This window comes from Liolophura sinensis, chromosome 1 (assembly GCF_032854445.1).
Source record: "Liolophura sinensis isolate JHLJ2023 chromosome 1, CUHK_Ljap_v2, whole genome shotgun sequence".
NCBI classification, from domain to species: Eukaryota; Metazoa; Mollusca; class Polyplacophora; order Chitonida; family Chitonidae; genus Liolophura; species Liolophura sinensis.
This window is the reverse complement of record NC_088295.1, coordinates 57,746,650-57,807,597: the sequence shown is the minus strand read 5'-3', so window position 1 is coordinate 57,807,597 and position 60,948 is coordinate 57,746,650. Positions and strand designations below refer to the sequence as shown.

The following is a 60,948-nucleotide window of genomic DNA, read 5'->3' as shown; positions in this document are numbered from 1 at the left end:
AGCATCTTGGTTGTATAGTTTGTTTATTAATCACTTTGCTTTTCCTCATTTGGTAGCCACTTACAACAGTTGATCGAGGACTAGAAGACATCTTTCGGTTATATACGAACAGTGCAAGAAATCGGATAATGGCGTTCATTGTTTGGATGTCGCTGAGACTGGCTGGCAAAGTCTGCTTTCTGGGGGTCGAGACTAGGTCTAAGTAAGTTGATGGTTAACGACCCGCGTTTTAACGCCTACGTGGTTATTAAGATTATTAAGACACGTGATTCAGATCACGGTCAGTCTCGAGACTTCAAACAGAAAGCTTCCCTACATGCTTCCTTTGTGCTCATCTACCCCACGGTGTGCTGGCAGGTCTTGGTTTGCTTCATGTGCATATATAAATATCAGTACTGCTCAACAACAGGAGCTCCCAACACGTAATGCCAACCAGCATGTCTTATTGCCATTTTAGTTTATACTGTCTTTCACTGCAAGGGTTCTCACACTGGTAATGTCATTTGCATTATTATACTTGCACGCGCCTGTCACTCTAAACTCAATTAATGTTGTCAATATTCTTCATCGATCGGAATTACATTGTGATTTTTTTTTAATGCCAAGACGCATACAAGGGTTTTCAAAATCTCTTTATTTCTTAAAGTGAATTTCAGAACCCTTAACAAATGCTTGCGTTATTATAATACATGGCGTATATAAGCGTAGAAACTTCTGCCAATTACTGCCCCTCTCAATTTATGGACAAATATCTAGCTTTGCTTCCAGATACTTTTTTTTCCTCGCCATATTGAGTTATCTTATATAAACGCTATGCCGTAAATCACTGATGGCGGCGTCCGCTGTAGTGCCTACAGAAACGAAATGATGGCAAGTCGTATGTTGGATCGACCACATATATTTGATGCTGAAATGAATAGATGCCTTCCCTGACACTTGTCTTGATAACACCAGTTTATGTATCCTTTCGTTATGGACGCGCCCAGCGTCGTCATTTAACAAACATATGGGACTATTCTATAAGGAGACACCACGAACACACACACCGATTATGACACTGCACCAAATGCGTTATGTACAGTTGCAATGACGATGTGTGAGAGCTAGAGCCAAGTAAACTGTTTGACATGATCCATGTTCGATACCAAAGTTCGTAAACCTGAAACAGACCGAAAATGTTTCCTCTGAGTTCTGTATCATAAGAGACCCAAAACAGGAAATGCAGGCGTTTGGAATCCACGGTTACAAAATTTACTCAAATCCGTTTCCCGGGTTTTCATACATTATTGAGCATACCTATATACCATGCCTGAAATTAAATAAAAAAGAGAACACCATTTTGTGATTAACACGAATTAATTGCATACCAATGCATAATATATAACATTTGTAGAGTTAGTTCACATAATTCGCCTGTTTTACTTATGGCACATTTTAAAAGTGTAGTTTATTCATCCATATTTCTCTATTATTACAGACATTTGAGATTAGTACGTGTCACATTATTTAAACAAAACATAAATCATAATGCCAAGCATTGCCTTGGTGACGAAACTGTATCATGCTAATTTGTAATATTCAGTGTGTTGTGGTTGTGCCTTATGTAAAAAAAGAAATTCGTGACAAGAGAGTCCAGCCAAACTTAATTTGGCTCATGAGTCGCGCAAAAACGTTTAAACGTAAGGAAACCATAAGGAGGAAGTGCTCATCAGTGGAAAGAACGACGAAAACAGTATCTAACTTAGCACAGAAAAAAAGTTTATTTTTTCAAAGAGTTTTTTCACTGACTTAAATGTAGCCAAATGATTTGTTTCTATGGTGAGCTTTATGGACAACAGTGACAACCGCTGTCGTCAGTGACGTCACGGTGACGTATTCCTAACCCTGAAACAGAGATTTAATATCACATTTGCTTTTTCATGCTCTGGTACACATTACATGATGACAATTCACAAGGATTTTATTAAGAAGTGAACGTGAAGGTACAAAAATGTTGTGTGACGTCATTGATGATAATCAGTGGTTTGCCCGAGCGATTGTAAAGACAGCATCCACTGACTTTACAAAGATGTATGGAATAGCAGTTACTTTAACATTGCACGCCCTTTCTCTGTAACTTTGCGTGTTTGATGCTTTGCACCATACTTTTGCAAACTTCAGACATTTCATGCACAAGCAACATGTGACTGTATCATATCAAAATTCCCAAATTCATACAAAAAACGAGCAATTATAATCACAAATCTTGACGTCACCTCGGGGAAAATACAAGTGCGTCTTGTAGGGAGACTGATACATTGTTTACTGGTGACACAAGTTGGCTGATGGTGGGGAAATCCGACAAAGACGGGTCGTCTATTTGGCGCACGGCTAACAACCTGACGTTGTTTGTCGATGACGACGGGTTGGGTGAAATCTTGGCGTTTCTCACCTGAGGACGAGAACGCCATTTGTCTCTCAGAGCTTCGCGGAAGTTTTCTCTCAAAAACGCGTACAAAAGCGGATGTAGAACGGTTGTGAGATATGCTAAGCACAAAAGGCCAGTTTGAATCATTTCGAAGTATAGATTAGACTCCATAAACAATCCGCTCACGGTTATTGTCATGTTAGGACCCCAACAAATAATGAAAGTACACACAATCACTAACGTCATGGTGGTGACTCTCTTGTCTTGCTGCTTTTTTAGATCCATCAAAGGTTTGGACCCTGGTAACGTCATGGTGGAACGCAGCAAAGCGATCCTTAGTGCCAGCCTCTGTTTGGCAAGACGGAATACTTTGTAGTAACAAATCATAGTCACGACAGATGATATTAAAAAGACGGCAATGTAATACATTTCGTGAACATAGAAAGCCTTTGAGCCATGAAGCCAAAAAGAACACGGTACGCTGCTGTTGAGGTTTTCGGCTTCGGATATTACAGACCCTACTGCCGCTTCAATATAGCCAAAAATCGGTAGAAGAACGGCAACAGTTGCCAGCACCCATACAGACGCCACGACATATTTCACATTTGTATCTTTAATCTTTCTCTTCATCGGAACCACTATTGACTCATACCTGTCAAAACTGATGAAGAGCAAGTTGACAGCGCTGGCCGTGCTGGCGAATGCCACGGAGGCCTCGAAAACATAGCAGAGCCCTTGACCATGGAAACGGGAAGTGGCTGTGTACGCAAGACTGACAGGGCAGCACACTAAGGAGATTAACATGTCAATAATGTTGAGATTCGTGATTAAAACATTGCTGACACTCTTAAGAGTTCTCTTGTTCAGATGGTAAACCACAAGAACGATTAAATTGAAAAGAAATCCCACGACGCCTTCGACAGCGAAAACAGTGCCACAAACGGCCACGTACCACACGGGGTAGTGCTGGGTTGGCGCCATCCCCGTCAGGTTTACTCGTCGATTTAAGGCATTTCTTCCGCTGCAACCGTTGTCAATGGAAACCTCAGTTTATCCGTGTCGCATTGATGACGTCATCATCAATTTCACTGAAGCAGACGACAAGAATAAATTTACTCAGCGGGTTAACCTGCCAACGTAGTAATTACAGATTTCTCCTGGCGCGCACAATTAATCTGCACGAGAAATGTTAAACGGTTTCGTACAGAGTTCAACAATACTTTTGCTGTCCTATTCTTCACGGCAAAACACACACTAAAAGACGGTCTTTCGTCTTCGACCGCGACTACCAGTTGGGCTGTCACGTTGTTGTCACTCCTCTTTGAAATTTCTGGTCTGGTTGTAGTCCGATTAACTCCTGCTGTCAAGTGTTGTTTTGTGGTTTATTGCATCCTCGTCAGTATCACATTCGTCGTGTTATTCCTGGTGGAGAGAAAAGTAAACGTTCTGTAGATTATGAGCAGGTGAATGATGTTCTGGTCGATTTAATAATCGTATCATCTTGTAGTCTGTAGAAATCGGTGACACAATTTAAAAATAAACATATACGTGGATAACAACTCAATACAATAAATTTCACTATAGTAATACTGTGGTATCTGTTATAATGAAAGACAAATTCCCAATTTTGACTCGCAGATTTTTTTTCAGTGATGAGGCCGAGTAACTAGCTACATAATGACTATGACAAGAAGCTTTTCTATAAAATGTACATTATGAAGTCAAGCGTTTTACACCAACGACGGTGAAAACCCGATTTTTAATTTGAACACTGTGCTGTGTTTGTCTTCAATTTGGATAATAATCGGCATTCTGAAACCGATTCTTTAAAAGTGGACTTAAATATCCATAACTTAGCTTCACATGGGATATAATGTCATGGGCATTTTTGGGTCTTTATTAATCGTTATATCTGCATTGCAGCTATAGTTTGGAGAACAATTCTCGTTGAAGGCTTTACTTGGGCCAAGGTTGACTTTGTAGAATTGGACCACTGCAATTGCATAGTGGCTCTCTCTTGCCTAATATCGCACTTCTTTGATAAAAAATAACATAAATGCAACATTTGTCAACTGTGTTCAGAAATAACGAACGCTTCGTTTTTTTTGTAGCAAGCCATAATACACATATACGTGTAAACGGAGTACGAAAGTTCAGTTTCACTAAAGTATTGAACCATGTCTTTATATTCTGAGCCTTATTTTGACCATCATTACATACTCACAGGTAGTTAAATGTAATACCTACCTTATGCGGTAATGCTATATGGATACATTTGCAGCAACTTTTGAAAGGTAGAACCACACATACGACAAACAATATACAGTTAGATACAGTGTGTTCCGTTCAGGTACAATGGAACAAAACAAGTCTCTGAGACCAAGAGCAGCTAAGCACCCAGCTGGTGTACTGACTGACAGCAACAAGACATTACCGGATATTTTGATTATTAAGAACCACTGGATAAGCGAGAAATGTCGAAAATCAATACGTATTGTCGTTCGTTAAATCGGCGGGAGGTTGACATGATTTAAGTAACTATCCTAAATAAACACCCCCGTGGGTTCCTAGAAGGCACAAGCCAGGTGAGCTCGTTATTTCCAGGAGGTGTTGGTGTGTGTGTGTGTGTGTGTGGGGGGGGGGGGGGGGGGGGTATTCCATGGTAAATATGAACTTATCGGCGTTACTCTTGTATTCGCAGGTTGATTAATGTTAATGGCTTAGATACCGCTCGTAGCTGACGGCAGTGATGATAAATACAGGCGGTGAACAAACAAAATAGCGGGTTGTGAGACGGCTGCTGTTGATTTTTGACATATAACATTGGACTCTAGTCCCTGTTTGCGTCCATTAAAGACTTAGACGCATGTTTGGAGTAGACATTCGTATCGAATTGATACCAACACGTTTCCGTTCCGTATTTAGACATTATTTTATGAGAGATAACCGAGGGAACCCCACTGGTGACTTGATGTAGACCGACTGACTCATTGACAAATTGGTTTGCTCACGAATTGATTTATTGGTTGACGGATTGATAAATGTATTGACTGGTTATCATATATGTTAAAAACCTACACAAGTGAAATCTTAATTGTAACAAAAATTAAAAATTTCCGTTACACTTAAACTTGGGGCCTATTTTCTGTTAGGTGAAAAAAGATTCTTACGCCTCCTATTCAACGGTCAAGCCAGTACTGAAATTGTAGCTGTGACGAAGGCTATTTAAACAATAAACTTGTATATTTGTCAGAGGAAATAAACGAAAGGTACGTCGTTTTTCTGACATTAAGGGAGATCCGCAAGTTCAATTAATTTTCCAACCGTAAAATGAAGTTTTCGTATAGTCTGTACCGCGGTTCGTGCATCACTGGTTAAAACACGAAGTTGGGTATATACATACAAATTTGCTGTGAATAGGTTTAATTTGATACTTTTGTCGGTTAACTAATTACAACAGAATGTGTTCATAAATTATACCTAAACAGGCCAGATAATTAGGCTTTGCACAGATATGCCACCTGACAACATGTAATGTGACAATAAAAAATCCATCATGCTGGCTTCCTCTCCCGCCGTATGTGTGAAGTTCTGGTAACAACCTTTGAATGGTCGTGGGTTCCCCCAAGGCTTTGCCCGGTTACCTATCACCATAACATTGGCCGATGTCGCATAAGTGAAATATTCCTGAGTATGGCGTAAAACACCAATCAAATAAATAAATAAATAAAAATTCGACGAAGAGCATACTGGGATTATGGAATTAATAGACGCAGTATGCAAAACTTCTTCATACAGCTGCAATGGCAACAGGTAAAACGGACGCACTCATTTACACATTTCGTTCAACAGGCGGTCAGTTTTTGACAAAATATGTTCTGCAGAAAAGATTGCCATATCCTGCCATCCTGACGTCATTTAACAATACAGTAGTAAAAATTTTTTAAAAAAAGCGGCAAGTTATTTATTAAATATTTACAAAGGTTTGAAATGCATGTAAAATTCAGCAAAGTGTTAGGCCTGCCCATTGGATTTCGCCTTGAAGACCATTTAACACTTATCACAGCTATACGACCTACAAATTTGAAATCAAAATGCACAAAGTGATGAAGTTTGATTCTACTCAGATCAATGAACCAATGACATGTTCAAGTCTAGGTCACACAGGCTTGGATGTGATATTAAGAGGCGTGACACATAAATGCATTGCCTTCGGTCTATAGATACACACGGCGGCCTTCGTAGAAGTCAAATAGTTTGTGACTTCAGCGGAAAAATAAATCACGAAGGATCGATTATCGAAGGAAACGTTATCGAGCCGAGAGGCTGATATGCTTTGTAATAGGTTTGACGACAAACCTTCAGTTTTATTAACGCAAAATATGTATACGCTTGATAACAAACTGAAATAGAAACAAGATGCCAGAAACAGGCAAAAGGCATTCAAAAGAATCCAAAACATCCCAAGTGCTACAATTTCGAGTTGGTTCATACCTTAAAGACTTCGACACTGGCAGCCTTGATACTTCCACACTTGTCTTTCAAAACAAGGTGATGTTTAAAGTAGTAGTCATCCTGGTGTCTATATATTGCGGTTAACGCGTGCATGAGGCATCGGGCATGTCAAGTGTCTTCGGTATGGCATTCCAGTGAGGCAGCACCATTGCAACAAGCCGATAAGCTGCAAAGAGACACGTTTATAATGTTACAGAATCATTGATGTTTAACTCTAAGAAAACAAAATAACAATCCAGCAGGAATTTACCTATTAAAGTTATTGACAGAACTTTCGAAACGTATCAAGTTTTATAATGTAAACAACGAAACTACAACAGAGTCGTGTTTCTTGATCTTCTTCTTCTTTTCTCGTTCTTGTTCTTGTTTTTGTCTTTCTTGCTAAGTTTTGAAAGTAGCTCGTGTGGAAAAATCCACGAGGTCAGCACTCGCCCAACTAGAATTAATGGCGGTGCTTGATCTCGATAACTAACCATAATGAGTAAAACCCCAAGAGTGAGTGCTTGGGGTTTAACGTCGTGCTCAACAATTTTTCAGTCATATGACGACGAAGGAATCATTAGGGTGCATGTACGTGTAATGTGCCTCCTTGTTGCAGGACGGATTTCCACCGCTCTTTTATTTAGTGCTGCTTCACTGAGACGACTTACCGAAGGCAAGTAAGCCGCCCCGCCCGAGCCATTGTACTGATACGGGTCAACCAGTCGTTGCACTATTCCCTTCATGCTGAACGCCAAGCGAGGAAGTTACAACTTCCTCTTTTAAAGTCTTAGGTGTGACTCGATCAAGGATTGATCCTGGATCTACCACTCCCGAAGCGGACGCTCTATCAAAAACGCCATGGTGAACAACGCGCTGTCGGATCTCTGTTACACCGGTATATAACGAGGATATTGGGGTTAATTAGAGAAGAACAATGCCTCACGAACTGTATCCCAACCCCGTTTGTTAATTCGTCCTATTGTTAGATAGGCCACTCATTACCTCCGGGGCTAATTCCCATCGATCCTAAAATCAGATCGATCCTAAAATCAGATCGATCCTAAAATCAGGATGCGGCCTTTAAGTTTATTATAAACGGAATGTTTCCGATGTTTACCCTGTACAGTTAATTAACTCTCCCCTTAGCTGAGAGATCAATGACAGGCACAGGTATCCAGAAACATTTGATTAATATGGAGTGACGGGATACATAAGACAAAAGAGGGATAACATTTTTTTCAGCCTTGAAAATATCGCAAAAGCTGCATCGTAGAAAGGACGTGTCAAATGTAGTTTGAAAGCAAACAGCTTCACAAATATATAATGAAATGATAGTGATTTTATCTATGGTAAAAATCCGTAATTTAGGTAAATAGATCAACTAATAAGTGAGCCAATAGCAAACTTAATATTTTTGAACAAAGCATCACACATATACATATACAAGACATACCCTCCATGGTATGTTAAACACAACCAAGGCGTGCGCCGCATGGAATTGCTCTAAAGCCGCGTTCACAAAATGCCAGTGCCGAATTCGACTATAGTCAACTGGAAATAGGACATGCGCTATTTCCTACGGTGGTAGCATTCGATAAATGGCGTCGCCTGCTCGCGGGTTTATCCTAAGGCATTTGCTACGAATCCTGCAACATGATGTCCATGAACTCAATGAATCACTGAAAATCCTCATCATTTCACAATACTTGCTTTAAAGTTCATGCAAGCGACATGAGGAACTGTTTTCAAATTCATGCCTCTTGCAGTTAAACCAAGAAACTATGAAAACTGTATGAGGACATCTCACCCCACGCCTAGCCACGCAAGGACGGTACAAATTGCGTGCGAAAGGTACTGTCCTCGTGCCGCGAGTTGCGCTCCACGAGGTTACCTCGTCTCGCGGGGCTCAATCTGCGACACAAGAACGGTACAGATTGCGCGAGCGGCGCGCAACCCGATGTTCCCCATCCGGCAACCATATATAAGAAACAGAAATGTACGGCAGTGCAAATAAAATATTACATTTTATTTATGCACCATATTAGATTGATGTTAAACGATATTTACTCAAGTAATTTCACTTATATCGCGGCGGTCAGGTGTTAAGGGTATAGGGATCAGATGTTAAGGGTGAAGGGGTGAGGTGTGAAGAGTGGATGGGTGAAGTGTTAAGGGTGGCAGGGTGAGGTGATAAGGGTGGAGGGGTGAGGTGTTAAGAGTTGAAGGGTCAGATGTAAGGGGTGGGAGGAGTCACGTGTGAACGGGTCATGAGTGCCCCGAGTAAACCTCTGCCCCAAAGGCCTGCGTGGCTCAGTTGGTTAGCGCGCTAGCGTAGCGTAGCGATTCAGTAGCCAATCTGGTCACTGTGAGTTCCAGTCTAGCTCATGCTGGTTTCTTCTCCAGCCGTAAGTGGGAAGATCTTCCAGCAGCCTGCGGATGGTCGGGGGTTTCTGCCGGGCTGTGCCCGATATCCTCTCACCACAATGCTGGCAAACGTCGTATAAGTGAAATATTCATCAGTCAAATAAATAAATAACTTAACCTCTGTCCTACGCACCAGACACCTGGCAAACCGCCTGAGTTAAATCCATGTTGCAGAAGTACATCTAGCGAGAGGAGGATCCCAGCATACAGCCGGAGATGGAGGCCTGTTTGGGTATGGAGAACGAGGCTTGAGACGTGGCATCGGGTAGTCGCCCAGTGTCCAGACCATTTTGAAATTATCGATATTATTACCATATTATCTCTAAGTTATACTTACCCTGTGTATATGTCCTGGAAATATTTGAGCTCAATCTCATAATTTTGTGAATGCGTGTATATAATTGTGGTTGTTCGCCCAAGTAAAGGCCGCTGCTCTCCTGTTGTACAGGAGGGTGTGGGGGTCTGTTCTGTGTGTGGGTACATATTTTCGGACGTGCACTTTTATACATAGAGCACTACATAGGCATATAAGACTGATAACGAAGCGGGAGAGTTGTTTCTTAAAACAAGTATTGATATAGATAGTCAACTATATCTCTGTATAGAGTAGGACTATAGTTCCCTGTACCTACGTGAAATAACTTAGATTGTGGTTCGCAGTTAGCGATAACTATTCAACGGGGACAAGTCATTATTTCTACAAATTATGTATTGGGATATATCTCCATTAACACTACACCTACAGACAGCATACTTAGTACATTAATGACACTTAATGCGGGTTAACACGTGATGCATACGATTCCCGATTTTGACACCAGGGGGCGCTTCTGTGAGTAGATTAACACGGACTCGCTGTCTTCTTCACAAATTCTCGTTAATTTTTGTGGAAAAAATCATTTACACCACGCTTGATCAACGTGGAGTATCTGTGTTTGACTGGGTGCCGACTCATATTGGTATACCTGGCAATGAGCTGGCTGACCAGTTGGCTATACAAGCTTTTCTGTTACGTGATATAACCCTCGCTGTCCCACTGTCGTTGAAAAAGGCAATTAGTTCAATAAAGCAGAAGTTTACAGATATCTGGCAGAACGAATGGGATAATTCCGACAAAGGGAGATTTTCCATGAATGTAACGCATCTGTTATTTTATGCCTAGGCCTGTCGCTTAATCGTCGTCAGGATGAAATACTATTATTTTAGCTTCTATCTGGTCATCTACTGACCAACCTTATACTTATCCAGATTTGGTCTCCACGATACAGGGCTTTGCGAGGAGTGTTTTATCGAGGACTCGAGGACTCGTTGCCAACGTCACACATACCCCCGACATCTGTTGTACGCGGAATTACGCCCCCCTTGGCATCCGTCGTTTTAATGAAGTAACAGTGTTGAGTCCTATGAAAAATCATAATTAGTTATTTCAAGCTAGTGCCAAATTCCTAACCCGATGCCATAGATTCTAGCTAATCTAAGGAAATGACATAAATGATTATGGCCACTTAATCTATTGAACTACATATATATATATATATATATATATATATATATATATATATATATATATATATATATTATATATATATATATATATATATATATATATATATATATTCTTTTTGCTTATGAAATAAATCTTTATTTGAATAGAAGGTGCATCGCCTCATTGGGGTGAAAAACGCCATTACAAATCCCCCCTCCTCCAGCATATAGGCTTACTTGCCACGGGCCTGATTGTCGGAGCAGTCTAGCTCTTTAACCATGTAAACCAACGAGGGTCCCATATATTGTATTGAAGGGCTGATATTTATTTTAAAACCTTAGTATAACAGTCAAAGAACTTGGGAGTCAAGCACTTCATCAGCAAGGTCTATAAAGTGCATCAGCATTTCCATTTATGGCTTTTGTATCCTCTACTCTAGGGTAATATTTATTAGTACTTAGATATATAGCGCAAAAATGAAACTCAATAGAAGATGGACTTTGTTATATCAGATTATAACGTTCGAAACAACAATAAAGTATGGAATACGAATGCAGGCCACTCGACTTGTCGGTCGACTAAACCAGGCAAATCGAGGTGACAACACGAGAAGTCGGATCATCCATTTCTATTCCAGAATAGCGGAAGTTAGATTAACCGGTATTCCTGGGACGCACAGAGAGGTCTTCCGCATAAATGTTGACTTCTCGTGCTGGTGTCCCAACTTTTCGCGCCTCGCCTTGTCGAATTATCGCCTCGACTTCTCGAGTTGCCGCCTCGACTTCTCGAGTTGTCGCCCTCTTTTGGGGGCTGCAATCGTTTTCCATAATGAAGTGCACTGCCGGTTGGAAGGACTTCGCGTGTCTGATTCCACCCGCAACAGGTGGCCTTTATACATCACAAACCTAACAGTCATCAGCGTTTAGTGCGCACAAAGACGACTTCATATGGTTTACCATCAACATGTGTTCCGTTGTCCTTAGCTTGCTTTACAAAAGTGGGACTGAAATAAAGGTATATCGATCCGGTGGCTATCTGCAAGTGATTGTTGTCTATCTGAAAGTGGATATGTACTCCAATGTCGCTGTGTGATATTCACTATTGGTTCTACACACTTACACATGCGAACCTACTCTCAGAGTCTGAACTCGTCTAATCTGACATCAGTTTTCTTTTGTGTAGAACAGAACGAAATAAGGACGAGGAGAATAAAAGCAGATAAAATCCCTTTAGAAGCTTAATAAACATGTAAGCCAGAAGGGAACAATATGAACACTTTAGATAAAATAGCAATGGTTTTGAGGCGGCGCGCAAGAATACATAATAAACCTAGATATCCATATAGTTCAGACCGTGGTTGGGCTTGTTGGCAGTAAAAGTATTAATTGATTTTAACTCGGGGAGACATATAAAAATACATCGATAAGCTTAGCATTGTAAACTTCACCACAAAATTAGCAGCTCTTGATTTTGTCTGCAATGATCTTATGAGAGGACAAAGTCATACTTTATCACAAGGGACTACACTATTTTACATAGACCCCTACTCTGCCTTACAAAACATCATCATCTATCTAAAAGAGGACATAAACCTTACAAAGCACCCTACCCTATCTTACAAGGGACCCTTTTCAAGTAACTTGTGCTCAGAATGGTGGGATTTGCATTTCATCCACTATAATACATATTGATGGAAAAAGGGAAGCGAATAAGAAAATGACCGATTTTAAATTGTCCAGTTTAAATTTCTATATGTAAATGACGAAATGCAGCTGATTTTAAACTGATTAAGTTTTATGTGAGGCAAAAATGATAATGAATGATAATGGCCTCATGTGACATCTGCAATATATATCCGCCATATATTGGCGAGTAGATGTATTCGAATAAATACGAAGCATTGCTAACAGAGGTTAACATCGCTTTAAACACATGCATATGGCTTAACATAGGTTTCGCAACACGACCAAAGATGTTCATTTTGGTCACACTTGTGGCCCTTACACAATACTATATCGTGGTCGAATACTCTTCTTGCAAATACACGAAATATGCATATATGATTGTGTCACTCACCTGTACAATGATCAGTTAGTTACTGAAGTTGATAGAAATCTCTCGTCGAGTCTTTCTGGAATCAAAACACTTTACCTGGCTTGTTCAGTATTATAAGTGCCAAGAAATGCTTTGGTAGCCTGAATCCTGTGCCATCAATCAGATTGCTAGGGAACAAAATGAATTTTCCCACTCACCTGAAATTAGATCACGCAGGTTGCCTAAAGACGCGGCAGCACAGTTAGGCGACTCCGCAGGTAGAGAAAAAGTCCACTGAGCTTTTAAACGTACAAAATTGATTACACGCCGTCTCTATTTCATCCGCGGGAAGCAATCACAGAATTTCCGCTGGGCTGAAAAGGCTTACGATTAAACCCGTAAATCAGGCGCCTTCCACGACACAGTTCGACCCGCACAACGTCACATATCGCCTGTCTGATCGTGCAAATGACGGGCAGATGCCATCATGGATTGGGTGTGGTGAAGACCTGTTGTCATGCACACCTTAATGCCACGTGGTCATGGCGTGCGGGAAGCAACCGACAGGATGTGACACAGTACTCGATATGTAGATGGACGGATATGCATTTTCATGTTTTCGATCATTTTCTTCAATGTGTCTCTCTATATATGTATATGTATCAAAGGTATATAAATGTATGTATATGTATGTGAGTCCTCAGTACACTGGTACATGCATCGAATTCCAATCGATATTTACCATATAATGTTTGGGTCATGAGAGCGAAACGAGTTTCTGTCAATTATTCCCCGTTTGTAACGTGTGCATTCCACCAGGGTGTTGCCGACGTCAGGTACCCGGTATTACTAAATTTATTCCCGGGGCCTCCATGGTCGAGGGATTAGTGACATACCAACAGATTCCCTCAGTGTATGTGAAATATTTTTGAGTACGCCGTAAGGCACCAATGAAATAAATTAAATAAATAAATAAATAAATAAAGAAATAAATAAATAAATAAATAAATAAATAAATAAATAAAGAAATAAAGAAATAAAGAAATAAATAAAGAAATAAATAAATAAAGAAATAAAAAAGAAATAAAGAAATAAATAAAGAAATAAAGAAATAAAGAAATAAACAAACAAACAAACAAACAAACAAATAAATAAATAAATAAATACATGTATTCTTGTCCTTTGCCTAACCTTCATTAACTGAAACACAAAAGGGATTCTAATGCAACAGCAATGATAAACTACAAGATTTCATAGGTGTAGTAAACACATAAAACACGGGAATGGTGGGTCAGTTAACTGATTGTTTCTGATTGACTAATTGATTGATTGATTGATTAATGTTTAACACCATATATCCAAGGATTTGTCACTTATATTGATGACAGTCAATGTTGTGGGTGGAGGAAACCGGAGTACCGGAAGTAGGAAACATGATAGATGGCACACAACATATACAGAGTCAGTTCAAATATTGATGTCTGTTTCCAATGACTATAAGATGAACAAAGATATTAAACACTAATAAGCCTTTTTCCATTGAAAGCAAGAATTATTCCTCTGTGATCACTGCCACTATTGTCCAGGGCTGCTGTTTAAACGTTGCCTTTATTAATGTTCGGTCGTTCAACCACTACTTACCAGTTGAAAGTGGCCGATGGCCAAATAGTCCTAGTTCACAAAAATGTGTAGGTTATGTAATTTAGAAACTGGGGATGAATATAACTATATTGGAAAGTGTGCTAAATTACATAAAGAAAGAATCATAAAGAAGACGTCTTCATAATTCTGCTACAATCAGCCTAACACGTTTAAATTATGAAATCTTTTTCAGCCAAAATATATTATACTTCAAACTAAGATATCAAGTGTTCTTACTGTAATTATACATAAAACAGCCATCTAAGTTTTATAAATTATCCAGTTGCTCTTATATCATATTCTTAGCGTGAGTCGTATTAACAAGTTACTTGCTTGCCATTCAGACGCAATTCCTGTCACAAAACCTCGATTTTTTTGCGAAGGTTGGAAGGTCTACCAGCAACCTGAGGATGGTCGTAAATTTTCCCCGGGTCTGCCCGGTTTCCTACTACCATAATGCTGGTTTCCGTCGTGTAAGTGAAGTATTCTTGAGTATACGAGTCAAAATAATAATTAAAAATTCAAAACTCGTTCATATTGGGTTAGGGATATAGGTGTAACTGTGCATTTCCTGAAGGCGTTTACGCTAAAGTAGAGGAAGCAATGTAAAGCCTGAAATCATATGTTCCCAATAAATTACCTTTTGATATGTCGCAATTCTGTTGTAACCCGATACACGCAGAGTGCGAGTCAATTATTTGTGCAATATCGATTCGTAATCCTAAGATGTCAACCACTTTTGAAATTTGACTACCGGGAATTATGTATACCATGCATGTATCAACCTGTATATACGCCCTAGCGATTGTGATCTTTGTATGTACATTCCCGAAGGGGTAATTAATTTTACTGACTTACTGGTGACAGATGTTCCAAGTTTAGGTGTACTCAGACTGAGCACGTGTTAACTGTAGAAGATACATGTTTTGTTAACAATAGGGATATGCTCCTGAAGCGTGTATTTATTTATTTGATTGGTGTTTTATCCCGTACTCAAGAATATTTCACTTATACTAGGGCGGCCAGCATTATGGTGGGAGGACACTGGGCTGACCACAATGGGTGAAAGAATGAGAACTGCACAAACGGCCTGAGAATCGGCATCAACTCACCAAATATAATATAAGACCTATAACACAGAGAGCAAAACCAGAGCAACGACGACAGGGTGATAGATAGGCCCGGTTTCAGTCTTAACGTTACGTTCACTTAACTACCACAGCAACCAGGCATTACGTCGTCATGGTAGTTGCGAGCTCGTAACATTAAGAGAGCTTAGTGAAACTGCTCTGTAACAATCAGTGTTTCGTTTATAAACACCTTTTTGTTACAGTTTGGAAAGTAAAAAACTATGTTTAGTAACTGCAGAGATGTATTTTTTATACCAAACATGTGCAATATTTACATAGTTATGTGTGGATATTTTCATATAACACCGGTAAGCAGGGCAAGCATGCCTTTGTGTTAATATTTAGCGTATAGAGTGACAGACGATCACGCGTAACCGGTGAAATACGGTCTCTTGTCAGTTTACCATAAACAGTCCTTTATTCCAGCTGTTCATGTAAATGCTTAAATAGTAGCAAATCAGGCGCCACCTATCATCATGACTTAATCTCACTAACTCCCCACGAACAATGACAGCCATTGGAAACTACAGATTCTCGGTCTAAGGCCGTGATTGAACCTGAACCTGGTGCACTTGGTGTGCATCGTGGTTAAAAACTGCGCACATGGTTGAGCCATGTCCCACCCTTAACAGTGTGATAAATGACCAACATGCATGACACCGGGCACAAACACGCTTAAATGCTTCTGAGCCGAACAAATGAGAACACAGCAAATCTAATGCCGTCGCTTACAGAGTCGGATTGGTGGATTGGTATCCAGGTACTATGGTGTCACCGAGAGCCTGTGGCAAACATGGGTCCCTTAACCGCTCAGGAAATCTATGGATATCATACAGGCTAGGTTTAAAAGATCGATAAATAGAAAGTTCTTAATCCGACAATCAGTGATGAAAAACGATCATCTAGTACAGTCAATCCGTTCCCATTCTGATTATTACCCAAAGCAGAACGCCCCCCCACCCCCCCACCCCCGAGTTTTTTTGACATTAATTAGAGTTGAATATTTATTGAAATATTCCTTTGTAAGAATTTATTTTCTTAATTTCATGAACTAGTTTATACGTCTTCCCGTGTCCAGTTTTTAAAACACGAAGCTTGAGCAATTTAATAAGAATCCCCCGCGGTATATTGAAGATTCCTTCGTGCTGGCCTATTCAAATGTCCAAAGTTCAATTCTATTAAGTGGTAGATTTGAAAATGTGCTATAGTCTTCCACACTTTTTCGAATATGAAGGGCTCTCCAACCACTAGGACAACCTGCACCGAAAAGTGCCGATCCACAACGGAGCAATTCTAGGTAGAAAATGCACCACTCTCTACAATGTAGAGCGGAAAAGCTTCCGCAGGAAATTTTGTTATTATTATTTTTGATAAAAAAATATATGGATTTATTTACTTGTTTATTTGATTGGTGTTTTACTCCGTACTAAAGAACATTTCACTTATTCGACAGCGGCCAGCATTGTGGATTTGTGTAAGGAAACTGTACAGAGCAGGTTTCTGGCATCCCATCAGAAAGCAATAGACCTTTCCGAACGCACAATTGACCAATGGTACCGGTAATCAATATTTTACCGGTAGATGAAAGGAATGCCCTACATATTGCCCACATTTATTCAGTATTTCTGTGACGTCATAATGAAATGGAAAGTAACTTTGTTATGAACAGGGGTTCTTAAACAATCGAACGTGTAGGATCTATCTATATAGTCTGCACGAGTTGGTACTTCATTTCTCTGGCGTTTACATTTATGAATTCCCTAGCCTGGGAGATCATGCATAAAGCGGACATGAACAAGTACTCCCATGGGCCTTTTACCCCATGCATTATTCCTTGCGTCCCAACTGAATCAAAAATGGGGACATGAACCTAACATAGCCTTTCGGCCTACTGAGGTCTACATTTAGCTTTATAGCCGATATACATTTGTTTTCGTGTATACTTTAATTGGCACTATTAACTTAGCCGTGGGTAAAGTCATCCAAAAATTTGCTTGATAAACAAGGTCAAGTGATAAAATATTAAAACATATTTCTCTGACTGATTATAGAGAATGTTAAGTGTTGACTGCATAACCGTGTATAGGTCTAGCCAGTTATAAGGTTGTGTTGTAATTACCTTCAAATTGATCAGCGGCTAATCTTTGCACTTCATTGTATAGGGACAGATGGACGCTTTTGTGGGATCACCAACTTCTACAGGATTGATTTTCTTGCTTTTATGTAAAGCTAATGAAAACGGGTACAGTTGCCTTGGTGACTGGTATTAGTTTATGAGTTTAGGTCGTCACTGTACACGCGGATTGCGGTGTGTACACTGCTAGCGGCGAAAGGGTCATACAGGATTATTAATCAAAACGACTAAAAGTTATGTCGCGTTATAAGAGCCATTGACTGGGTAGATCGGCTACAGTACCTGTGACAATACACAAATGGTTATTCCCATTTTGGGTCAATTTTAGAAAATAACACCCCATGTTCCTTGTTCCCTCGAGAGAACTTATCATAATGACCGAGTGCTATATGCGGGTTAGATGGGTGTATCGCTCTGTCGAGGAAACAGTTACATTACCATTGACCCATATAGATGAGAGCAAACATATTAAATTATTACATAAAACAGGCTGGTTCTAGTTACAAATTTGTCGCTTGTATTGGCCATGAGTGACTCCTTACGTGAGAGTTGTTCTTGCTGTTTTTGTTCTTTAGTTGATGGTGAGGTGCGTTCTTGAAATGCAAATATGTCTTAATTAAAGGCTGCCTATTTCACCAACAAAATGATCGAAAAAAAAGGTACTCGCAGTCATTATTTTGCACTTATACAGACTTTAACGAGGTACTCGGATAACAACAGCGGATATTGTCTTTTACTGATCCTATTTACTTTAGGGAGTTCACAAAACTATGTATCCATGATCTTTCAAGTATCCCTAAATTCCCTGATTATGTACCAACGCATGGTTTGTTTTACCAATCCCGAGCAATTCCGCTTGACATATAATACCATACTGTGAGATTTTGTTGAAAGTCCGTTTAAGTATGAGGAAAACCATCCCAGCACAGAGAACGTTTGATTGGGTGTTCACTTTATTTTATGGCTTGATTACATAACTGATTACTCAAATCTAAGAGACAAATAGTTGCTGGTGAGAAAAGAGAGCTGGTGAGAAAAGCCTTTTTTATTAAAAAAAATCTTAATTACTTTCCTTCATTGTCAACTCACAGTCTTACGTAAACTCGCAGGGTATTCTTATCTGATACAGATCCTCCTGAAACAAATATATATTGGTTTCAGAAAATGTCATTCTGATGTCCCTTTCATACACAACTATACAAAGCGACTGTATCAAAATCACACCATTAAAACTTCTGTGCACAGACATGTATCTTACACTGATTTACAATTATAACTTTTATTGACAAAGGGTCCAATTTCCTTATACTTCACATTTTAACTCCAACAAACAGCTGTAAAATTCGCTCTATCACTCGTCTGGTCGGTCGGTCAAACTTTTGTTAACTGATATTTCACCGTGGTCTTTTCACTTAACGCTCGGCCTGAAAGACAGATATCATAAAATCACCCGTACACATTACCCTAATTCTTCTTATTTCTGATCTTTTTAGCCAATATGAATCCGCCTGTGGCAGGAATATTTAGTTTCTTTTTTTTCACATGGTTAGTCCATCTAATGAACAACATATTCATATCTTTAGTTTTCCCCAAAACTGGGAGAGAAATGTAATTCTTTCCTTTCAGCACTACTAATATCTGTCCTAAAAAAATGAAAAATTAGGATAAGCTTGTTGCAGAACCTTATAACTGGCTTTGAGTACATCTTGAATCTCCACTGGCTCACTTATATATAAAAAGATTATCAAGTTTAAACTTCTACACGTTCACTTATTTGTTTGTTTCTTATATTGTTTCTATCCCCACGTATGTAACACTTACATCTCAAAGCTAGTACTATAGGAATGCTTATTAGTAAGGTTGAACCTATATACATTAAAATAATCTGTTTTCGCCCAAATCACTGTTTATTTATTACAAGCAACAGCACAAATGAAAAAAAATATTTGTGCCATAACACTGCAATATTTGGAAAAATCAATAAAAATGATATAAATGACAAAATATGAAGAGTGTAAGCATATATCATATATTTAGTCTTGGACAAAGGTAATGATCCACGTATGCCTACACGTGACCATGCACTGAGGGCGTCAACAACTGCTAAGAACCCATACAGTGATGTCGACAGTTAAGCCGATAACACAGATTGAGGTTCACTGCCAAGACTATATAACAAACATGAGTCATGCGTGTAATTAATAAATAGTCTCACGCGATCCAGTTGGTTAGAAAAATTATCCAATTGTGGACTAATGCGATTGATGTTTACAGGCTAATCCGCGCGGATGGTAATGACCTGATGGGGTTGGAATATGGTTAGACACGGGTAAACACGGGTGTATGCTTGTATGCAAAACGAGCAACGTCATCAATTTTTGCTGTGTATACACACATTGGGTTTTGTTTTTTTGGCAAGAATTAAAAGGAAGTTATACATGCCACCTCGTTGATTGTTTTGGGTACATATTCACGGTGCATGATTCACCGCTATCATTTTTTAAAAAATACATAAAGTTTTACATTTTTGCATAATTACGTTATGGTTCGTGTGTTCAGTTTAAAAGAGGATTAAAAATGTTAAATATACACGTGTGGATTAACGAATTAAATACAAGTTTTAACCAATGACACGCTTATTAAAATGTAGTATATCGACTGATGTACATAACTGACGGGATTTGAACTCATGTACAAACACCGAAAGTGTATTGAGGGTCCACAGTACAGGCTAAAAGCGTATCCAGATGACCGTCAGGCCCTATACTCAGGCATGACTTGATTACGGCATTAGTTACGGTTAAGTTAATGCTTAGCAGCTTTGATGTAAGCTTTTTATAACCAAAGTGCGTATCAAATGTGTGTTTATTATGTGCTAAACCTATATAGAAAGACGACTTGTGTGTTTGCCCAGAGTAAATAACCTTATACTAAATCCAATACCTCTTTGACTACCTGGTGTGTTTTCCTCGTATATTCAAAACACGGGAGCCTCTGCAAACCCCATTGACGGTTTAATGATCGAGTGCAAAATCGTGAGCTGTAAAAATAACGGATCACGGACTGCGACATATTCGTGTTGTCACGCTATTGTTGCGAATTTTAAATTGAATTGCATAATGCATGTGGTTATACGTACATAGCCTTCTAACCCGGTGTGGGAGTAATCAACCGACTTACCCAGGCATGTAGAGGAACGAGAGATTCAATATACCAGTCCTCGCGCTCCAAGGGAAAGTGAGAAGACCGCATGAACGCGTCAATTCTCTACTTGAACGGAATAATGGGAGTCGGGTGCTAATTCATCTGTATATAGTGAATGCAGAAACTATACATTAAAAAGAGCATACCGGGTGAAGTACAAAACAGGTAGGGTGTTAACATATCCTCATAATTGTAGAACAAGGAAATACAATGTGTACTCCTGTTTAGGTATATATACCTTAGACGTGTAAATATGTTTACCTTTGAACGCACATTTATGTGTATTCCTTCATAATGTAAAGAATATGTGTGTCCCAGATTGCGCAGGGGTCAACGTTATACAATGATTATATATACTGGTGTATAATTCATGGCACATGTACATTTGTTCTTGTGTTAGTAACCATTCAAGTTTCAGTCATGTTATAAAGGGATAGAGAATCGATTCTGGATGGCTGGTGTCAGTAATAGACATGTCCAGGCTATGCCTAGCGTAAACTGAATTTTAGACATGGCAGATTTATATGAGCGTGACCAAGGCTGCAGAGTTTATTTCAGGAAACCCGATCTCCACTGTCAGCCACTAATCGTCGATTCTGTTTCCATTTAAGCATCCATTAAAAGAATGGTGAAATTGATTCCTGAGACAAAGACTTTACATTTTGTGACTAGGTGCATATAAGGTGTGAATCTAAAAATAATTCATTAAGGTGATGTTTCCATCTACAGGCTTTTTACGCCTGATAACGTAGTTGTCTTACACATGTATACATGTATTTGTATATAGTACATATAAGACCAATTCACGATTTACAAGGACTTGTATATTACTGTAAAAAGTGACTGATATTCTATCTAGCGCCTTCTCATTGAGAGTTTTGGAAACTTTACAGCAAAGCGCTGAAATCACTGACAAAAATAAGACACAAAACATATCAAGCTCTTCAGGCTTCGGTTTCACATTCGTATCTAGTTAAGTTTATTTTAGGTGTGTAGTATAAATCTTGCCAAACAACTTCGTTACAAACATGAATGTTGCAAATGAAACAGCGACTGATATGCACATTTTGTGTAAACATAACAATCGACTCACTGTTGCTGAAATACTACTGAGTTGGCGTAAAGCGGTACAATCGCCTATGCTTCAGACACAACTTTATAACCAAGGTCTACTTCGGACTGACCAATTATGGTACATGATAGACGTAGAAAATCAAGCACATTATTCGGACATACACGGCTTAAAGTTTTTGATTGCTTCATCTCGGTATTCAGCATAATTTCATACTTTATATGTGGTAACACTTTTGACCTTGGCTGAAAAATCGTCCAAGAAATGAATGCACTAACGTCTGTTTTGACATCTAGTATCAAGGATTAAATAGCCACATAAAGGATATATATGTATGTGTACAACCGTATTCTAGTTAATCTTACCGACACGGTTATTTAACAAACCCTAATTATATGCATGGCATTAATCCAAACAATAGATTAATATAATCAGATACAGTTTCTGAGATTTTTTGAATGTCATCGTTTTGATACATAGCTTTCCCTTTTTCAGCTGCCTTTGAAAAACAGGTTCACAAATTGGTGAAAGTGTGAAGAGCCGGAATGATGGGAAACCAATGCACGCGGGTCACCTGTGTCCTGTCGTGTCAAAAATTATTACAGGAAATTAGTGCGTCAGATTTTACACGGCAAGTCGGTTCTCAAAGACATGCATAAGTATAAACGTTTTTCTGGACAAAATTTGGGCAGATACGAGCTTTACTCGGCGAACCATTACCCACGTGCTGTTGCGAATGATCAGTGGACAAACCTTGAGCTATGGGATTTTATACAGGTGTAGCAATCAACCCTTAGGCGCGAAAGGAGGTGTACAGTTCTCTGCGTGGCAGACAAGCACATGTGCTGAAATTCGGTCATAAAAAGACAGTTAGGTGGAATGGACAAGCGTTTACATGATACCTCCCGAATTCATTACACTTGTGTAATGAACACAAGCTTTTGGTATATACCTGAGCGAATACAACTACAAAACACGTAATCGTGTGGATGGAACAAATGAACATGCAAGCCGTACTCCACTTGCTTCAATGGACAGGTCAAGATGTTATCGTCGCTAGCCACACATCATTCTTTACATGTAAACATATTGTTGACTACAATATTAACATACTTGACAAACGACCTTACTCAGCATAACAAATCTGGAGATTGGATGAAAGGGAAAGGACTGGGGCTAAGACTTGCGAAGCGGACAAATTTAATCGCCTCAGCGGATTTGCCCTGTTGTCCACCGTGGATCGCATTGGTGTGCAAATGATGAGCCTATACATGAACACCCTTGGTAGGATAATAACTACAGTATGTCAATGGCGTTAACAGACAGCAAGATTTTCTGGACACATAACCTATACGCGGGCAAACGTGTTTTGTCGGGTGTGATTTGATGGCCTATACAGTGTGTCAATCTAGACTCTAGTGGAAGCGTTAATCTACAAAGTGGTCCATATCTCTGACATTTTATTGATCGGAAGTCGACAAATACTGGTGGACATTTGACTCGAAATCGATGAGTGGTGATAAAAATCCCTACTTTACAAGGACAAAAAGCTTATCGGTATAATTGGTAATTGGAATTTATAGCAGAATCGGATCGATATGAGTCACGTGTTGTTTTAAATGAAAAAGTCTCTAAAACTGACTGGGGGAAGCAACAACAACGACAACGGACTGTCTGTAACCATCGACCTCGGCAGGGAACGCTGGGTACAAAATGTAACAAATGACACCAAGCAAGGCTAACAATATGACAGCATTAGACAAAACATTCCGTGAATTAGAGAACTTGAAACCAGATTTCTCATCCGATGAAAAAAAGAAAGAAGGTGGGGAATTACCTTTTGGAACGTACCCTTGGCGGGGGTTCTTTCGGCAAAGTCCGGCTGGCCTCGCATATATTCGCCAAGGAGAAGGTAAGACGGGTCAAGGCATCTTCTAATGACTTTCTTATAACACTACACCCAGCACTGAAATAGGCAGTGAATTTGTCAGTGGGTCAGTTTACAAAGAGTCATGAGTATTTCAAAGGGCTATATCTGGCTCCCGAAATGCAGTTAAGGCTTGCAGTACAATAGAAGGTCATTCAAATTCTAAGTCACGTATTTGGGGTGGTGTCAGGGCACAAAGCCAACGCCTGTAAGCTTAAGTGGGTTATTTATTGTTGAATTTTCCAGATGGATTTATTCATTCTAAGACTAAGTGCTTGAACTCAACCTGAATTAAAATCTCTACAAATGTGTTGGTGTGCCTAAATACCATATGTTTTTTTTTAACCAGATGTAGTCCATGCAGACTTTCTTATTGCCTTATTGGTCACAAATGCCTATATTTGTATGTATACATCTTAACTATCTAAATTTAATACCAATAAATTCCACTGATCTGACTTTAACACCGGGTTTATAACGTGGTAAAAATAAACTGGGGAGGTTTATGATCCTGCTCACTTTTCAAAATTCTTTCATTGCTGTAATATATATATGCATAAATGTTAGAGCTTTGAAACACATGCCTAGCACGATAGCAATTTCACATGATTTAATCGATACGACATAAACAAATAAATGTCAGATGACAAGTTCTTACTGAATCTGCATCCCTCTGCTCAAATAGTGGACATATCGTTAACCCATATTCGTGTTATTTATAACGCAGATATGGCAAAAAAAATTTATTTCTTGATTCGTGTTTAGTGAAGAATATTGAAAAAGAGAGAACCATGTCTTTACATTTATAAATGTGGTGGCGACCCAGCATTTTTAGTAATTCTAGACCTCTAGCAACCTCTAATGGATTTCCATTAACATCAGTGTACTTTTTCTACTTAATTCTGTTTACGTCGTACTGCTAAAGGGCACATAAGTTGACACTTTTTATGCATTTACATGAACAGTTAAAATAAAACAGTAACTGAGATAAACTGACAAGAGGCCGTATTTCACCGGTTACGTATGACGGTTTGCTAACTATCTCACAGTCGTCACTGCTCTCGTTGTACTCTGAGATGTAGTGTTTATACTGATATATAGTCCATGTATATCAGAAAGAGCGTAAATGCCTATGATTATATAGACGATTCCGAGAGGACTGCAATGGTTAGATTGGCCTCACATCAAAGTTCACGTGATATCTTTGAGCGGTGTTACTGAAATATATCTGTCACTAAGCTCCACACAGAATAGAAGGCTAGGGTTGCACGGTGGTATTTGATAGGGAGATTATAAGTAATCTCTTGTGCTATAATCAATTGGGGTACCGAGAAATAATGATAGACAAACCTTGGAAGGCTAGCTGAGTTATACTACAAAGGTTCGCCTTTATGTGTAATTGTGAGGATATTGAAGGTGTATAAGATAGGAACAGGAGTTCGAATCCAGCAACCATTAGTTTGTATCAAACCTTAAATAACGCACGTTCTTGTTCTTCTTTGCTTCGGACATCTTCGGGCAACAGTATATTGTGCGTTGTAAAGGAATAAACGTATAAGCATGAAAATGGTTAATGGAGCCGCTAACGAAACCTACAACCAATCAACCAATCAATCAGTCAATCAACAATTTAATTAATCAACAAATAAATGGCGCCATTACAGGTTGCTGTGAAAGTGATAACAAAGAAAGCCATCTCACTTCGGGACTATTTACGGAAGAACCTCCGCCGCGAAGCGCTGATGCTGCAGAAGTTATGTCATCCGAACATCATTCACCTCTACGAGGTCATGGAGACGGAGAATGGCTACTACATGGTGCTAGAACTGGCGGCGGGTGGGGAGTTTGTGAAGTATTTGTCGGAGAGGTTAGGACCAAAGAATTAATGTTGGCGCGATCATGTATCACGAGAAATTACAGAGACGTATACAAAAAAGCTAAAGTAAGACTTGTTTCTTACAATTTTTGCACTGCAATAATTTCCGTGCTGCTATAAGGGCGATAAACGATCTTAGACAGTGCTACTTACTCTACCGTCAGACAGTCCCCATAATGATCGCCATTCGGTAAATCATTTATCGTACAAATATCGTATTGTTATTTCATGCCTTGTTAACAGAAAACGTCTAAGTGAAGTTGAAACCCGAAAGTTCATGCGTCAGCTTGTGTCGGCTGTGGATCACATCCACCAGTCAGGGATCGTCCACAGGTAAGAAGCAAATCCATGGTGATATATTCTTGAAACTTTCGCAGAAATGTCAGGGTTCCTTTTTCAATGGAATGGTGTCCAAGCTGAACTGACCATGTGTGTTCTCTGATAATACATGGGCACTACGTCACCAGTTTGCCCATAAATCCTCATCGCAATGGCAAAAATACACAAAATACTACACAGATTGGACCCGAATTACTGTAGGCGGAAATGGTTTTCCACTGTACTATAAGAAAACTCATTGTGACAAACCAAATTAAAGACCAAAAGGATCAACAACCTGTAATCAGTTTTACTTACATTTTTTCAGTAACAGTATTTGTGCCCCTTCCTTTTTTTAATTGCTTTAATTTCAACCATTGCACCGGACAAGTAGGCCCATATAGTAAAAAAAAACAACACATATAGTGTGAAAAAAAGATATTACGCCAGTTTAACAAAAATGTATGAACAGGGTCTGAAACCGAGTGTTCATATGATCTTGTTCATGGTGTTGAGCAAGGAAGAATTTTTTACGTAAGAGAAGAAAAAAATCGCAACAATTGTTAAGTTACAGATGATTGTCCGCTTAAAGTATTTATTTTCTCAATTCGGATTTAAGAGACCGATTTTCTTACAGCAGATGTATCTAGCAGTACTCAATCAGTATAAGTCGATTTACCCTTTCAACAAGGAAGGGTAGAGGTACGGATTTCATGTAGTTCTTCCTACTTTTTCTTCTTGCAGGGATATCAAAGTGGACAACCTGCTCCTAGATGGCCAAATGAACGTTAAGGTTATCGGTAAGTTACAATTAGCCTTTATTATCACTTTAAATTCTGCGTGGCAGCCTTCCCGTTCGAAAGTTCGTCAATAACTTGACAGAGGTTGATGGTTTACCCCGAGCACTCAGGTTCCATCCCCCATAAATCTGATCTCCATCGTACACATAAAATGAATTCATGAGTATAGAATTAAACAGCAATCAGCTAATAAAGATTGAATTTGATGTTTAGATGCATGTTGTTAGTATACATATATTTAAGCATCTCTTTAAATAGGCTGGCTGCTAATGATCAGCCCATATTTTATAATGTTTACACTTTATTAACTGTAGATTTTGGACTGGGGAACTTCTGTGAGGGTGACCAGACTCTGACAACGCAGTGTGGTTCCCCAGCATTCACTGCGCCGGAAGTGTTCAGTAAACGGAAGTATGGACCGCCAGTCGACATTTGGAGTTTGTAAGTACAAACAATTTAACACGTTTTTTTTTCTCGTCTAGCGCTCGCAACTTTGGCTGCGGATTTAAGTCAGGAGGTTTGCCAGGAATCTGTCGGAAGTACTCGAGAAATCTTGAGCACTGTGTCAATGAAATAAATAAATACCGGTATACATAAATAACTATTCTTTTTTTTATAGTGACTGAGTTTACATGTGTTAAGATACAAACGTACATGAATTTTTTTGTTAGAAACGCAGGCTTTGTTTGACATTAAATTCAAAATGAGCTGTGTCGAGTTATAAATTATGTGCCGTGTGAAATTTGCCGCTGGGCATAGCGTACAAGACTCGAAATCAATATGAAACGTCCCACGGTCTTGTTTTAGTATGCCTGTGAGTAATGGATAGATCCCACACGTCCAATGTCCCCCCACTCTCTCGCGTGATGACGTTACTTTTCACCCCAAAGCAAATGAAAATGAAAGCAATTGTGACGTCACAGAGAGACTGAACATTTGTAACCAATGTCTGTGACCCCGTTGTCCTACTTTCGGCAACATCGATTATAAATGGTCAAGAGTGTGTTCTTGACGGACAATTCGTAAAGGTGGATTTTACTTGTTATAACCATGTGTTATGTTTTATACTGTTGTTCAAGAGGAGTGAACATGTTCGTCATGCTGACAGGGCGGATCCCTTTTGAGACCACACAGCCATACAACTTGACAAGACTCTACGCCGCTATGTTAAGAGGGTGTTCTGTGCCAGACACTTTATCTTCAGGTATAGGGCAATTAAAAACATTGAATTTGGATTCACATTCGCATGCAACACTGTCTTTACGCTGTCCCTGGGGGTGTAACTTTAGAAACTATAAAAAAAAATCATTTACAGAGGCTTCTATTAAATATTCCCGTTGAACATACACTCGGTCTTTTGACTTTTTTTTAATATGTCAAGTGTAGCAACCTTTTATGGGTACACAAGAAGCTTATGATTAAACTACTAGATAACACTTCCGAATCTCATAATCTGACAATGAAGAGGGCACAAATCAAGCAATAGAATGGAATACAGAAATTTTTCAGAAGCCAGAATTTCTTACGAGCAAAAATATTCATTAAGTCAGTCATACAATCTTCCACGAAGCATGGAACGGAGAGTAAACGTTTGCTTTAACTAAATAAAATGCTCATCAAGATTAATTTTAAAAATTAGGAGAAAATTGCGGTAGTTGTTTATATTGTTAACAGATACGTACACGTGAAGTACTGTTTTTATCGCAGGTTGTCAAGAGTTGATTCAGCGTATGTTAGACCCTCGGGACACTACACGAATTACTGTGGGGGAGATTGTGACGAACCCTTGGCTAACAGAGGGGTACACCGAACCCGTCCAGAGGGTAGGGGCAGTACAAGGCTGCGGGCGTCGAACAGTCTCCGAGGATGTGGTTGAGTACATATCGAGGATAATGAAAACCCCAGAGAAGGAGCTGCGGCGGGCCATCCAAAACCGGAAACCAAACTCCTTCGCGGCCATGCATGACTTGTTAGTTGGCAGGTTGGAAAAAGGCTTGGGTTTCCCCGGTGACGGTGGTCGAAGTACGGATGTGGAGTCCCCAGGTTCAGGTAACGAAGGTCACGGAGGTCATGAAAGCAATGGCATGGGAATTCCCGAACCACGAAAACCCTCTCCGGTCCATGAAGATATAAACCACGTCGTTGCCTTGGCTTCTCAAGATTACAACAATACTTCATTCACAAATACGTTCCAACAAAATCAAACTGTCAGTGGAATCGGGTGTGCTATTCTCAATGGTGGGGACAGAAAGCAAATGGCGGACAAGGTTTCAAAGCAATCATATGCAAATGGCCAACTGCAGCCCGATGATAACGTTGCCATTAATTGTAACCTAGATGACTCGTATAAAATTTGCAAACGCTGCACAATTAAATTAGAAGCCGATCCGAAACTCCAGAAAGGAGAGGAAAGATCTCCAGAGGTCAGTTATCTACCATCAGACCATTTGTGCCACAAATGTGGTAAAATGATGTCCTGGGCAGAAAATGCCGAATCTGTGATGGAACATATTTTGAATCTTCAGAAGTTTCTTCCAAATTTCCAAGACATGATTACTACAGCAGACGGTGCTAAAACTCACCCCACAAAAGGCAGCCAGTGCAACGACATAGTTTCCTTCCTTAGTGGCGTCGACGACGAATCATTCGACAGAGCCTTGAAGCTGCTCCGTGGGTACGGTAGTTTGCCTGAACCGCCAGTGCCACCCAACTCCGCGTATGGAGGTGGGAGATCTGGTAAACAAGGGCAAGATAATGGTCTAGCAGAAGGTTTGCTGTACTCACCCATAGAACCGAATTCTAGACAACACTTTGGTACCTTTCCAAAAACAGCTAAAGGTGATACTTTCTCCATGCAACGAAAGTCTGAACGTTTGAACGTTTTACCGCCGATAGAAAAGCCCCTAGGTGGGAATTTATTACGGGAACCAGCGTCTCTGGCTGAAGAACGACTGCTACAGGCGGCGCACAAGAGACAAACGATGCACGGTGCCACAACAGGGAACCTTCAGCGGAATTCAGTGTTATTCAACGAGCATTCAATTTCAGGTAGATCATTGAACGTTTTGAATCCGCACACGTGTTCTTTTCACACTTAATTGCACATTCAACATTTCAGTCGTGCATTTATGCCCATCGCATCTGAATAGCGCCCAATTCGTGTTGGCTTCCTCTCCAGCCACACGTTGGGTGATCTTGAAGCAAACTGCGGATGATCGTGGGTTTCCCCTGGGCTCTGCTTGGTTTCCTCCCAGGATAATGCTGGCCGCGGTCGTATAAGTGAAATATTTTTGAGCAAGGCGTAAACACCTATAAATAAATATAAATAAATAAATCTGAATCACGCCTGAAGCATACATTGTTATTATTGTGAAAGGTGTAATTTAAAAAGGTGTATTGTTGTCTATACTGGACGTACAAAGAAAAATAAATAACAGGCAAACTGAAAAAGGAGAACTACAGTGTCAGAAACAATTTTAAGACCGTACTCTTTTTACCAACAAGTTTACTATTTGAGGTAGACCAAATATTTGACTTAATGTTCAATATAATGTTGCAGGTGCTGACATATTGTCAACAATGCCACCGGAGAGACGTGTTAAACTACGTCATTCATCCGGAGACCATGAGGACAACACCGGCTATGATAGAAATTTTAGGTTAACAACCATGCACAATGGACAGTTTGTAGACTCTCGCTTACGTCACAGTGTGAGCGGAGACGTCCCTAGACTTCGAAACTCATCATTACCAAAACATTCAAAACCGGACTTATTTAAATCGAGAAAAACTACAAGATGACATCGGTTCTGTGTTATAATATTGTGTCCAGATACGTTCCAATAGGTCACGGCATTTACTTCATGTTGTAGCCGGTGAAATATTCTCAACTGGAGAACAAAGAAATGTGGTTTGAAATCAGCTGATCTGCATTCACAAAATAAAATCAGTAATATGTAAGGCCTATTATAAACTGAATTTAAAAAAAACCATAGCTAGCAGTCTGACAACCTGGTCACGTCAGCATATTTGTGTCGAAGAAAGCTAATCTATTTCGTTGTGTTTGTTTTCCTTAGAGGATATCATTGTCTTCTCTGAGATAGCCCTGAAATCGGTTAGCCACGTTCTCAGCTTAGCTTCCACATTAACCGTTCTGAACTGTTACATTCACTAACCTGGAACTCGTTCCTGTCTCCAAAGTGCCAATGCTGTATGCCACAAAAAAAGGTGTCCCGTGATCTTAAAGTAATTCTGAATTCAAATCACCTCATTATGTGGGAATAATAAAGGCCACAACATCGCCAATAACACAAATATAAGCAACGCATCCACTCGGACAGCATCAAAACTTCGCAAGCCGCCATTCTGAAGTCACATGAATCGGTTGCTAGGGTGGACTCGTCTGGTCTTTCCAAAATGAAGACCATCTTTTTTCACAATATAAGATTATAGATTATATCCAAAAAAAAAAGCCCAAAATTAAAGTTATGGCCCAAAAACTGTCAACCGCCCTTTAGATGGTGTTCATCTCGTTGGTTTCAATCATTCCACGAGTTGATCTTTTTCCGGACGATGCCGGGTGCGGCCGACTCAAAATGAAAATGACCGTTAGCGAAGTTTGGCTTGTCGCCGATGTAACGGATACATTTGTGTTAATTATTATGTTATGCTCTTTACTATTCACGTATAACTAGGTGATATGAAGTATTAATTACTGAAGGATTACAGCAAACATGTTTTTGCAGCGTACATCTTTGACATGTTGACGTGTCTTTTAGTTCCTGAAACGTGACACCCATTTCGACCAATGAACTGCAAGCATTACCGACACACGCTGTAGAGCATATAATAATGGGAAATATGACCTCGGTTTTATGAAGTGCACTTTCCAAAGTACGTAAGCTCTGAACTACCGTAACCACGTATGTTGTAGAGATATAAAGTGCAGTTAACAGAGTTAAACAGTAAGTAAGCTTCATGACCCATTGTTTGCACGTTCTTAGTTCCATTCTTTTCATTTTTTATGGAGAAGAGATGGGGAGAATGTCTTAAAGTAGTTTAAAGGTAGCGAAAAAAAGGTGAAACTCGTAAAACTAATTTCTGCCTGTAACGGAGAGGTTCAAACCAAATGTTGTTCATTTCCTTGTTACGGTTGTTTATGTTTGTATGTGTGCTCATAAAACATCTAGATAGTACACAAGCATTACAACGTCACAGGAGAACACGATATGTTCTAGTGCGATTATGACCCTTTTGTTTAGCCCGTCCACGGTTTTCCTATTACATTAATGCTGTATTTATGTTGCTATAATAGTTACGTTTATCAATCCCAAGCGCTCTGGAAAGCTAAATAGGACCTGGTACCTCAATTAAGGGCGTCATGGGTTATGCTTATTGCCAATGTCATGGCAACGTATGTCCTGAACGAAGTGAAGCGAGGTCACCTTCTCAAGCTTTTGTAAATCAATTTTATCGTTACTCCTACATTTTTTTCGTAAATGAACACTGGATTGCACCTAGCCACATACAAGATAGTCTGTGCTGGGTCCTGTTGTCATAACGCCACCATGGTAATTATCATAAAATCATAAAATAGAATTTTGAGCGTTTTCCATGATAGGCCCTATATTATCATGCAGCTACTCTTGTTATCTGGAACGTCATAATGAACTAAGTGTGACGGATTGTTTGCTCGTGCTATCTGAAACGTCATAATGAAGTACGTCACTAATTTGACGTAAGCAATCGAAATGGAACGTATGAAGCTGCCTTGTCGTGATAAATTCTCATGACGTCACAAAAAATACGTCACGCCTTTGTACCATCTGGTTGCAGTAAGGTTTTAGTAGCTTCTTTTGACGGTGTAGGTTACATGGCTTAGACATTTCAGATAGACGGTTATGTCGTTTTGAAAAAGGTAAGACGAACATCTTATTCTCCGTGTAATTCTTACAATCAATCATTTTCCAACTGGCTTCGCGTCTCATGTCATTTTCATAAAGTCGATTATTTATATTTCCGTGACCGAACATTTTATCTTTGTCCTCTTTATAGCTCATGCCGACTTTCAGAAATACCATGCCTTAGAGGCTCAGTGTATTACAGAATACTGGCACAGAAGGTCAAAACCTTCATTTGATTGTTGTTCAACTTAACGCTCAAAAAACTGCGCGTTCTCGGCGAAACTAGTTTACAGTGGAACTGCTGACATCTTCCTAGCGTAAAAATTTAATATTACATGGTATGGATAAAAAGAAAGAACATCATTAACATACGGAAATCCTGTTGTTTGATTTATTTCAAAACCGAGTTCGATTTTATCAAAAGTACATGAAAATAGAAGCTAAGTACTCCAACGCACACTGAACATGCGTCTCGAAGCATACTGATAAGAACGTGAAGAGGAAAATGGCCGAACCGAAGAAACTAAAACTCAGTACAACTTGTAAATAATCAATCGTGCGAATCTGTTTGCCAAAAGAACCAACTTTACGTCTGGGGCCCGCACAGTCCAGTGAGTTGACATGAAAGACAGCACCTGACTTATGTTTATGTCCACTGAAAAACTACCATTCAAAGTATCTTAAACCGGGATTAAATATTTTTTTTAGATTTTTTTTTATCCAGTAAAAGTTTAGTGAAACCTCGTCTTGACACGGCTTCAGCACGACTCCGTTATCGAAAGTAAGGTGACATCAAGTCCAAGGTGTTTTTCGTATAATAGTCTAAGCAGTAGCCTATGGCAGATAAAAATTGTTGACTTCGGCGATGAAGACTCAAGAGATACATATAGTTTTCTCAAAAATGGACATACGGGGAGACTATTTCTTCCATTGTTTGCACTGTTGATACGGTAGGCCTACTAGATCATTTATCAGGAACTCCCGCCATCCCGTTTAAAAAGCCTAGCTGCAGACGCACAACCGGGGTATTACTGGTCCAGGTCGTAGCCTTCGGAGGGGTTATGTTGGTGTTTCTGACTCCTATTAAATGTTTACAAAATTACAATATGGTTGTTGTATAACTAGACTCATGCTCGATTCTGAATCAAATGAAAATTAATCAAAGCACCACTGAGGCTGATCTAGCCATTCGACTGTCGGTGGATTTTATGCTTTGATTTTGTAGCGGCGGCTTCTAAGATGAAAGCAGTGCTGACCTAGTTATCGCGCACGACGGAGAAAGCACTTCGGCTTGAACACGTTGTTTCAATAGTTGTACTTTATTTTTTAAAAGAAAACAGAAAAAAAAACATCCAATCTATGCGTGAAATACGAAAAAGCAAATTTAAAGTCTTCAGTTGTAATACATTCAGAGAAAAAATTGTATCACAAACTTTATTTAATTTTAAACGTTGTTTGGTGGGATGCCGTCTTCTCATTCCCAAAAACCTTCGGCATCCATAAATGAACTTTGTTCTGATTCTAATATGTGTTATTTAGAAACTGCTGACTAAACGTTAAAGTCAACGACTAAAAATATATTTGGGGAGATGAATGCGGTTTGGTCCGAGACGGTGTGCTGCTGTCTGACATAATTTGTGATAACGTCGCTGAATATTATATGGCGTGTAAATTAACTAATTTTACGCCTGCAGTGGTCCATAAATGATACAAGCTGCCTCATAACACTTTGTGAAATGGCCCTTTGGGCTACAGGTAACTAAATCGTGTAAATGATCTCAAAATGATGACTTATGCAGTAGTTCTGTGTAATCATATGTCACTTCATGGAGTGAATCGATAAAGGCTATGCTGCCTCGACCCACACCAGCCATTTGTGCAGTATTGCCATTTTGTTCTACATGTTATTCGGTGAAATCTCATTAAATAATAAAGTCTTAAAATAATTTAAATCTCATTAAATAATATTACTTTTTCGAAAGACTGAGTATCCTGCTTTTGATTGAAATATTTCTTAGCCAAGTGCTGTTTTGTCTTTTAACAAGAACATGAAATATTATTTTCGATAATTCATCACTGTAGTATTATCTATTTTGGTAACATTGCTGCAGTGACCAATCAGACTGGAAGGTCAAGAGATACGCGAACTGCCGTGGGACGCAATGGAATACTTCTTTCTATTAAAATGTGCGTCTGGCAGTACGTACCGATAATGTTCCCTCTATTTACACACTTCTGGTAATATGCACGGCATACTTGAAAGTGCACAGCACGGCGCAATGACACAGGGGCCTCTCACCAATGCGGTCGCCGTGAGCTCAAGTTCAAGGGCCGATTCCACAGAAGCCATTTCTGATCTAAGTCAAAAGTTAAAACGTCTTTACAATGCTTAGTTTTTAGTACAGAAAGTTGAACTTTGGAAAGATTTGTATGAGATAATATTGATAAGGTTGACTGAAATTCTGATTTCTAAAGCCCCCAAAAAACTCTTAGATCATATTTTGACTTAAGCTAAAAATGGCTTCATGGAATCGGCCCAGCTCATACTAAAGGTCTCTCAGCAACCTGCGGATGGTCGTGGGCTTCTCCTGGGCTCTGCTCTGTTTCCTCCCATCACAATGCTTGCCGCCGTCGTGTAAATGAAATATTCTTCAGTACGGCGTAAAATACCAATCAACTAAATAAATATAAGGGACCCTACAACTACGGCCACTAGACTCCAATAAGCTGTAATAGTCACTGGCTATTGGAAATCTCACCAAATATCCATTAAAACTGTCTATTGATCTGAGTCAGGTGATCTAAGCCTCCAGATTCAGAAAGTTTAAATATTAGTTTTCTAGGCATAAAAGAAACTCCATGTCACTTGTGTTCTTTTGGATACACATGCGCACTGGTGATCATATGAATGTGTCCTAGCACTTCCTCATGCACATATATTATGACTACATGTATACGTGTTTATTTTTCTAGATCTGTATACCTGTCCAAGCAGCATGAACCTGAATTACAAGCCGCCATGAAGGTACAGGTACCTTCGAAGGAGTTGCTGGTGTTGAGCGTCACATGACAAAATGTTAGGAAGATAGTTTCATTCGAGAGGTTTTCAGGAAGAAGCGTTCTTCAAATCAGATTGTCAGAAGGAAGGGTTCTTCAAACAGTGTTTCTGGTGTTGGACCTCATATCATAGGTTCTCTGGAAGACAGATTCTTCAAACAGTGTTGCTCTTGTTTGACCTCACATCACAAATCGTCAAGAAGAGAGGTTCTTCAAACAGAGTTGCTGGTGACAGGTCCTTCAGACAGAGCTCCTAGTATTGAACATTAGATCATAATCTTTTGAGAAGACGGGCTCTTGCTAAAGTGGAACGCAACATCACAATTCGTCAAAAAGACATTTTCTCCAGACAAAGTTGCCAGTGTTAAAACAAAGTTGTCTCGCTATGAATCGAATAGAGCCCATGAATACTCGCCAGATCAGCTGGGAAAACTCCATTAACTGGAAACGACCAAAGCCTGAGTCTGATGTATTATGGGCGGATTCCAACAAGCAGAAACTTTTACTCTTCAAATACAGTAACAAAGTAAAGACCGAGTCTTCTCAAAAGTCAGAAAATATGATACACGCCTTTGCTCCTGAAGTCAAAGAGATAACATTATTAGAGAGAGAAAACATGTATGCGAGTGCCAGAGAATCGCAAGGCGAGAGGGCCAAAAAGAAGCCATCCAACGGGCGACAGAAGACCAACCAGACACAAAATGTTGCGACCAGTGGTTCGCCCATCGAGTTCGAAAATACGGAGAAGTGCTTGTATTGTAATGAGAAATCCCCACTGGGAACAGACCACAACAGCTGGTGTCGAAAATTGTTCACCTTAAACGCGATGTATACGCACTATGACCTGGCTTTGCACTCCCGGTGGACTCCGCCAAGAGGGTTTCCCGGCAAAAAACAGAAACTGCGCAAAAGGCCTAGGAAACGATCTGCAAAAGGCGATAGACGTGATCATCCAACGGAAAATAAAGCGGAATCCGAGCCGTTTTCACAGAATCTGCAACCCCACGGCATTGTATCCCCAGATTCAGAGGATGATACCGAGGTCAAGATTGGCCTGTATACGTATAATGGTCACGACCATGGCAATGTTAAAGAAGAATATGTCCTACAAAGCTTACTCAAAAGTCGAGGTATAAAGGGGCGTATACCGAGATCTGTCCCACTGCCGATTAATTTTTCGAGAAGTAACTCTCCGGATGCATTCCCACAATGCGCACTATGTCGTCTTGATTCTTCCATGGAAAACAATCGAACAAATGCGTCACAAGAAGATGTCGAAACTCGGAATGATCGGAAATGCGAGCAAGGCGTCCATGATCCAGATACATACAAGGAAGTGGGCAGCATTTCAGGTGATTCCAAAATCCCTGACAAAAATTTCCACACTACTGTTCCTGACTGTCAAAGAGCCCTGCCCTCCCCAATGACATCACCCCCACCCCCTACACCAGAGACAGGGTCGAATTGTCCTCTACTTTCGGTCGAAGCAAGTGAGGGTTCGTCATCCTATTACCAGACCACGGTAAGGGAAACGGGGAAGTCCCGTCAGACACTGCGGAACATGAACAATCCGGAAAGCTACATGTATCCCCAGCCCCGATGGTACCTCGAGATCATGGAACACGCGACCTATGGATACGGCATGTTTATGCCACACCCCCCGCTGAGACGCAAGGAAGATGTACGGATGCCATCCCCAGGATGTAAGTTGTAAAACTAAGGTTTCCAAGGGCTAAATTTCGCACATAAAGATTTATAGGCTGATGTCCTTACGCAGCTTGGCAGTCCCGGCTTTCAGGCTCTTAGGGATGCAGAACATACAAAACAATCATATGCATACATGTAGTTTTAAAAAGGACTTGGACGGGCCACGAAAGAGTTGGCAGAACGTCCGCTTCGGGAGTGGTAGATCCAGGGTCAATCCTGGGTCCTGCATACACTCTAAGGATTCCTTCGTCGTCATAGGACTGAAAAAAAGTTAAACCCCAAGCACTCAGTCACTCAAAAGGACTTGGAAGATGACTAAATGAATACAAATTGTCAGTCGTGGAGGGGTATACATACATAGTAACCAGTGTGGCGGTATTAGCCTGGTGCATTCTGCAAGTATGAGCAGAGAAAAAGCTGATTGTTCTTCACATCTTACTTGTACCATTTCCCATATGAACATAACGTAGGGAAATTCTAGTTTTCTTGTGGCTTACTGAAGAAACTTTTTCATTTGTTTTCTAGGAGAAATGTGTATGGACTTAAGATTAATGATACACATCAATGAAAATGGGAATCTCGGGAGTGTTAAATTATTATGGAATAAAAACATTTATGGAAAATAAACTTTTCGATGACTAAGTTTGAAGACCAGATATAAAACATTAGAGTGAGTGAGTGACTGACTGAGTGAGTGAGTGCTTGGGGTTTAACGTCGTACTTTAAAACATTTGAAGAGATCTTCGAAAATCTTTGGAAACAGGTTATTCCAGCGGCCAAGAAAATGTGTACAGTTCTTACATAGAGTGATGCCTATTTGTAATTTTCCATTGTTACGACAGCCTATAAGCTGTTGAGAGAGTCATTCCGCTTTGAATGTAAATCAACTTTAACTTTTTAAATTAATGAATATATATAAATGTATTCAAGAAATGAAAATATAAAATATTAAAGTATAGAAAGTATAAAAATATATTACCAGATCAGTCTAGCTATAAATCAATCATTTTTGTTTTCATTTTCAGCTGAAGTTGTCCTCGACAAACTAGGACTAAAGTTTAAAATACCACATATTAGCAGGAACGTGCTGAGAAGACCACGCAAAAAGGCAGTCGACCTCAAAGGGTTTTTGGGTAAACAAGGCGGCTTTCTCCCGCCCATTGGGTGTCGGGAGGCTATGAAATACTTGAACACCCTGCCTCAGTTCTGATGATTCACCTAGGACAAAATGGATAGAAATTGTCTGTTTGTTGTACCTAATTTAAAGAGCATCTGCATAAATAAAATATATGGTATTTAAAAAAAAAAATCCATGGATGATATTGCTTTTGCTGGCGAGAAATCAAAAAAGGAAGCAACGTATATGATATATTTTGATTACAAGAAATTATATCTTCTAATACTGGCTTGTATCTTTTGAAACGGTTCATTCGCTTAACGAGGGTTCTCTGTGGAACACGACACGAAATAGCACACAAGGGGTGTCAGCTATTCCGAATTCGCGCTGGTTTACCGAAAATAGCGTTGCTACTTAGGAGAAGCCGGGACTAATATGACAAACAGTATGTATTAGCCCCAGCGAGTAATGAGTTTCAGAACGCGGTGTAGGGGCTTTGTCACAGGTGACGTTAACGAGCTTGCACGCTGCTTTGCACGATGTGATGGCCCCACCTGGGAATCTATTGTTATTTCACAGAATTAAGTATTGTTTGCCCGCTAACTACAAACAGACGCAGATGAACCCGTTCAAAGGTTTTCAAACTGCTACGGGAATTCACTGTGACTGTGCCCAATATTTATTAGATGGATTTGGAACCGAAATGTAATCTTTTTGTGATAAGTTAAAGCATATAAACTTTGAAGGTCCGAGACGTCATTAGACATGACTTGCCCACCCCAGCATTAACTCACGGATTGCTGGCACAATGACACAAGAGCCTCCCAAGAATGCGGTCGCTATGAGTTCGTCCAGCTCATGCTGGCTTCCTCTCCGGCCCTGCCCGGTTTTCAACCACCATAATTCTGACCGCCGTCGTATAAGTGAAATATTCTTGAGAAAACACCAATCAAATAAATAAACTCATGGGATAAATATGTTCTGTACTCTATGTTACGTTCCCAAAGCAGTCAACATTGCCTTTATCCGATATAATAAAACCATACAGTAAATCACCGAGCGCAAAAACGGCATTTGAAAATATTTTTGTATGGTGGGTATTTGGGACCCCCTTTTGGTATATATATATCGTCATTAATCGCATAATAAAGATCTAAATAAGATCGCATGTTTAATAAATTTAAATTATTGTAAAATAAATTTGTAAATCCAAACGCATGCATTTAATCTGAATTACGGTAATATTTATCGATATATGAAAAATAAAAACATGATTAAAATTCAGGTTGAACACACTTGTTAGCTGAAAAGGCCAAATTCTAGCACAAATACATTTATTAAACATGCCTCATTTGCCCTCATTTAGGACATTATTATGTCCTAACATATATCATCAAGAAGTGGTCCCAAGTACCGACCATTTACAACTAACGTTTCAGATTCTTTCATCTGAAGTTTATTTTATGTTTTTTTTTTATGTTTAATGTCACACAAACAGAATACTCACAGTTTGGGGTTCTACTTCTGCGTGGCGTTCGTAGTATACCTCTATATTGCTCTATACCTTTGCTAACACTGCATATAGACTTGTGTTAGCAGAGGCATAGAGCAATGTAGACCTAGTCTTATCACATCTTCACAACCAAATATAGAGACTGTGTTAATGTTATACCAATATTCCTATGTAATAATTTCGTAGTTCATCCTTCAATAAAACATTTATTTCTTTATACTGGACTGGTGTTTTACGGTGACATACTGAAGAATATTTTTCTTATACGACGGCGACCATCCAGCGTTTTGGTGGGAGGAAACCGGGGGAAACTCACGACCATATGCATGTACGCAGGTTGATAGCAGATCTTCCCATGCACGACCGAAGCTGCACTTGAACTCACAGCGAGAAGCTTTTGTGTCATTGTGCTGCGTTAGCACGCTATTAGCACTCAGCCACGGAGGCCTCAAGGAGTGGATAAGTCACTCTTGCGCAGTGATATCACTATGTTTGTACTGAATACAACGTCCATATACGCTCAAGGGATATGAAGTAGGCCTATTCGTGCAAGTGTGGCTTGTTTGCGTCCTTTTTTTTGGCTTTAACGTCGCACTGAACATTATAACACAAGGTGTCGATTGCACAGTTTTGACTCAAACTTTAAAAAAGTGATTTTAAACCCCTTGCTTTTGAAATTAAGATCACTTACCAATAGTCTGCCGGAGACAAATGTAACCTATATATAAGCTTTATGGAATTGACCCCAGTTTGCGCATCCACATGGTGATAACGTATAGCCCATAGGCCTACCTAACATGCACCATAATGCTGGCCGCCGTCGTATAAGTGAAATATTGAGTACGGCGTAAAAAAGAAATCAAATAAATAAATACTGGTAAATAAATATACGTAGCACGGTAAGACATTTGTGGAACCTGCGATTTGTAGGTAATATGATATGTACAGTATTTTTATTTATTTATTCTGGCCTATTCCAGAATATTTCACTTAGGGCCTTATCATAGCGAGTAGCATTAAACCTAGATACAGTTTAGGCCCCTGCATGTCTGTGTACATGTATGTTTGTGGCTGTAAGATGTATACAGGCCAACACGCCAAACTTTGCTATCTGAACTTATTTTCCTAACGAACTGATCTTACAACCAAACAATGTGCATAAACCTACCCTGCAGACTTAGGTTTACACCAAAGCAGTGACGGTGTTTTCTTCGCACAGTCAAAGGGAGTTAACTCCTGATAGGCATTAGTTGTCTTGTCAATCACATATATATAGACGTTTTTTTGGGGGGGGGGGGGGTCGTTGAGGTGGTCATATGACCTGAACATGGCGGCGCTCAGATGCCTGTGTATGCTTGTGTTAGTTTCTCTGTGTCTAGGAGAGACCCCGACCGTGCCCCCAAAGTATGTGGTTGACCTTGACTTAACTGAGGAGCAAAGATGGACGCATGTGGTCAAGGATTATCCTGAGCTACCTGAAATGATCCAAACCGTAATCAAGTAAGGGCGTCAAGCACATATGCTTAACTGAATAGATCTATGTAATAGGCCCTTACTAGTAGTACGTGTATACATATACAAGCAAATACGCTTGCACCTGTATGGTGAACGTACGGTAGACGTACTGTATATTGTTTTTGAGGATGCAAACATAATCAGTAGTGGTTATACGGACGGCTCGAAAGGGGCGCGAGGGGTGGGATGGCCTGTGTCACCGGTACCGGGTTTTAACTATGCAGGCGTGGTAGGGCCTACTAGTAACTGAAATAAGCCAGCCGAAATATTTATTTATATATCTGAATAATTTAACGACATAGTCAATATATATATATATATATATATATATATATATATATATATACATATATATATATATATATATATATATATATATATATATATATATATATATATATATATGGGCCCTGTGTACCATGTTATTCACCCCCTGGGCACGCACACCATGTTGTGTTGGTTGAAGACAAGCGATGTTATCGAGCGATAGACTGTAAACCGCCACACAATTGCTACCCTTGTTGCCACTAACGGTGGGGATGGGGGTGAATTCCAAGTCCCCTTAGCGGTGTTGAACCCTAGTACTAGCGACTGAAATGCTCAACTCAAGTGAAATAAGGCCAAAACTGAGGCTGTTCCTGAGGCACGGTATAACGAGCAGATATCTTAGATATATGGTACTTTGTTTTATTACTTTATTCGGACATATTTACGTATTTACTGATCTAGATAATGCTATATATAATTATGAATAGTGCAAAGTCCATGTGAAAGTGATCATGTAGATGGCTGACCCAGTTCTGTTCAAACTTCAGTTTGCAGAAGTCTGTAGGCCTGTATATAACTATCTGATCTGACAAGGGGTACGATTACAAATGAAATGTTTAATTCCATTAATGTGTAGTTTTCATGTAGTTGCGAAGTGTGGGGAAAAGGAGCACACATGTATGTAGAATACCAAACATCATTCAAATATAAAAAGGTAAAAAATCTGCAAGATCTGTTCAGAGATAATGGTGGGGTATTTAAAGGTTTAGTGTCCAGATTGAACTCCTGGCCCTAATTATAAAGATTATAACCTGTTTAAACAGTATGTTACCTGGAGGGCCTCAGAAGAACGTAATAATGCCTTCAAATCCATCAAAAACAATAGATGTACTGCCCTACACGATCTCCAGCTGGCCGGTACGGCTCAACGGCTGACGTCATCTATGGCCAACTAAAGGCTAACTGGCCTGTATTACCTGGGAATTGGTATGAAAATGATAAAGTCATTTTCGAGATGGATTCTAGCTATACAGACGCAAATATACAGCCGTATCAAATTTTCAGGCAGAAAGTATACTACTTTTCCGCATAATTTTGAACTACCTGCGCGTTATATACTCCATCGTTATGGTATGTATTGTAGACTGTAAAGTGGAACAGATATGTTAATAAAATATTGTCGATGCACTGATACAGGAAATATGTACCTGATGATCTGGTGTCCATGGTGGAGCAAATTGGATCAGCCATTGATGATTACCTACCGAGTCCATACGCCGGGGAGATCAGAGGTACACACACAGGCGTGCATATATTTACATTGTTGAACAGCCTGAGCACGTATTTTTATTGGGGTTGCTATAGCATTCACTAAGCATTATATATAATGCTACAACTACAGCTTGTGATAATGCAGAGTACAATGTCCCGCCACTACATAACTGAAGAAATAAACATTTCTTTCGGAGGCGATGAAAAAATAAGTTAAAAGTAAAACAGCAATCAAATACATAAATAATTTGCCAGATGTCGCTTTCAAATTGAAGGCTATTTTGATTGCATTACTATAAAACCGCTCATAATACCATGTTGATTTATGGAACAATATACGATGTACATGTATATACCTTATAAATAACAAAAGCTTTAAATGTGTTAAAATGAATCAAATAATTTTTCACGTAGGTGCTAAACACATATTGCTGTACCGTACTAAACTTCTTCTCTACATGACGCATTTTTGGTTCTTTGAAAACGCAGATTTCACCGGCTTTTGGTCTTAGACTAGCATATTAATTTCTGATCAGTTACACATGGTCCTAGTTTGAAACCACTGATACCTGTCTGGTCAAGTTAACAGCATTTATAATTATTGTTCTGAAGGAATTGCCAAAGCCTTGAATATGACGTTGGGCGAAGCGGTGATCCCAAACATCCTCTACGATCTGACATCGTGAGTAGGCCTATATATACGTGGTATATATTAAGCATTTCATCACACTTCAGTTTCTATTACTTTTCAGTCTGTGCATCTGTCATTCAATGACGCCGAAAGCATTTTAATAGGGAAGTTTCATGTTGGAACTCTTTTGCCGTCAAAGGTAAAAACAGTCCTGCTGTGTTAATCTGTGTTATGTGACTTGTGAAAAGTGTTAGGCAATCTGATATTGACATTAATTTACTGTCTGATTGCAGAGGCACAAATGGCACCGCTTCCCTTTAGGAACTTCTCAAGCTCCCATACGTTCAGCACCTCAATTTTCTCCACCATTCGTCTAGTTTAAAGTACTTTTTATGAAACTTTTTTCGAAGCTGATGTTAAAGTAGATGTGGTCAGAAATACATGTAGTTGCCTAACATTTTTGACATGTCACATGATACGGTTGGACTTTCTCTACCTTTAAAAGAGTTTGAACTCGAAACTGCCCTATTGAGATCTATAACTGAGCCACATTTTATCAAATTCTGTATCCTTCAGTATCTTTGACATTTGCAACCTGCACATACAAATGTACACATTTATATGTGATTCAGTGACTGTATGAAATGGTTTTTATTGATATATATTTCTATGTTGTTCACCAAATTTTTTCTCAATTTCTATACCCACCAATGTATCTATCAATGACGTTTCCAATTTCCGTACACCAGCTATTTGGTTGGACAGAATTCTTTATATTGTCCTTATAAAATCTTTTGACTTGAAAATGAATTCTTCTCATTTTTCGTAATAAATCGTTATATTGTGAATGTCTTGTCGTTATATGTGATCAGCAATTTATTTTAAAAATTCGGATTTCACCTAAAATTTGTACTTTTTTATAACTGCATGTATAGCATTGTGCAGAACTAGGACTGAGATTATCGTTATCAAAATATATACTGTATTAAAGGAGAAAAACTTGTCACTTCACAAAGTTGTTCGGTGATGTTCGTTTACACCTTGTACCATATGAATCCCACAGGTTCTGTACTAGTATCGTGGCTCAAGACTTGAGCGGGAACATCTGGCACGCCCGAAATCTGGACTACAGCTTTACCGATATGCTCCGCAATATCACCATCATAGTGGACTTCCAGAGACAGGGAAAGGTGACCGCCATGTTAATCAAGGGAATTTGTAATAAAAACGCAATTTGGAATAATTATTTTATTATATATTTTTATATTATTATATTGTAATATTGCATATTTGTTTCTAAAAAGGCTTCGGGAAAATTCATCCAGCCTTGTCAATCTGACTGATGGGATGATTGAGAATATTGACGAAATACTTTTGAAAATTATATATTTGTTACAAATTTCTGTATTACAAGTTTCCTTCCAGAATGGCGCAATTACAAATTGCCTTTCAGTTAAAACACACGAGCTTACAGTTTTATAAGAGAAGTAAACGCTGTGTATCAAGCTGAAACTCCGTTTAACCAGTATTTCAGTAATGATGTATAGTACTAAAGCCAGTATTCACATTACCGCCGGGTATGTTGATAACATATTTTAAGGCGCTGCGTCTTAGCCACTGACCCATTACTAACATTGGCCGCTCATACATAATGGGGATGGAGAATATGAGGGATGCAGCAAATTTTGCGACTGGACGTTTCTTGATGTACTATATTAGTTTCTAACTAATGTATCTTGACGAGATGTGATGATATTTTTCTGGTTCTCTTCACATTTAATTTCAACCCAATCTATTTGGTTGGCCTAATTGTACCTGTCAAAGGAATGAGTATAAACCTTTTAGATTAATGAAGTTATTTGGTGCGTGGTGTTTTTGGACAGATTGTATATAGCGGTGTTACATATGCGGGTTACGTGGGGTTGTTATCCGTCCAAAAACCAGGGGCTTTTACCATCACAGCGGATGAGAGAGGGTAGGTACATAGATTCTCTGAAGACGGTATTGTGTATACTAGGTTTCTCATCGGCACCCATTAATATCAAACCTTTGTCTCTCGTTATTTCTTCTAGTGATGCATACCTCATGTTTTTTTTTATTCATGCACGCTTCAGCGAAAGTGAGGGGACGTTCATTCGGGTCTGTATCTGTCAGTCTTTCAATGTCGGTTCCCTATAAAGCTGTTCCAAATATTGACAAAGATTCATGTTGTCGTCCCTTGTGAAATCAAAAATTCTGTGTAACCCAATAAAAGTTTACAAATTGAAAACGTTAATTAACGCATGGACTGACTTCAAATAATATACACGTGGTCGTAAATTGAAGAAGTGAACTAATTCTGATGAGATTCTGATTAAATATTTCCGAACTTCGAAGTACCTTCTCAACAAAACACTGGCTAGGCCCATTAGACATATACAGTTATTATTCGATGTTGACGAATTTGGTTTTGGTTATTCTCAAGACAAAGGGGCCTGGTGGATGAATTTGCTGATCGGGATATTCGACAAACAGGCCAAACCCATGAGCTTTCTTGTCCGTGATGTAAGTATTCATACCATGATTTTACACACGTATTCGCGCCATCAGAAATCTTCGCTAACCCTGACTATTTAGCTTAGTCGTTCACAGATGCCTTTTGCGATGAAATTGTGCATTTTGGAATGGCTTTAGTTGGAAGATAGCAATTCATGCGTTGTTTTGGGATTATGACATTTTTATAATGAAACTCCTGCAAGCATCTACATTCTCCACTATAATGGTACGGACGTTAAAAAGTTAATTGAGTGCGGATATTTTACAGCAGCTTATCTGCATAATTTTGCAAATGCATAATGAAACCAAAGTATCTGATCTCCAAATTACACTTACAGACTACAGAACAGGCTGAAGATTTCCAGTCTGCAGTTCGTCAGCTCTCCTACACAGTTACAGAAGCCTCTGTGTATTACATCATAGGCGGAGTAAAGAAAGGGGAAGGAGCGGTGATAACGAAGGAGAGGCTGAGTGCCCTGGATACCTGGTATATTGACTCGACGGTGGGAAGGTGAGGGGCGCGATTACGGACTTAATATATATAACGTTGTCTTATGTGTTTGGCAAATGCAGATTGCAGTTCATAGGAACTGTGCATTGGTTGTAATCATATGAATGTGCAAGGATTGAAATCAGACGAACTGTGACTTTATATATCTAACGTTGTCCTATGTGTTTTGCAAATGCAGATTTCAGTTCATATGAACTGTGCATTGGTTGTAATCATATGAATATTCAATGGTCGCAATCAGACGAACTGTGACTTTATATATCTAACGTTATCCCATGTGTTTTCCAAATGCAGGTTTCAGTTCATATGAACTGTGCATTGGTTGTAATCATATGAATGTGCAATGATTGCAATCAGATGAACTGTGACTTTATATATCTAACGTTGTCTTTTGGGATTTGCAAATGCATGTTGCAGTTCATATAAACTGTGCAATGGTTGTAGTCATATGAATTGTGGAATGGTCGTAATCATATGAACTATAAAATGGTCGCCGTCGTGTGAAACATTTACGATTATTGACGTTTCTGTATTATGTGTGTTCCAGATGGTTCGTCTTGGAAACAAACTACGACCATTGGGTTACGCCACCAACGAGTGATGATAGACGGTAATACACGTTAGCCTGTATCTTCAAGCCTGTTTGTTATGTGTCAGACAAATGTCGTCACAAGCCGTGTCAATAAATATTTCTCTATTTGGCCTTGATTAGACTTATATTTTACAAAAGGGCACAAAGAAAACTTCTCTACGGTGAATTTCCATATATATACATGCCCAGATTATTTTACTGCTATGCACCCTTCTTCAAGTTTATGATATTTCTGTATTTTTCTCTAACTAAATCAAAGGTTATAAATAGCGGGTCCCCCGATCGGGGTCGCGTCCTTTGCGTGCAAGCGCAGGGCAATAATTTAATAGCACCTGTGCGAAGGCCTGCTGCAACCTGCGGATGGGTACGCCCCCCCCCCCGGGGCTCTTCACGGGTTTCCCTCACCATCATGTTCAAAAGCATTCAGCTGCTTAATTTTCTCTATTGTTCGTCTACTTTAAATAACTTTTTTGTGAAACTTCTTTCAGACGCCCATGTTATGGTAAATGCGGTCTCAGTGATAGGTCTACATGTGCATGTAATTGCCTTTTTAACAGGTCACATAGATTCGGACTTTAACCATTAGCGATAAAAGAGTTCTCTAAATTCCCTTATTTTTGAAATTCCCTTATTCTTGAAATTCCCTTATTCTCACTGTTGTTATGGACCTTGCCTTATTGCACAATAGCCGTAAACTATTCCGTACGACGCAGTGGCCTCTCACCAATGCCTCCTCTGCGGTCCAACGCGGGAAGGCCTCTCAGCAGTCTGCGGATGGTCGTGGTTAAAGCCGCCTTCGTATAAGTGAAATATTCTTGAGCACGGCGTGAAGTAAGCACCATTGAAATAAATAAATAAATTAAATAAATAAAATAATCCACAGCAGCCGTTCAGTGCTATGCGGCTCACAACCGAACAGTACCTTGTAGTACTCCGCGGTGACATTTTATGGTGTTCGATTTCAGAGACCCAGGGATTAAGGCCATGAATGCTATGGGGAACAAAACGATCACGGTGAACTCGCTGTTTAAAGTATTGTCAACTCAACCAGTCCTAAACCCGTGAGTAGATGAGCAGCGTTGGTTAGCTAATCTCTTGACAATATCAATAATAACTTATTGTTCATTGTACTAGGTGGCATCGTTTTTACACCCAATGCGTTCGTCTCCAATACGATCAAAACGGCTTTCTTTTGAGGAAAAGGTGGATCCAGAAAGTGTAGGGCCAATGTACAAATTTGGAACCAGATACGAATTAACTAAATCAGGTTAGGGTCAGGCAATAGCATTTTAAAACGAAAATACCATTTTAATATCATTGTATTCTATTGCTGTGCTGTTTTCTATACCTTGCCATGCCACAATATATTTGCAAATTGTCTAAATTCCACCTATTTTCGACAAGTTAAACTTGTACCTGCATATAAATACTGTAGATATATTTGACCTAAAATGTCATATGTGACAGGGTTACCCATTTTATCTGATCTTACAACGGAGGTTTGTTTGGATGATAAGGTTATATCTTGCAAGAAATTGTAAGTTTTGGCAAGGTCTAAAAGTAATATTTCATGACCTGTTATTTGCCTATAAAATGCATTGTTGGGAGCGAGCTTTAGAGCATATATACAGTAAAATCACAGTAAGTTTACAGGCCTAACATTAAGCTTGCCCAAAATGTTATGCTGTGTGTTTTATGAATGTTACAGGACAACCACCTACTCTGTGGTTATGAGCGCCGGTCAACCTGACCTACTCACAGCCTGGGTTAGACACCTGGCACATTGATGGCACCTTGATGATGATTACGCCCGGATACTATTGACGGACATGACACCCAATGGTATTGTTATAGATATCATTGAATGCACATGGTATATAAAACAGTTTTAATTAGAAAATCAGGGGACCAAACGTTAAAGTGTTATTTATAGCTCAGACATGATTTGCGATCAATCCAGAATGCATAATAGTCAAAAGAGTGTATATGTGTATCTGTTAAAATTGTCAGTTGTAATTGTAAGTCTCTAGCAACATGACTGCATGTCTTCTGTGATAATGTTGCATTTAACAGTGAATCAAAGTACAGATCACACATCACACAGAAATGAGTACATCAAAAACAAAATCTGCCCTTTGCAGGACACGAGAACTACAAAAAGTCACACAGAAATCGATACAAGAGAAGTAAAAAATGTATCATTAAGAGTGACACAGCAAATGCATTTAAAACAGTGGAACGCAAAAATTTCATAGGGTACGCCGAATACAGCTTGGCCAAGACTGCATGAAATCGACACAGCATAGGTAAAAAGATCACAGAGAAAATGAAACAGGAAAATCAAAGGAGCACCAAAAATAGAAAAGGAGAAGTTCAGGTTACAGGACTCATCTGATGTCGGTGCCCTGGTCGCAATTGTCCGATAAAATTATCCAGCAGGTTTTAGTGAGGCTACTGGTAAAAAAAATATATAACTTCAAAAATTCAGATGTAAATGCGCTTGTGAATTCAGTTTCTGGAATAATACTAATAATAATTAGTTCCAGGTCCTAACTGCCGTTCAAGTCTGTGGCACCATTGTGTTGCCATTGGTTACCAGAAGTATGGATGCACTTTGTCTTGATATAATGCTCTGCATATATTGTCAATGTGATCGCACTACATTGTGGTTACTGTACATTATGCAAATGACTGTTATACATTTTTCCCATGCAAGTATAGCCGTACGAGAAATTGTACCGTTATGTTATAGAAATCGCGTAATAGTAATGCCGCAGCAAAGATGAAAGTGGGACTCCTTTTCAAATTCTTTCTGCTTGAACGACTGAGAACCAACGTATACCTCATGCATCTATGTACAACTTCTGATATAAATCAATCATTGCCTTCACCATCTGTTTCACTTTTGTAATCAAAACATTTGCCAAATATTTATATATATGGGTTAGATTTTATACCAGGTGATATCGCGGTATATCTGTGTTCATATTTTTTAAATTATGTGAATTCACCGTAAAAGTTATATATGATGCAAATTTTAATGCAAGCTCGTCATAGACTATACTACAAATCATACCTTTATTTCATGACTTGTCAGCTGACTCTATATAAAATATTGGTGACGGCAGTACTTTCTATATATTTGTAATGTAATTCTATCTCTTTGTTGATGCAAGGTTAAATATACCGGTACGCTGTCAGCTATTTTTCAATAAAAAGATTTTTGCATTGAATGTGGTGGGTAGTTTATATAGTGTGTGTGTGACTTATCACTGTAGAGAAAAGCTCAGATGTCAGCTAGAATTCCTGAACCGGACATGCGCATTACAGACTGGTGTATTGTTGTATTGGATGGGCCATTGTAGAATGATGGCATTCCTTTCTGAAAGGTCAGATGGGGACCGTATTGACTTGCCCAGACACACCATTTCTCAGGCACACCGTTCCTGTCAGTTCAAGTGTTGTGACCGTTTAATGTTTTCATGGAGGATTTTAGAATTCAAATGGTTGTCCACAACACAAAATACAACGTTGTTAAGTAAGCTATGAGAGCGGTAGGGATGTACATTCAAAAAATTAATGTGTTAATTTTAGCAGAAAGTCTATTGTCTGAGTGATCCTAGAATGTATTCTGCTATTGCTATATTTTGCTATAATATAAGACATAGGACTTTATGTCCTTTCTTAAAGGACATTATGTTGAATATGGCAAAAAATTATGGTATGATAACAGAATACATTCTCCCATCACTCAGACAACAGATTAACAGATTCATTTTTTGAGTCTACTGTAAATCTCCAACCTTTTCAACCTCAATAACACATTTCATGGTGGAATTTATGCATACAGTTATTATGAGAAATGGGGGCCCTCAGTGACTCAGTTGGTTAGCGCGGCAGCGCAGCGTAATGACCCAGGAGTCTCTCACCAATGCGGTCGCTGTGAGTTCAAGTCCAGGTCATGCTGGCTTTCTCTTCGGCCGTAAGTGGGAAGGTCTTTCAGCAACCTGCGGATGGTCGTGGGTTTCCCCTGGGCTGTGCCCGGTTTCCGCCCACCATAATGCTGGCCGCCGTCTTATAAGTAAAATATTCTTGAGTACGGCGTAAAACACCAATCAAATAAATAAATAAATAAATTATGAAAAATGACGCCCAAAATTGATTTGTTCATGTCACTAAAGTTGCAGTCCTGCATAAAACGGTTTATTTCTTTACAATCCAAAGTTCTCTCGGAATGTTTCAAAATAGACCTACTGCAGTGATGGTGGAAAAGCCACAACTGGCCAGCAGAATTTGTGCAGAGATACAAAAGAATTTCCACCTGAAATTTCAGTCGCACGATCTATTATGCATAGTGAATATTCTTGAGTACGGGGTAAAACACCAATCAAATAAATAAATAAATATTATGCATAGCGTTTCCAGCTTGGCGTGTACGGTACCGATATAAAGAAACCATTTCTTTATGTACAGGGAAATCTGCATGTTGATCAATATTCTTGAGAATAGGTCGGATGCATGGTAGGATGGAAGAGCCTACGCAATGCCAAAGTTTTCCTGCACGTTTTTCCAGTTTCCTAATTTGATTTATTTATTGGATGGTTGCCTAAACGCCATATTCAAGAATATTTTCACTTTTGTGATGGCGGCCAGTTTTTATGGGTGGAAAAATTTACCGGAAACCGGAGTGCCCTGCGTAAACCACAGATATTTGGCAAGACATTGACGAACCCTCCCCTCCATGTGACGTACAGACTATTCGTGGAGACAGGTCGTTATCACTGAACGTTAGACTCGCAAACAGCTACACGAGCTAGCGTCCCTCAACTGCTTGTTGGTACCAATGCTCCACAAGCAGGGAGAGCGGGAGTTTCCTCACTTAAAGCTGGGTCACACCCTGAATGGTCTAAATTTCAGAACATTCGGGTTATATGTAAGCCTAAACACCTTTTTTGGAAGTATCTTGTCAACAGACTAGCCGAAACCGAGCGCTTAAGCTATTTAGAAATTTCCAATTTGATGGGCAGAAGCTCAACGCTTATAATCAGTACATATAACTTCCACGCAACTCTACGCAACTCTACGCATCAAGGTTGTTGGGAAGTGTTTCTTCATCTGCAAGGCGTCGTCGTTAAAGGGAGAAGCATAAACACCCAACACGCCACGTAAAAGGGTATACATCTTTATTACATTTCAAAATATTTCACTTCGCTTTGCACGCGTTATACATGTATATACTCATACTTTTCGCCATACATGTAGCAATATTATTTACATTTATACGTTGTTCAATAAACCGGTTTACTCGAAGTTCCAGAATAAATCAGACAAACTTGAATAAACGCCCAAATTCAAAAAGTCAGCCGTCATAATCCACATTTCTACTGCAATTGATATGACCACCACTGTTTGATAAGAGCCTGGATGGTGCCACAATAGTGTCGAAAACCATTTCACTTGTATACATTTACAGGATTTGGTTACGCAAAGGATTTTACCAGTATGATATTCTTGAATATGATATTGGAATAAAAAAAGCTGTTTAAACTTACGTAAGAAAAAAACAGCAAACTCTGTTCAACACTCATCTCGTAAACCTGTGCAGTTCAAGAAGGTACTGTTCCTTCAGCTTTTAAGAGACAGTGAGAATGAGAAAAAAAAAACCCCTGAAAGCATTCAATCGTAAATAGCACGTTGGTGATGCTGGCTATGGACAGCTTTACGAGTAATCTTCAAAAACACATGATTAAGTGCAATGCTATGGTATTTGCTTTCAGTGCAGTGGCATTCCCAACCCTTGTTTTGATCACAACAAATCAATGTGTTCTGCAGACAGGACAGTCAAACAGGGTTTCTTCCATCAAGCATCACGCATGCATGCCACTAACAACAGAAGTCAGGTACAAGTACCTTATCATGCTATGCGATACACTATGCGAAAACCCATATCGGGCTTTGTGCTGTCCTCTTACTGACCAGTGCTATACTTCCTGTGTTATTGAAGAGTGTTTGGTAACAAGCACAGTGCCCTATTCAAGAACACGAGATTCCTGTGGCGCTCTTGGCACAGCAAGAAAACAAACCCAGCACCTCAGTTTGATCTCTTATACATATTCTACGCCTTCAGATTCATGGAGCTAATGTAAGACGTCAGCCTACTTTTATATATCCAAAGGGTTTAGACCAAACTCCAGCAACACCTGTTTGTTCTTGGACTGAATCTTGTTTGAACTTTGCTCCCAGTTGACCATGGCTAAATCCAACTTCTCCAAGAGGCTGTTTAATGCATCCTATAAAGCAAACAATGACATAATACACTAAAAAAAACACAGCATGATAATGTTAAGAATACTGTGATTTACACCATAAATCTGTAGTTGTGACAAGCCGCTTCGTAAAGCACAGTGCGAATGTCATTGCAACCCATCAAACCGGACTAATTGGGCTATTTCATGTGAGTGCACTATTCAACAAATTGGATTGTCTGAATGAGGCTTTAGTTGTTGTCTGTTCGCTGGTCTATCAGTCTGTCAGTCAAATTATGTCACCACAATGCTTACGTAAATGTTACTGAATGTGACAGAATAGCCTAACGTGAATGGTATGCATCATGCTCTCTGAGAAAAGGCCCATGGTTTGTAATGCTCTGGTTCAGTTGTTCGAAAGTGTATTAACTAATATTTTCAGCTGCCAATTCAGTTATTGAGAATCAGAGTATACAAGCAGCAGATTTTGTTCATATTTACGTAATTATTTTGGGGGAAAAGTACAAAATTGAAGCTTTGGCTTAAAGTTACATCTGGTATTAAGTCTTAAAACAGTTTTGATCAACCGAGTGATTAATCAACAAGGATATTCTCATTATGAATAAAGGGACTTTAATAAGTACAGCTGAAGTTCTTTTATTTTTACCTCTTTACAGGAGGTATATGTATGAAGATAGCCTTGATTTTAATACTTACACTGTGTTAAATATGTTCATGCAAGACAAGCTGAATTCCCATCTTGATCACATTAGCCCTTTAAACAAAATCTTCCAAGGTAGTAAAAACAAGAATTGTTTTATATCAACTTACATGAAGTACTCCTTCGTAAGACCGCTCCATTTGACTGATCCTCAGGTTGAGTGCTGTGACCTGCTCATCCTTATCTTTCTGGATTCTGTCCCGATCTTCTGTTGTTGTTTTCAGGTCTGCTTCGGTCTGGGCTGTAAGAAGATGGAACATAGTACATAATCTGTTTACACAGCTAGTACACGAATAGCATATGGCAACAGAGATATGTTAATAATAGGCATTAAATATATTTTAACTACTAGGTACATTTAGATTTGTACTGAAGTAGTATTATATTCTACCAAAGTAGCATCATACTCTACAAGGTTGTCGTAATAGGCTTGGACTTATTTATTTATTTGATTTTTTGTTTGTTTGATTGTTTATTTTATACAATGGTGGTGAGTGGAGGGAAACAAAGTGCCATGGTAAACCACCAACCTTGGCAAGAAATGACAAACTTTCCCATATGTAGCGTACAGATATGTGGTCTTCAAGAAACCTTAGACTGACCAAACCTCCACATGACCATAGTTGTCCTCGAGGGGGAGAAAAGGGGGTAAGGATAGATTATAAAATCTGGAACCCGTATCAAACCATTGCCAATGTTCTTCAAAATGACAGATTTGCTGTGTTGTACATCATACTGAAGAATATTTCCCTCATACAACAGCGGTCAAATTGATGGGAGAAGGGAATCTAGCAAAAACTGGGGCCCTATTTCACAAAGTCAGGTTTGACATTTTTGACAGACAGGGCAATTTTAATATTAAGATAAACAATATCTGCTTTCCCTTTTGGTTAAAACTGTACCTAATCTTTGCCTGGTCCTGGTGAGTTCTGACTCAAGATGATGAATCCTCAAGCCCATCTCTGTTTGCATTGTTTTGTACTGCCGAGTCATATCTGTAAAGACATATAGTTCAATTGCAAAAGCATATGTGGTAGAGATAAAATAAATGACCCAGCAAAACGGACTTCAAAATCAGTTCTGTCAATCAGCGTTGCATTTTAAGATGAAGTTCAATGGAGATTTTCCAAAAAAAAAAAATAAATAAAAGGCCATTTTCAGACATTATTCAGACGATTTCTTCCTTGAGAACGCTGAGGCATGTATTATTTCTTTATAACTTCTAATCTCTGTCATCATGTTAAGATAATGAAAATTAACACCTTGTACGTACAAATCAAAACTTGTCTTATGAGTCTTAAGCCATATAGCTTACCTCTCTCATTTGTAAATTTAAAAACAAAACAAAGCTTTTTACTGTTTGTGGCAAGCATTAAACAGTGTAGGGAAGGGTGGCAAAGGTTTTTAACGAAGAGTAGTTTCTTTTGTTTCCCTTGTGGCAAGGACTAATATTAATATGGTGTCACTTTACCCTAATATTGTAGAATTTCATTTTTAGATATACCTGCATTGACCATCTTCTGGTCTGCCTTTTGGATGTCCAGTTCCTCTTCAATATGCTGCATTCTTTCTCTGTAGTCCACAGTGGCTGACTGAGCACGCCTGGCATACTGCTTTCTTACCGCTAAAAGGAAAAGAAGCGAATCATATAAACAATGAACAGTAACAATTCTATACAGAGAAGAATTGGTCATCAATGTACTAAAATGTGAATATGACCATGAACAGAAGAAAACATTGATATGATAACGGATTTTCTTCAGAAAACCTGACATCAAACTAACATGGCGGATGCATATTTCACATGCACAGCTTATAGTTATCTACAATTATCTCTTTCACATCATTTTTTTCTTCTTTAATTTCTTAATTAAAGTTACATGTATCTGCTACTGTCTCTTTCATGTCATTTTTTGGTCAGAAGGTAGATATAGTGTGCACCCCTGGTACTGGCAACAACAGTATATGTGTCGGCCCAATCAGGCTACTAAAGTGTTCATGTTTGTTTATACCATACCTAAGTGATCCTTGAGAGCTTCAATCTCATCCATAGTTTTCTTATACTTGTCTTCCAGTTCAAGTTCGGCATCTGGAGTCAGTGGAAAGAAAAACAATGTAACTATAGTCCACATTACATTGACCATGTATTGCTATAAATTCATTCAGACTTATAAAAGTTTACCATAGGCCAGGGCCTATACTGAGCATGATGAGTGAGTGAGTGAGTTCTTGGGGTTTAATCCTTAGAGTGTACGTAATGTGCCTCTTTGTTGCAGGACGGATTTCCACTGCTTCTTTATCTAGTGCTGCTTCACTGAGACGACTTACCGAAGGCAAGTAAGCCGCCCCACCGGAGCCATTATACTGATACAGGTCAACCAGTTGTTGCACTATCCCTTTCATGCTGAATGCCAAGCGAGGAAGTTACAACTTCCTCTTTTAAAGTCTTAGATGTGACTTGATCGAGGATTGACCCTGGATCTAGCGCTCCCACTGAGCATGATGAACACACACACACACACACACACACACACACACACGCACATATATATATATATATATATATATATATATATATATATATATATACACACATGAAAGTATGATGAGTTGCAGATAGCTCCATGGCTTAACAAGAGGCCCCCATAATTTGTATATCTATGTACATGTAATCATGATGGACTTTTCTGATAACACCGTTTAAGCACCTGTGCACATGTTACTTGTGAACAAAATAATGTCATCAATTAAGACATTCTGTAATACAAATTAATTTACAGTGTGATATTATTGTACAATCTACACTACAAACTAAGATTTATGCTTGAGTCTCTCTTCAGGCCGTTGTACTACACATGTAGTACTTAGTCAACTCAACATAAACAGCCTAAAACTCAACAGTAACACTACACTAGCAAAATTATAACCGATCTCTTTGGATCGTCGTACCATTCTTCTTCTTTTTCTTCTTCCCTTTCTTTCCTTTGGCCTTCTTTGGAGGCATCTTCCTTGCACAAGCTACTAAAAATGGGCAGAATCAACAAGAATCCTGCCACAAATTCGCTTTCGTTTTTCCGTGAGTCTTCGTTGCTAGTAACGCTAACTGATACGGGACGTAGACACTGAGCGTATTTCATTGGTTAAATATAGAGCTACACAAACTCGTACATTTAGGGCATGTAAAAAGTGTTACGTCGAAGATGGGCGAGTGTTTAACCACACAGGAATGATGAAGATGAGGAAAGAGAGCCTCTTTTTGGTAAATATCGCCAAGGTTTTACAATAAGGGCTTATACTCGAAGTTTCAAAATTGTGGTTTAGAACGCATAACCTTATTTGTTATCGGTATAATGGATTTTTGATTCAAACACCAACAAGAAGCTGTTAAAGTACAACAACAACACTGTCGCACACTTAACACGATGTACTGTTTTGAAGCATTTTCGACAAGTAAATATCAGAAAAGGTTGAAAATAGTCCTCAACGTTTGATTAAAATTGAACTCGTAAATAAGTGTATAAGATTGCTTCTTTGTATGTTTTTTTGTCTTTGAAGCTGGAGAAGATGGACGGCTCATAGAGAGGATGGGGCTGAGGATTGTTGCTGACTGAGACAGCTGCATGTATGACCCAAAAAGTGAAGATAATATTGGGGATGTGAGAGAACACTGTTCCTAGAAATTAGTTTGTGAATTGTTGTTGTGTTTTTTTCAGGATATTTGTCCCTGAAATTCAGTTTTAGCCCCAGTATTTTAAACTTTAGAATCTGTCAGTATTTTAAAATTACAGTTTACATGTTTTTTTATATGTTCACGTCATGTGGAATTTTAATGTGTATCATGCTTGACAATGGATTAGATTTTAATATACATGTATGAAATAGTCCAAATTTTAATACCTGATACGTTGCCCAGGAGTTGTTATAGCAACAGTCACGATGTTGAGGCGCTTGAAAAATCGCCTGGGGGCTAGGAGGGGAGTAGGGAAGGTGCTTTTGGCTGTGTTTGTTTTGTTTTGCTTGTGGTATGTGTACAAAGAACATCAGAGGAGTAAGTTACGGATTCGCAAACATATACCCAGGATTATTCATCAGACTTGGAAAGTTGAAAAGTTGCCAGCTTCACTGCATAACATGGTGAAATCTTGGGAACAGAATCATCCAGACTGGGAATACTGGTTCTGGACAGATGAGAACTTGTGGGAATTGGTGCAGAAAAAGTTCCCAAAATACATGGGATTATTCACTTCATATCCAACTGACATCGAACGAGTGGATGTGGCTCGATATATGATCCTGTACGAATACGGCGGAGTGTATGCTGACTTGGATGTGGAAAGTCTAAAGCCACTAGACGAACTCATCGATGAGTACCCATGCATTCTGGGAGAGGAGCCTTGGGTTCATGCAAGGCTTTTTGATAAGCTACCTCGTATTGTGAGCAATGCAGTAATGGCATGTATTAAAAAACATCCATTTTTTCTTCACGTACTGGAGAATTTACCAAAGAATCGTGAAACTCCGACCAATGCTATAGTGTGGAGGACTGGTCCTCACATGATCACACAGGAAATAGATGCGTACAGTAAAGTGACGAGAGACCCAAACGATGTGAACAGCAAAGTGTACGTTGTAGATCATGAGGTATTCTTTCCTCTTCCTGAACCAATCAAAGAACTCCGAATGAAACACATGTGTACAGAGAAACGAGAACTAGAACCGATCCAGAAAGGAGCCTGTCGGGCGCTGAAGAAGATAGACTACACTTTTTCTATAGGTGTTAATTCCTTCGCGAATCATCACTGGATCGGCACTCATCGCAAGCGTCTTGCCCCCGGTTCGGACGATGCAGTTGTTGCCATACTTGTGCCCCGTGTCAAAAGGAAGTTTGATTTTCAAGACTGATGGGGTAATTTTTGTGTCGTAAGTTATAAATAAGTGGTGGATTGCCTGTGATTAAAAATTTATTGTTAAGTTCAAATATTTGTTAAGATTTTTTGTATGAGTTTTGGCTAACTTTTAAATCATGGCTGTTGTTAATGACATGTTTTATGCAAAGGAGCAGTGTACTTTTTGTTACAAGCTTTTTTCCATTATCACTGTAAGTGATGTTGCTAAGACTATAACTTTGTTATTTTGCGTGAAGAAGGTTTTTGAGAGAATTTCATGTCAAGCAGCATTCTTGTTTGAGTGTATGTTTATCGTTATTTTGAATATATTAAAATATATATATTGTATTTTATAAATCTTAAATTAAGATGCAACTACGTGTACAAGTATCAGATTAAACACTAACTTCATTTTAAACTTGATAATATAATTCAGGTCACAGATGGAGAAATGACCACATGTATTATTATTAAAATACTGAAAATGCATACGCAAAACCAAAAAGTAGAAATGTATGCTTTTCATGCAGTGCAAATGGCAATTTTTTTAATAATATTTCATGAAACATTGGTTGAGACAAACATTCAAATCGGGGTGCATGAGACACTGAGACAGATTTGTGGTTAAAGCTGTGGAATAATTAAGACTTGCAAGGTTTCATGTGAGAAACATTTATAGCTCATAAATATGTACACATGACATGTATAAGTCGTGCAAAAGTCAGTCGTTTTGAATTCTTGATGTCTAGATGTTCCATTCTGGATAGCTTTTAACACAGAGCAGTTGAATATATGGATACTGTTAATATTTTTAAATTTAAACCATAGTGTTCACAAAGAATCAGCTTACATGTAGATGTCAGCTTGACATGTACATGTGTACATATAAAATTTCAATATTGCATGTCTGAATGCATGTTGCAATCTATGTGAATCAGTGCATATATGAGTGAGTATGTGCATACATTGTATATGCATGTATTTAAAACACGGGACTACATTATATGCATTATATGAGAAGGTCTGCCAGCAACCTGCGGATGGTCATGGGTTTCCCCTAGGCTGGGCCCTGTTTCCTCCTACCATAATGCTGGCCGCAGTTGTATAAGTGAAATATTCTTGATTATGGCGCCAAACACCAATCAAATAAATAAATAAATACATACTTTATAGGACATTTGTACATGATTGTATACATTTATATAAGCATGCCCAGAGAACTACACTACAGTCCAAGCATTAAAGAGCATCCTGTCTAGGTGTCATGCTGCAGCATAAAACTCAACATCAAACATCAAAATCACATTATTTTTGTAAGATAATCGGATCTTCACTATGTGTGATAAAAAAAAAGGCTGTAAGGTGTGTAGGCCTATGGATCTATGTTACCATGTTGATTTTTGTGCTGATGTGATGAATTAAAGGCATGATTATCTCCCTTAGCAGCAAACGACTATCCACATGTTCAATTTCAGCATGACAGCCACTGACAGTTATTTCATTGTTCATACTTGGACAAACTAAAT

The 60,948-nt window shown here is 39.1% G+C and overlaps 6 protein-coding genes across 6 annotated transcripts in view; 4 read left to right on the top strand and 2 right to left on the bottom strand.

Annotated features, from left to right (window-relative positions):
• Positions 1 to 2,251: 2,251 nt before the first annotated feature.
• On the bottom strand, positions 2,252 to 3,388 carry LOC135462404 (G-protein coupled receptor 22-like). The gene has a single exon (XM_064739654.1). The coding sequence runs from the start codon at positions 3,386 to 3,388 to the stop codon at positions 2,252 to 2,254; it is 1,137 nt and encodes a 378-aa protein (XP_064595724.1).
• A 19,951-nt stretch (positions 3,389 to 23,339) lies between these two features.
• LOC135462388 (hormonally up-regulated neu tumor-associated kinase-like) lies at positions 23,340 to 29,291 on the top strand. The gene is made up of 8 exons (XM_064739653.1): positions 23,340 to 23,941; positions 25,621 to 25,823; positions 26,076 to 26,165; positions 26,895 to 26,950; positions 27,265 to 27,391; positions 28,030 to 28,154; positions 28,658 to 29,201; positions 29,288 to 29,291. Exons 1-8 carry the CDS (start codon positions 23,837 to 23,839, stop codon positions 29,289 to 29,291), a joined length of 1,254 nt encoding a protein of 417 aa, XP_064595723.1. The 5' UTR covers positions 23,340 to 23,836.
• A 66-nt stretch (positions 29,292 to 29,357) lies between these two features.
• On the top strand, positions 29,358 to 30,791 carry LOC135462181 (uncharacterized). The gene is made up of 2 exons (XM_064739575.1): positions 29,358 to 29,998; positions 30,510 to 30,791. The coding sequence occupies exons 1-2, from the start codon at positions 29,419 to 29,421 to the stop codon at positions 30,749 to 30,751; spliced, it is 822 nt and encodes a 273-aa protein (XP_064595645.1). The 5' UTR covers positions 29,358 to 29,418; the 3' UTR covers positions 30,752 to 30,791.
• Positions 30,792 to 41,574: 10,783 nt separating this feature from the next.
• LOC135462372 (N-acylethanolamine-hydrolyzing acid amidase-like) lies at positions 41,575 to 50,805 on the top strand. The gene is made up of 10 exons (XM_064739652.1): positions 41,575 to 41,747; positions 43,227 to 43,321; positions 43,914 to 43,983; positions 44,996 to 45,122; positions 45,816 to 45,906; positions 46,397 to 46,476; positions 46,806 to 46,978; positions 47,526 to 47,588; positions 48,536 to 48,631; positions 49,279 to 50,805. The coding sequence occupies exons 1-10, from the start codon at positions 41,575 to 41,577 to the stop codon at positions 49,355 to 49,357; spliced, it is 1,047 nt and encodes a 348-aa protein (XP_064595722.1). The 3' UTR covers positions 49,358 to 50,805.
• Positions 50,806 to 52,753: 1,948 nt separating this feature from the next.
• LOC135461271 (coiled-coil domain-containing protein 153-like) lies at positions 52,754 to 57,624 on the bottom strand. The gene is made up of 6 exons (XM_064738277.1): positions 57,486 to 57,624; positions 56,554 to 56,625; positions 56,041 to 56,160; positions 55,439 to 55,531; positions 54,647 to 54,777; positions 52,754 to 53,860 (listed from the first exon to the last, which is right to left on the bottom strand). The coding sequence occupies exons 1-6, from the start codon at positions 57,538 to 57,540 to the stop codon at positions 53,732 to 53,734; spliced, it is 600 nt and encodes a 199-aa protein (XP_064594347.1). The 5' UTR covers positions 57,541 to 57,624; the 3' UTR covers positions 52,754 to 53,731.
• Positions 57,625 to 57,738: 114 nt separating this feature from the next.
• LOC135476857 (uncharacterized) overlaps positions 57,739 to 60,948 on the top strand; it is a 5,770-nt gene continuing 2,560 nt past the window's right edge. The window contains exons 1-2 of the mRNA XM_064757004.1: positions 57,739 to 57,795; positions 58,092 to 60,948. The exon at positions 58,092 to 60,948 is cut by the window's right edge and continues 2,560 nt beyond it. Of these exons, the coding sequence (XP_064613074.1) occupies positions 58,473 to 59,438 (966 nt within the window). The 5' untranslated portion in view covers positions 57,739 to 57,795; positions 58,092 to 58,472 and the 3' untranslated portion in view covers positions 59,439 to 60,948. The remainder of the gene's footprint in view (positions 57,796 to 58,091) is intronic.

Bases quoted from the DNA above. Each gene is read 5' to 3' on its own strand.
- LOC135462181 (XM_064739575.1), top strand. From the start codon at position 29,419: ATGATGTCCTGGGCAGAAAATGCCGAATCTGTGATGGAACATATTTTG. The intron at 29,999-30,509 runs GTAGATCATTGA...ATAATGTTGCAG, and splicing joins CAACGAGCATTCAATTTCAG to GTGCTGACATATTGTCAACA.
- LOC135462404 (XM_064739654.1), bottom strand. From the start codon at position 3,388: ATGGCGCCAACCCAGCACTACCCCGTGTGGTACGTGGCCGTTTGTGGC.
- LOC135461271 (XM_064738277.1), bottom strand. From the start codon at position 57,540: ATGCCTCCAAAGAAGGCCAAAGGAAAGAAAGGGAAGAAGAAAAAGAAG. The intron at 55,532-56,040 runs GTATATCTAAAA...ATGTCTTTACAG, and splicing joins CCAGAAGATGGTCAATGCAG to ATATGACTCGGCAGTACAAA. The intron at 53,861-54,646 runs GTAAGTTGATAT...TTTGCTTTATAG, and splicing joins CTTACGAAGGAGTACTTCAT to GATGCATTAAACAGCCTCTT.
- LOC135462388 (XM_064739653.1), top strand. From the start codon at position 23,837: ATGAAAAAAAGAAAGAAGGTGGGGAATTACCTTTTGGAACGTACCCTT. The intron at 26,951-27,264 runs GTAAGTTACAAT...TATTAACTGTAG, and splicing joins AATGAACGTTAAGGTTATCG to ATTTTGGACTGGGGAACTTC. The intron at 28,155-28,657 runs GTATAGGGCAAT...TTTTTATCGCAG, and splicing joins GCCAGACACTTTATCTTCAG to GTTGTCAAGAGTTGATTCAG.
- LOC135462372 (XM_064739652.1), top strand. From the start codon at position 41,575: ATGGCGGCGCTCAGATGCCTGTGTATGCTTGTGTTAGTTTCTCTGTGT. The intron at 46,477-46,805 runs GTAAGTATTCAT...TTACACTTACAG, and splicing joins TGAGCTTTCTTGTCCGTGAT to ACTACAGAACAGGCTGAAGA. The intron at 46,979-47,525 runs GTGAGGGGCGCG...TGTGTGTTCCAG, and splicing joins ATTGACTCGACGGTGGGAAG to ATGGTTCGTCTTGGAAACAA.